Consider the following 72089-nt stretch of genomic DNA (forward strand, 5'->3'; position numbering starts at 1 on the left):
GTCCGAGGATGGTCGAAGCCAGACAGACCGAGTGACCGGCGCCCGGAAAGACGTGGTCAGTCGAGGTAGTTGATTGACCGGCAGGAAGGCCGACCAAAGGAGGTACCCGGGCTAGGCTTTGCCGGGATGCCGCCTAGCCCGGTCCTCCATGTGTTTGTCCGGTTAGGTGCATGGGTATGAAGCATGGCATAGCAGTGGTAGAGCAGCTCGGCTGCCGAGCTCCAGCTGTGAAGTCAGGCAGTTGAGATTAGGTGATGTTCAGCAAGGTCTATGCTGACAGATGGGATAGCAGAGCCACGTGTCAGGAGATGACTGGGAGTGGGTAAGGGGCTCAGAAGGTATATAGGCATGTCTGCACCCCCCATACGCGATACACGAACACTCTGTAAGGAATTTCTTACACTCAAACACTCTCTCCCTTCTCTCTATTCCCTCTAAGGTGTGTGCTAATTTGACCGTCGGAGGGTGTTTTCGGCCACACACCGCCGGGTAGCTCACCGTTATTTGCTCGCAGGTGATCGGATATCGACGGAGCTCGGAAGAAAGGAATACGGGCACGCCGGAATATTTGCTCCCCGTACAATTGGCGCCGTCTGTGGAAAGCTTGACAGACAAAACCTTGTCTTCCAGGTTCATCTGATCGCCGTCCATGGCGAACAACGACGAGTTTCCGTTGTCCGCCATCGACGGAGCCACCCCGGAGTATACCCGAAGGAGAGAGGGACCTCCTACTGTCCATCCAATGGCTGACTTGGGAACGCCCACTGGCGGACAGTCGGGAGACGCGCGGGATAAGCGCGGAAGAAGTCATGGTCATTCACGGAGTCCAGACGGTCACCGGCGGAGGAGAGACTCACACGCCAGACGTCTGGAAAATAAGTTGAGGGACCAAGATGCTGTCATCCGGCGAATGGCGGCGGAGATGGAGGATCTGAAGCGGCATGTCAAAGGGAAAGGTGAAGCTAGAGTGGGTGACCACAGTGAGCGCACCCCATCCCGCCGTTCAGGCGGTCAGAGTCAGCGACGCATTCCATCCATTTCTATTACCAGAAGTTACCAGGTTGGTGATTCCGACGTGCATGCAGAGAAGTCTAGCGCGCAAGACAGCACCTACCGGCCCTCACGTCCGGTGACGACTTCGAGGTACTCTTACTCCGCTCATTCAGAGGATTTGCGGGCGGTCTTAAAGGAGCGGGTTCGTCGGCGCGAAGCTCAGAGGATACCGGCGTTCCAGCGGCTATCCTACGGGGTTCACGCCAGCGAGGAGGTCGGAATGCCTCCACCCCGCCAAGCAGCGCCACTCCTAGTGGATTCAGATTTGGCCAGGTTGAGTGCCACCCCTTTCTCCCTGGAAATAGAAACTACACTGCTTCCGGCAGGCTTCCACCAGCCAAAGTTCGCGCTTTACGACGGGAAAACCGATCCTTACCTGCATGTGAGCCACTTCCGACAGGTTATGGCCGGACATAGGCGAAATGACGGACTTATGTGCCTAATCTTCCCGTCAAGTTTAGGCGAGCTGGGCTTGAAGTGGTTCGAGAGGTTGCCGGAAGGGAGCATACAACGATGGCATCAGTTGGCCGAAGCCTTTGTGACGCGCTTCAAAACCAACACAAAAACACCAAAGGAAGTCGATCATTTACTTAGTGTCAAGATGGAACCGAGCGACACACTGAAGGCATACAACTCGAGGTATTGGGAAACCTTCAACGAGATCTTGGATTGCCCGGTCAACCTTGCAATCACGCAATACAAGCGCGGTCTCCCGCTCGGACATAGGCTGAGGGATTCGCTTACAATGAACCAGCAGACATCCATGTGGCACCTAATGCAGCGCATCAATGAGCACATCCGAGTAGAGGATGATGCGGCGACGTCCACCGCGGAGACAACCTCGAAGGAAACGAGCAAGTGGGCGACTGGGTTTTAAGGAAGGTCATGGGCAACGCACTAGTGCCGGGTGAAGGCAAGCTAGGGGCAAACTAGGAGGAGCCTTACAAGATAACCGGGCAAGGGGGCATACAACTTAGAAGATTTGGATGGCAAAGGCGTACCCCGGTCATGGAATGCGGCCTTATGTAATTTTTTGAGGGACTTGTTTCCTCAACACTTCTGAATGCAAATACTCTTTTTGTCAATGTAATAGAAGTGAATTACTTTTGCTGAAGAGCTTTGTTGTGTCCGAAATAATAGTGGATAAGGGGCCTACTCTTCTGTTCCAGCCGAGATGATTTACTCCGGCTGACGGGTTGATGATTTGCTCAACTGCGAGGTTCCAGCCGAGATGATTTACTCCGGCTGAAGAGTTGATGATTTGTTCAACTGCGAGGTTCCAACCGAGATGTTTTACTCCGGCTGAAGAGTTGATGATTTGTTCAACTGCGAGGTTCCAGCCGAGATGATTTACTCCGGCTGAAGAGTTGATGATTTGTTCAACTGCGAGGTTCCAGCCGAGATGTTTTACTCCGGCTGAAGAGTTGATGATTTGTTCAACTGCGAGGTTCCAGCCGAGATGTTTTACTCCGGCTGAAGAGTTGATGATTTGTTCAACTGCGAGGTTCCAGCCGAGATGTTTTACTCCGGCTGAAGAGTTGATGATTTGCTCAACTGCGAGGTTCCAGCCGAGATGATTTACTCCGGCTGACGGGTTGATGATTTGCTCAACTGCGAGGTTCCAGCCGAGATGATTTACTCCGGCTGAAGAGTTGATGATTTGTTCAACTGCGAGGTTCCAGCCGAGATGTTTTACTCCGGCTGAAGAGTTGATGATTTGCTCAACTGCGAGGTTCCAGCCGAGATGTTTTACTCCGGCTGATGAGTTGATGATTTGCTCAACTCCGAGGGTCCAGTCGAGCTGTTCTTGTCCGCCAGGAAAGAAGTCGTGGAGCGGACCTTGCTCCCCCTCTTTAGAGTTCCTTGGCCGAGCTGATCTTGTCCGCCAAGAAAGAAGTGGCGGAGCGGACCTTGCTCGCCTTCTTTGGAGTTCCTTGGCCGAGATGATCTTGTCCACCAAGAAAGAAGTCGCGAAGCGGACCTTGCTCCCCTTCTTTGGAGTTCCTTGGCCGAGCTGATCTTGTCCGCCAAGAAGGAAGTCGCGGAGCGGACCTAGCTCGCCTTCTTTGGAGTTCCTTGGCCGAGCTGATCTAGTCCACCAAGAAGGAAGTCGCGGAGCGGACCTAGCTCGCCGACCTTGGAAGTTCCTTGACCGAGCTGTTGTTGCTCACCAAGAAGCAAGTCGTGGAGCGGACCTTGCTCGCTGACCTTGGAAGTTCCTTGCCGAGCTGTTTTTGCTCGCCAAGAAGGAAGTCGCGGAGCGGACCTTGCTCGCCTTCTTCGGAGTTCCTTGACCGAGCTGATGTTGCTCGCCAAGAAGCAAGTCACGGAGCGGACCTTGCTCGCTGACCTTGGAAGTTCCTTGCCGAGCTGTTTTTGCTCGCCAAGAAGGAAGTCGCGGAGCGGACCTAGCTCGCCTTCTTTGGAGTTCCTTGGCCGAGCTGATCTTGTCCCCCAAGAAGGAAGTCGCGGAGCGGACCTAGCTCGCCGACCTTGGAAGTTCCTTGACCGAGCTGTTGTTGCTCACCAAGAAGCAAGTCGCGGAGCGGACCTTGCTCGCTGACCTTGGAAGTTCCTTGCCGAGCTGTTTTTGCTCGCCAAGAAGGAAGTCGCGGAGCGGACCTTGCTCGCCTTCCTCGGAGTTCCTTGACCGAGCTGATGTTGCTCGCCAAGAAGCAAGTCGCGGAGCGGACCTTGCTCGCCGACCTTGGAAGTTCCTTGACCGAGCTGATGTTGCTCGCCAAGAAGCACGTCGCGGAGCGGACCTTGCTCGCCGACCTTGGAAGTTCTTTGCCGAGCTGTTGTTGCTCACCAAGAAGCAAGTCGCGGAGCGGACCTTGCTCGCTGACCTTGGAAGTTCCTTGACCGAGCTGATGTTGCTCGCCAAGAAGGAAGTCGTGGAGCGGACCTTGCTCGCTTTCTTAGTGCGGTCACCATCTTGCATATTGAGGACCGAGGAAGTATTACCCCGATCAGGATAGGTAATCCCAGTCACGCTTCAGCGGACGGAATTAAGGGGCAATTGAGAGGGAGATTAATGATATGGACTTTGTGCCAGACAGATTTGGGCCGGGCAGAGTTGTGCCGGACAGATTTGGGCCGGACAGAGTTGTGCCGGACAGATTTGGGCCGGGCAGAGTTGTGCCGGACAGATTTGGGCCGGGCAGAGTTGTGCCGGACAGATTTGGGCCGGACAGAGTTGTGCCGGACAGATTTGGGCCGGACAGAGTTGTGCCGGACAGATTTGGGCCGGGCAGAGTTGTGCCGGACAGATTTGGACCGGGCAGAGTTTGGACTGAGTGTGTGCCACCCCGGATCGAACAGAAACTGCTCGGCCAGGAAGTGACCGGTCGGACCAGGATGCTCGGTCCGAGGATGGTCGAAGCCAGACAGACCGAGTGACCGGCGCCCGGAAAGACGTGGTCAGTCGAGGTAGTTGATTGACCGGCAGGAAGGCCGACCAAAGGAGGTACCCGGGCTAGGCTTTTCCGGGATGCCGCCTAGCCCGGTCCTCCATGTGTTTGTCCGGTTAGGTGCATGGGTATGAAGCATGGCATAGCAGTGGTAGAGCAGCTCGGCTGCCGAGCTCCAGCTGTGAAGTCAGGCAGTTGAGATTAGGTGATGTTCAGCAAGGTCTATGCTGACAGATGGGATAGCAGAGCCACGTGTCAGGAGATGACTGGGAGTGGGTAAGGGGCTCAGAAGGTATATAGGCATGTCTGCGCCCCCCATACGCGATACACGAACACTCTGTAAGGAATTTCTTACACTCAAACACTCTCTCCCTTCTCTCTATTCCCTCTAAGGTGTGTGCTAATTTGACCGTCGGAGGGTGTTTCCGGCCACACACCGCCGGGTAGCTCACCGTTATTTGCTCGCAGGTGATCGGATATCGACGGAGCTCGGAAGAAAGGAATACGGGCACGCCGGAATATTTGCTCCCCGTACAGTCATTATTAAGCTTATGTAACTGAGATCATAAAATGACTTTGTAAAAGATTTTTATATTAGTCCGAAGCATAGATAACGATAGGTTATGTTGAATTGCTTATCATATTTAATGGCACATAATATGCAAAATTTTGATTTTAGTTAATTGCTTCCATGTTAATGGCACACAAATTTATACTTTTAAAATAATCGACCACATTTATTTTCCAAGTCGTCATGTACATAATAATTTGAGCTTAATTGATATAGTTAAATTACATGCTCACCAATACAGTTTTTCAAAATGTATTTGTTTTTCAACTGTACAGGCTTCATGGCACATCTACCTGATGAGGTCCCCCTTTTGAGTCATCCACATCGGGCTGACAGTATATGGAAGCACCCGGTATGCAATAACGTTTGTTGGACTTTACGCGTACAATGAAAATACACTGCATTTTGTTTTTCATTTCCTTGATAATGCTATAATTTAAAATACTCATTCTGTTATGCAGGACCAGTCACGCACCGTGGTGGCATGCCGACGGGGAGATTCCGGCCTGTGGGATCGTCCATTGGACCATAGAGTCTTGCAGTGTCTACTACGCGCAGGATTCTATGGTGTATATCGTATAGGCCATATCAGACTGGACCACCCACTCATTACTGCTCTCGTCGAGAGATGGCGCACAGAGACTCATACATTTCATTTCCCAACCGGTGAGGCCACCGTCACATTGCAGGACGTATCTGTCCTATACGGTCTACGGATTGATGGGCGAGCAGTTACTGGACTTGACCCATCATTGACGACGGAGCAGTGGATAGCGCTATGTGCTGAGCTATTGGGAGTAGCACCTACACCTGCAGACTTACAGGCAGGTAGAGTGAGGGTGAGGTGGCTGTCGGAGCATTTTCAGGGCGATTTTCCAGATGATGCTGCAGATGAGTTAGTACAGCAGCATGCGCGAGCATATATTCTGTGGCTTATTGGGGGGGTACTTCTCCCTGATAAGTCACAGAACCTGCTCAAGCTGATGTATTTGCCACTGTTGAGAGACATTGACGTCATCGGCCAGTACAGCTGGGGCGCCGCGGCTTTGGCATGCTTGTATAGGATGTTATGTCGAGCCACTCAGGTGGGTGTGACTCAGATCGGAGAACCCCTTGTCTTGCTACAGGTTAGTAAGAATTTTATTACATGTCAATTCATATTGTATGGCATATTTCAGTATTGTAATTGCGTTCAAACTATTGCAGATTTGGGCGTGGGAGAGATTGATTCGCATTGCCCCATCTAGGCGGCAACTAGTTGGTCCTGGTGAGGTTTCCATCGGGCAGGGAGACATGCAGATGCCGGCCGGACCTCGAGGTAGCCGGTGGAGGGTTGACATGAGCCACGAGGTCGTATCGACCCACGTAGTGGTCGTGTATAGAGACCAGCTTGACCGGATGATAGACGGCGAGGTATCAAATTTAAATACCTAAATTTTAATTGTCATATGGACTGTATATGTTTATGAGCGATTTTTAATAGACTTGTCGTTATTGTAGTTTATCTGGCAGCCTTATGCTGATGTCCTCCACACGCTCCCAGACTACTGCCGCCTAGGTGAGGATATATGGATGGCGAGAGTACCACTCATTTGTTTTGATGTGGTTGAGTGGCATCTCCCTGATCGTGTCCTCCGACAGTTTGGTCGGGTCCAGGCCGTGCCGGATCGGTGTGACACCGAGTGGCGGTTGCATGCGACGGATAGACGTGGCCAAGCCAGCACTGACTGGAGTCAGCATCATATGCGATACATACAGTTGTGGGATGCCCGTCGCGACACTATTGTACAGGCTGACTGGAGCGATGGGGTCCTCCCCTCTCCCGACCCTTACATGTTGTGGTATCGGCGACATACACACCTACTTGTCGGTAATCCGAGCTACCTGTCCGAGGCCGGATATCAGGGAGTTGGGCCTTCTCTCGAGTCATTGGTGAGTAGCGTACTATATCTCCGATAATTGTTAATATCATAATTGATTATTTTCAGTCAACTATAGCCTAATATATCTGATTTTTTTTACAGGTGGTTCGAGCTGGGAGGTCATATCACTTGGTTGAGGACGCCATTTTCAGACGTGATGGACAGCTTGGTCTGCAGGCCCTTGTAGAGATCAGAGAGTTATTGTACGAGGGGATCCAGTATGCCCATCGGGTAGATCGTCTGCATTTTGGGGACTACGGTGTACACACTGCAGCAGCTGCTCCAGACACATCAGTCCCGTCCACGTCAGTGCCTTCCAGTTCAGCGCCAGCCACAGCAGGTCCTTCGACTTCAGTCACCCCACCACATGATACCCCATACATTTCTCCATATTCCCCACACGTACATCTTACCCAGCATGCTGACCCTGACCCTGATTGGTCACCGCCCCGCTTCATGCATGATGTTATTACCCCACCCACCCAGTTACATCCTACTTTTCTGGGGAGTACTTCGACCGCATCCCGGTTCATGCATGATGTTGCTACCCCACCCACCCAGTTACCACCTGCTTTTATGGGGACTACTTCGACCGCGCCCAGGAGTACACATGATGCAGTTCTCATTGACATCTCACACATTGATGATGAGGGCCATATTGAGCCCCCCCCAGAGCGCGAGGGAGAGGTTATGGTCGTGGGGGACGTCGCGGCCGAGGTCGGGGTGCGGGCAGAGGCAGAGGTCGGGGTCCAGCTGCAGATCGTGATACAGTTGCACCAGACGAGGGAGTGGGAGTTTCACAGCTCACAGCAGTATCTGATCTACAGGCACAGGCAGGATCAGGGGCATCAGATGCAGGAGAGGGGGGATCACACTCACACTCACAGGCTCCACAGGCAGTCAGTGGAGGGCCGCATGCAGGGGAGAGAGTGCCAGATATTCAGAGAGTCTACCGTAGGAGACCGAGGAGGGAGATCCACGGTCGGGGTTGTGGGACTGGGGGCAGGTTAGGGCATTAGCGGTTGCGATATGGACTATATAGGTTTTTTTTTTTCTTTTTTTTGGTTGTATGTGTCAAACTTGTACAGCTGATGTAAGTGTCATACTTATTTATTCGCAATTATAATTTCACAATTTTTTATTCTTATTTATATTGATGAATCACACAAATCTGTTTCACATCTCTACCCCTCTCTCATTATCCGTAATTTAGGAGAACATAAATTACAAATGCGTTTGGTTTGAACAAAACGTGTAAAGAAGCTATAAAAAATATGTTTGTTCAAGCCTAAAAATAATTGAAATATCTCGCTTCATTGATAAGTCATGGATAAGCATTACAAATTGCATGCATTACAGAAATGCCCTGGGCGTTCATCCAAACAATTTCATTCATTATCATCATCATCTGACATCTCAATATCAGATTCATACATAACATCCATGCTCCAGGCGTAGTACTGGTGTGCATCATCCATTAACCCATCTTCGGCACGCTCATTTGCGGTCTTCATTAGTCCGGACCTCTGCAAACGTTGGGTCATGTGATTAACCTCGTCGCGGATACGATGCAATGCCCTTTGCAACAACTGTGGAGTGTCAGTTGGCATACGCATGGCTAACCGGCGAGGAAATTTAAGATTAACTTCACGACATAGCTCAACGAGAACGTTTGCTCGAGTTTTGCGAAATTCCCACTCAGCTCTCATGGTATTGACGGTGGCACGTGAGTAACACAAATTTGGATTTAATGGGTATTGAAATTCATCTCCATCTGCAACCCAATAGCGACCCATTGCTGAATATAGATCAACCACCGTATATGTCATGATGATATCGGTAGAAATGGCTGTAAAACTTTTGTTGTGGTATGCTACGATATTTATACCATATATACACATGGTAGCTGTATGTATGCAATTTCCTGTTCGATCACATGCATGCCACTGACCTTATCCAGTGCATACGGCTGTCAGGACTCGACTTTGTGCAGTCATGAACGAATCAACGGCCTGTAGCATCGGCTATTGTGCCGCAGATGCAGTGATGCCTGTGACTTTGTGCATAATTGCAATGGGCATAGTACGTAGGAGGTATGTGACTTTGTGCAGCGATGCAGCGATGCATCTGACTTTGTGCAGTGATACAGTGATGCGTGTGACTTTGTGCATCACTGCATCACTGCATGTGACTTTGTGCAGTGATGCAATGCTGCATGTCACTTTATGCAGTGATGCAGTAATGCATGTGACTTTCTTACTTTGCCATGCTTGTATACGTTGTGACTTTTTTCTTGACATTACGTGATGCATGTGACTTCTGCAGTGCAACTTACATGCTTTGTTTTTTCCGCACATTTCAGAATTCACTAAGTCACATTATTACGACTGTGAAAAGAAGCAGAAAATGCTATTATGTTGGTAAAAAAATATGATGGACGATTGTGTAATGACAATAAAAATCGGATGACTGTGAAGTTCATTAACTGAAAAATAAGATAAAATATAGGCACCAAAGTTCCAATCGTGCTTACCTAGCAGGTGACCATTTTATTATGTTGGTGAGAAAAACAATGATAGTTTATGAACAATATTACTTTAATACAAAGAAAATTTCATTTTTCGATTTAATTTATAATTTCTCGAAAACACTTATACGTACTGAAATCGTCAATTCCAAGTGAGTACTTATTGTATTACAAAAGTAAGCATGACAAAATAGTTTCATGTGCCGATGTGACAACTCACTGCATTTTGTTTTATTTGACAACGCACTGCTCGAATATGAAGGGATAGCATTGTGATTCTATGGCCTACAATTATTATTTTATCTTACAACCACGTCCATGACTACATCACAGGTACACAAAGTCACGGGTAATCAAAATTACATGAAATGAATAATATCAAATAATATCACGTGTATCACTTATTCCATAGTGCCCTAGCACCACTATCATGTCTATAAATACCCCAGTATGATGTTTGTTGAAGGCATAACAATAGTAATAGATATACAATTACTATTATTATTATTTTTTTTAATTTTATTAACAATGTCTTCAAGAGGTGCAGGAAGTTCACGCCGGCAAAGAAATCCGAAAGTGTGGCTGCTACCTCCATTTATGTATGACTACAAGAGCGAAAAGTACTCAAGTCCGAAGGATTATTATGCTGGTATCCGAGCAGAATGGGCGTTTAGGGTAACGGAGCAAGAAGGATTGTATAATGATCTACGTAACTTTGGGGCACCGGTACCTCATCATCGTTCATTGACCATGGCTAGACGAAATGTGAGTGACTATGAAAAAGCAGTTAGCAGAATTAAGAAGGAGAACAACAGGATGTTGATGCGGAGATGTCGACATTTCATGCTTCAGCTAGCCACTGAAATGGCAGAAGCAAGCAACAGAGATTTGACAATGGTTGAGCGAAATAATGTCTTCAACAATGAAAAATATCTCTCTGACTACTACATGTCAGATGACGAATAAGAAATCAAGCACCGTTATCTTTCATATGTTCGTTCCTGGAGTGTAAGACAACGTTGTTGTTGGTGTAACGTACGGATGTATTTCAAGTATTTTTGTTATGAACCTGAAGTTTATGAAATACCTACATTTATAAGTACACATTTATGAGTTCATGACTTTCTTTATTGAATTGCAATTTGTTAATGAATGTTCTGGATTAATTAATGGATTAATGTATGTTCAATTATGTGAATACTTAAAACACATAAAATAGATCAGGCAACTCGGAGAAAAGGTTCCCTTAACTGGGGCTGCTGAAATAGGGATGAAATTACAACGAATTTCAATCTCCATCAGGAAAGAAGAAAGAGTCACCTTCCAATTCTTGAAAGTCCAGTAAAAATTATGACTCCGGTAATGAATGAGGGGTTGACAAAAAACTAAACTCGGTGAATCGAACTACCGCCTTCAACAACACATAAAACATAACAGGTAGGTCGGTGAATAGCTTCCCAAATGACAAGAACAATTCAAATAGTCATACTTTTCAATGAAATACAAATAGCGGGTCGTAAGCTTCATAAGCTTCATTTTTTCACACATTGAGTAGTCAAATCGTGGAGAGACTTGTCAGTATATGCAGATAGATTGTGAAGTCATGTGACCTGGTGCACAGTCTTCGGTTTTATTGATTTGTTTATTACAGTGACAACTCATCTCTTATTTACATATGTGGGATTCTCAACTCAGAAAGTCACATGGCAACAGTGAATTCACTGATTTACCTTACTGTCAGCCTGCCTTTATTTTGTCTGTATATGCAGATGGATTGTGAAGTCATGTGACTTGGTGCAGAGGCTTTGGTTTTCTCGATTTTTTGCTCGATTTTTTTTATTACAACTCATCTGTTATTGATATATGTGGGATTCTCAACTCAGAAAGTCACATGGCAACAGTGAATTCACTGATTTACCTTAACAACAGCATGCCTTTATTTTGTCCTTATATGCAGATAGATGGTCAAGTCATGTGAATTGGTGCACAGGCTTTGGTTTCCTCGATTTGTTGCTCGATTTTTTTTATTACAGTGACAACTCATCTGTTATTGATATATGTGGGATTCTCAACTTAGAAAGTCACATGGCAACAGTGAATTCACTGAATTACCTTACAGTCACCATGCCCTTATTTTGTTCGTATATGCAGATGGATTGTGAAGTCATGTGACTTGGTGCACATGCTTTGGTTTTCTCCATTTTTTGCTCGACTTTTTTGTTACAGTGACAACTCATCTCGCATTGATATATGTGGGATTCTCAATTTAGAAAGTCACATGGCAACAGTGAATCTACTGATTTACCTTACAGTCAGCATGCATTTACCTTACAGTCAGCATGCATATATGTGGGATTTTCATTTATCCGTTCATAATCAACTATATAAACGAGTAAAGGTGAAGACACAACCTTACAACTCAAGGTGAAGACACAACCTTACAACTCATTTCACCCTACGAAATTATTATTCATTTGTTTGAAAAAATTAGCATGGCTACATGGTTCATAGGAGGGAGTGGGGGTCGCAGAGGTGGTAGGAACTTGCAAAGGGGTGAAAGTTCACGACGAGGAGGGGGAAGGGGAAGTGGTGATGCTGAAGATGAAACACCATTTCCTTTCTTGGATGCCTCTTGTGCTTATCATGATAGGTTTGGGAAGCGACATTTTGTCATGCCCAAGTACTATCGAGATCCATGTGGTTTGGTGGAGGATCCATTAGAAAATCAAACAGGATATGGTTATGCAAAGGCTAGACTTCTTAAGTGGCCCGCACTATTTATAGAGCGAGTGCAAAACGAAAGATTATGTCGGGAAAGAGGACTGAAGGTGCCAAAAGCACGTTCTGTTGAGATCCAAAAGGAAGATCCTGATAATGTTGATCGACTATGTCAAACACTAGAACGTGAGATTTCTCAAATGGGTCGTAGATTGGCCCGCGATATGCAGCTACTCATACTTAAGAAGGATGCCCAGAAAAACAAAACAGAACCAAATGTTGCGGCTATCAAGGCTATCATGGAGGATCCTGAACTTGTCTCTGACGCTGAGCTTTCGGATTGTTCAGACTCTGAGCCACCTGCCGATTTAAGCGCGAATTAGGTGTTAATGTCTACACTTCGGCAATATAACAACTTGCATTAATATGTAATGTCTGTGTTAGAGTAAGTATAACTGTTATGTTATGTTATGTTTATGTTTAAGTTTATGTTTATGTATTGTGTCTGTCAAATGTTACGGCTATTAATATGCAATATTAGGTCATGAATTAGGTGTTTCTCTATCTAACTGTTATGTTTATGTATTGTGTGTTCAGTTAAGAGTGTCCAGGATGTATGTAATGTGTGTTCAGTTCATGGTGTCCATAATGTATTTTTGTGGGAGAATTATGTCTGTACTACCTACGTAACTGAAAACTATTACATTTGCAACTTCAGTTATGTTGTTTTCATACCCGTATGAGTATTTTGTAAAGTACTGACTTTGTATATTATGTATTAAGTATTATTACAAAAATGTTGAGAAAATTTATTTTAGGAGCTCTCGCTGTGGCCTTTGTCTTCTTGGCCTACTCCGCGGTGGTCTTCGCGTCTCACCCTTCGTCGTTGCTCGTCGAGTTGCACAATGTGTGGGTGTGCTTCGAACTGTACAGCATGCATATCACATTCTAACCCATAACAAAGACGATACAAAAAAATAAATTTTATAAATGAAAACGGGTACAAAACGGTTTTACTAAACTGGTTTACTAAACTGATTTTCTGAATTACATTCTCACATTCTAACCCAAAACAAAAGAATAAATATATATTTATGTTTAAATGAAAACGGCTTTCGTAAAGCCAAAATAATTTTCTAAATAACACTTTCCAACCCAAAACAAAGACAAAAGAAAAAAAAAATTACATGAAAACGATTTTAGTAAAGCGAAAAAAAAATAATTAATTACACAAAACAATAAGCAAAAAAAATATTTACATGAAAACAACTTTAGTGAAGACGAAAAAATTTTTTTAATTACATTTTCTAAATAAAAACAAAGACAAAAGAAAAAATGAAAAATGTAACATGACAACGGCTTTAGTAAAGCCAAATAAATGAACATGATTGGCTTAATAATATCTACATGAATATGATTTTGAAATTATATATATGAAAAATAGTATGTAAAATTAATATATGAAAAGAGGTTTTTTTTCATATTATGTAAAATTTATGAATTACACATTCTAAACAAAAACAAAGAAAAAAAAAAACATATTTTAACATGATAATTGCTTTAGTAAAGCCAAGTACTAAAATATACAGTGTAAATATATTTTTTAAAATATGTTTTATGTTTTTTTCTTTTGTTTTATCTTGAAAATAGCGTTTTATTCCAACAAAGTTTATGTTAAAAACGCCGGGTGGGAAAAAAATTTCTGTTAAAATCGCTATTAGAAATAGCGTTTTTTGGCAACAAAATTTGAACTGAAATCGCTATTATAAATAGCTTTTTTTCTGCAAAAAAATTTTTGTTAAAATCGCTATTATAAATAGCGTTTTTTTGGCAAAATTTTTTTTGTTAAAATCGCTATTAGCAATAGCGTTTTTTTGGCAACAAAATTTTGTGTGAAAAGCGCTATTAAGAACAGCGTTTTTATTGGGAAAAAAAGTAACGCTATAAGCGCTATTCGTAACAGCGACTTATTAATCAAAGTCGCTATTTGTAATAGCAATTTTTCTGTTCATCTATTTTTGCGCTCTTAATAGTAAAAGGGCGAATAATAATGGCGCTTTAGTTTAGTTTTGAAATTCCGTCAGAAGTTGGCCTAATTTTGAAAATACAATGTAAAAAAAAAAGGGGGAAAAGACCCACCGGGAGCAGTCCTTCATTCTTCGCTTTCAATTCTTCTTCGCTTTCAATTCTTCTCTCTCTCTCTCTCTGACGTTGGATCAACTGATTGTTTACATTGCTCTGCTCGGAAATTTTCTGATGAATTTCGATCCGATTTCACTTTGAATTTTAGGCAAGACACTACTGTTAGATGACTCTAACCAGTTTTTGTACGTAATTCTGTTTTATTTTGGTTCATATTGATTTCATTTTCTGTGTTTGTATTGGTTTTTGAATTCCATCTAATTTTTTGTAGATCATATTTTCTTGTCTTTCTAAGTTACGCCAAAAAGTTGAAATCCTCGAAAAATATGGACCTGAAGCCTTGAGAAAAATCTGCAACTTCGTACACCTTTCATGTTGGAACATTGAACTCTCTGAATTTTGTAAATTATTAATCCTCTCTTTTCTACAAACATATTGTTATAAAGTTAAACAAATTTGGAATCCTATACCGGATTCAAATGTGTATTTCCCAGGGAGTTTTTTAGTGCCAGAAGCTAGTGACAAAAATTAGCACGCTAAATGTTGCCTATGTCAGATAGGATCAGCTCAGCTTCGATTTCATAGTCATGCCGATTTTCTAGTGGTTATTATTTACTGGTCTTATGGATGCATGGTGTATCAAGAGTATTCTTTTACATATCATTTCTCATTTTGCTTTCCTGCTATTGTTTTTGGGAACTACATGCGGGTGGGAGTTGGGGAAAAATATTACAAACAAATGGAGGTGCAAGTGTGTACGTCTGTGGTGGGGTGCAAATGCACCCGTCCATATGTTGGTAATTTTTTTTTCCTAACTCCAACCTACATGTAGTTCCCCCATTGTTTTTCTATCAATATGGCCAATCTGATATAGCCGACCCCGTTTGATGGAACTTAATGCTTGGTCTAGTTTAACTTTACTTGGTAATATTGTTATATGTTTTTAATCCTCTGGCAGCTGCCTCTAAGAACATGCCATTTGTTTTCTTCACTTTGGTGGCCCTTGTTGCCTTCTTTAACAAGCCCTTGAGCTTCCTTTGCCCCACATTCAAGTTAAGTTTATTACATCATGGTTTTGTCTGAACTGAGATTTTTTAGCTCCTTCTGCTGTGTAGCTTCTATAGGTAGTGTTATTTCCTTCTTGGTGATTAGTGGAGACTCAGCCACCAGTTTTCATATCCTTTCATTGGATTGTTTACCATAATTTTTAATCAAAGACAAGTCTGCTTTTGGAGGTTGCTTGATCCATATTCTGATTGCATTTCTTAATATTCAGAGTGAGCATCTCACATATAGATCTTGCAGGAACTAGCTAATGAAGTAAGGTTTTGGAGAGCATTTGGGTTTTATGCTCTTTTAACTTTGATGTGTTATTTGATTCTTTTGCTAATTCATTATTCACCTCCTCTTTAACAAATTACTTGAGATGTTTGTTTGACTCATTGGATTTTTTTTCAGTTAAAATTGAAAAGTATTTTTAAAGAACTAATATTAGAATTGGCTAAATAAAACTTATGAAAGCAGGCTTATCTTGTAACTGGGTTGAGTGGAGGTTTATTGACTTTTTCCTTGTCAGTTTTTATGCTTCCTGCCTGGATTTGCTTCTGCCTATCACTCAAGTCTTTTGGTCATCAATCACTCAGGTAGCACATATGATAATTCTTTTTCCAATATCATAAGCTTTTTTGGAATGCATACTGGACAATCTAATTTGTTATGCCACCTGTTTCGGGTCAATAGCATGTTATGTTGTACCTCTAATACCTTGCCTTACTTAGTCAGTCTACTTTAGTGGGTCTATTGCCAAATTCTTAATTGAGAAGATGGGGATGATTGGTTCTCTGCCACCTCCTCATGGTTAGTAGTTTTGGACTTCTTTATTTTCTAAAGCTTCCATCATTTCATGACGTTTTAGTTTTGTCACAACTGATTTCTCTCTTGATGTTAAAAAGCTCCATTTACTAGTAGTTTACTCCTATGTTACATGAACTCGGGTACAAGTGTTGGGTACAGGTGTGATATACGTCGAGGTGTCCAATTGTTTTAATTCTCAATGTCATTGGACATGGGGACACAGATAAATTCATATTTCTTAATTTTTTGTTTTTCTAGAGTGAACAGTGTTCACAAGGTACCATAGAGCATTTCATGCATATGTAGGGGTTTAGGAAGCACGGATACGGATACGGATACGATACGATACGGATACGGCGATACGACAAAATTTGAAAAACTAGGATACGGATACGGCGGGGATACGTTCGTAAAAAATATTATTTTAACAATTTTTAGTAATGTAGTATGCATAAAAATAAGACTTAAAGCAAAAGACAACTTGATAAAGAAGAAAGATTCCTATAAAACTAAGAGTCTTCAAGGTCAATAGCTTCAACTTGTTCCCCTTCATCATTGAATATCACAAGACCTTAGCTAAAGCCAAAAAACTATTCTTAAATAAAAATTTCAGCAAATATACTTTTTTAAGTCATCAATGATAGCCTAGGAAACACGGATACGAATATGGTGATATGGGGATGTGGATATGGCGATATGTCAAAATTTGAAAAACTACGATACGGGTACAGCGGGGATACATTCATAATTTTTTTTTTTATATAATTTTAATAATGTAATATGCATGAAAATAAAACTTAAAGTAAATTAATAAATAAGGAGAGGGATTCTTATTAACCTAAAAGTGCTCAAACATTCATAAAACATCTAAAACTAAAAGCAAAAGCAAAAGCAAATGCAAATGCAAATGCAAATTAAACATCATCCTTACATGCCAACACCAAAAAAAGAATGAGAGCAAAGAGAAGAAACGTGAGAGAGTGAAAAAGTGAGAGAGAAGTGAGAGAGGCAACAAGGATACATCAATTTGACAAATTCTATTACTTTAACTCTCACTATATTCCTCTTATCAAAGAACTAAACAAAATATTATAAATAATATATAACTTCGAGTATCCGATACTTCAAAATTAATAAAAAATTAATTAAGAAGTATCTGATACTTTTAAGAAGTATCTGATACGTATCCGCGAGTATCCGAGGAGTATCGGTATCCGATAAGTATCCGATACGGATACGTCACCCCCTTTTGAAGTATCCGTGCTTCATAGGTAGGGGTTCTATGCATAGTTTTATAGTAAACTTGAATTACTAATTGTGCTTACTAGGTGAATGTTCAAGTACACATGTATACATACCCCATTCTCTTACCCAAGTATCAAGTGCCCACAGGTACTTCATACATTTAGAATAATCCATGTAACATAGTTTTACACTAGTGCTAGGTTTTCTTCAATCATACTTTTCGAAAAATGGCCCATTTACTGCCCATAAGAAAAAGAATTAAAGTATTACTTACCGAAAATACGTTAGATTTCCAAGTTCATATAAAGTTTACATTTCATTGTATTTTGCAATATGCATTGTCATGTTTCCTACTCTCTATATTGCACTCTTTACCAAGACATATGTTGGACTTTTTAGTCACCAAGTCAACTGTCACGACCCCATTCCGCCCCTAGTAGAATGGTGCCATGATGGCCAGTAATCCAAGATTACCAAATGCCAACTTGCCAGGATTCACACACAATCAGAGTATACATATGGGGCTTACAAGTGCGAAAGTAATAAATTTAAATCTAAATAGTCCACAAGAGCTGTGCATAGATCAAATGAAATGACATACATTATGACATGGTTTACAACTTGGATACAAATAAAATAAAGTACATATTATATCTTGATCAAAAGGCTTCTCGAGCTGACATATACAAAAAAACATGAAATACAAAGCTAAGAAGCATAATCTTCAAGATGCTAGCAAAATATGAATCCGAACAAAACTTGCAAAATACATCTAGGCGTCACCGCATTCTTGCTCGTCACCTACATATATATAAGGAGAGGGTGAGCTTGGATACTCAGTGAATGATATTAGTAATAAGGGTTTAAATGAATGATATTCGAGATCTTTATCAAAACAATGCATAGCATATCTTGTACAAAATCAAGGGATGAACCAAGTTCATCTATCAAGTCTTTCAAAGTTTCAAGGAATGCTTACTAGCATCAATATAATACAAGGGATGACATTCCTGACAAAACAAGGGAATAATCGACCTAGAATCGATTAGACAAACCCACCCGTACAAGATCGTCGGTGGCAAGAGAGATATCTCAAATAAGGGTACTAGTTACATTATAGTCCCCTAGCACTAAGGACTTTCCAAGAATGTCATCAAAACAAGATAATACTTGATACAAAACTAGGAATAATCATTCATACTTGAACAAACACTTTTCTAAAACGAAACAAGCAAAGCCTTTATCAAAACATTAGAACATAGCTTTATTAAAAATACCACTCACATAGCTCTTCGGGTGTAGGGCTTAAGGCAAGAATCCAAGACCTACAAATACATGGCAAGGTCCACTGAATGCATTTCAAGAAGACAAGAAGGAATGCTCAAAGATGGTTTTGAAATGCACTTTCAAAACAAGCTTTACATGAGTGTAGATGGTCTCGGCATTTCTTTCAAAACTAAGTCAAGATAAAGCAAAACATGTGCTGGGGAGTTAACACACTGTTTCTTATCTTGGGAAAACATGCTGGGTATCAACCAGGTCTTGGCCGAGGTGTGGTCCCGGTGACCACATTCAGGAAACGAAGTCTGGAAAATCTGGGTTTCCTTTGAAGAACATGAAGAACATGAATGCTAAAATCATAACTTGTTATTAAAAAATCTGAGATTTCATGGCATGAGTTAAAAAACATGGACCTGGGTACCCATACTTGAAGATTCCATGAAAACAAATACAAAAATATGGATCTTAATACAAACTTTCGGATCAAAACATGGTTCTATTTCAAGAACACAAGAATATCATTTTCTCTTTTTAAACCAAACTTTAAATCAATGCATGGCCTATGAATCATGCTAGATCATGCAATGTGATCGGATCAATATAAAAAACAACAAGAGTAGATTAAGAATCTGAATCTAACCTCAAAATACGGATCTAATGGTTCAAACTCTAAAGATCAAGCTTGGGATCTAGCTCTCTCACTCTAAACTTCTCTTCCTCTTCCTAGAGCTTCTTACTCTACAATGCAAAAGGTATGACACAAAATGATATGAGTTCTTAGCTAGTACCTGACTTAACCCTCTGCTGGGACTTGTGGCAACGCCGGATTGGATCTCCCCAAAAAGGTGATAGAATGACAAGACAAGAATATGACAAAGTGTGTATAACAAGCAAGGTGACAAGGGCACTCTGACAAGGCAATGATCTCGGGTTAGGACATAGGCTTCAGGCAAGAAGGTTTCAATGACCTCGGCTAGGAAGGATAACACTTGGCCCAACTGTGCCACACCTCGGTCTAGGTCATACCAATCCAGGAGCAAGATCACTAGGTGCGAGGATCAAGGATGTTGGTTGCCTAGTTGATAACATCTCGGCCTAGATGGTACACATCTCGACCTAGGTGATGCACACCTCAGCCTAGATGATGACATCTCGGCCAATATGTCAGGGTGAAGGTGGAGGTCAACCAAAGTGGTTTTAAGATGGTCCTAGGTATAAGAGGTTCAAGGGTGTGACCTAGGCTGCACACACCAAGTAAGGAACAAAGCATGCAAGCAACACTTAGGCGAATCACATAAGCACAAAACAAGACAGAGACCTTTACTTAAGCAAAACAAGTCAAAATCTACAAATGCAAGCTTAACAAAACAAAGTCATGCAGATGCACATGAACATGACCAAGACAAGAATGAGGGTCATTACATCAACACTTCGTTTAAACTTTATCCCAATAATGATTTTACCTTCTCTAAATTTTGGATAATGTGCAATTATTTTTTCTTGTGTTTCTGTAACTCTAGTTTCAAATTTTAAGATCTTCCTGTCCCAAATTATTGAATGTGTTATTTCATTTGTATGATTCATTTTCTAAACAGACAATGATGAACACCTGTACAGAAAATTTTGTTTTTATATAATTATACTTAAGGCTTGGCTTGGTTTGGTTTGGTTATAATTATACTGGAATTGGTATGTGTTGAACTTGTATTTCCGTGAATATTCATCTTAGCTAGATCAGGTTGTGAGAATATATTGTGTATATTCTCAATTTGGCATGATTGTGTATATTAGGAATTAGGAAAGATTGTGGTGTAAATATTTGAATTGGCTGTATTTTCTTTTTCAGTTATAGGTTTAGGGTTATATAAACTAATGAGCTCTTTATAAATAAGATACAATTGAATATACAGAAACATTCAGAAATCTTACATGGTATCAGAGCCAAGTGCGAAACCCTAACAGAAATATCAACTGGTTCTCTGGTCCTAAGCTTTAGTTGATTCTGTTCTGGTTCTGTTCTCTAGATTTGATTAAGTTCACGACCTATTTAGTTCACCATCCATCATCACGGTCAAGTTCACCCTTTGCTTCATCTTGCTTGTGTGACTCATCTGAGTTCAAATCGCGATTCGTCGACTCGCGACCCACCTGATTCACATCACGACTGCGCATCATAGCTCGTTTGGTTCGATCCACCTTGTTCTCTCTGACTCACGACTCATCTGGTTTGCATCGTGAAGTTCTCTGGTTTGAAGTTCTACTTGTTCGACACCTCTCTATGGTCTCGGAGTCGCAAATGACATCGCGATCAGCATCTGCCTTCGTCGTATCAAAACCTACCTGGTTCGCGACTTGTTTCCTCTGTTGCCGACTTGGTTCTGGACGTGCGATGCTCGCTCGATCTCTCTCACTCTGATTCTCTGCTTGTGAGGTCTTTGTGGCCCCTGATATTTGGTTCTATTTTGGGATTAGTACACTTGAACCCTCTAATTTTTGTTTATTACACTTTGCCTAATCGGTTCTCTATTTTTGGTTCATTATGATGTTGAATGATCAGACTCAAGCTATTGGTTCTCCATCTGTCTTCTTGGATTCTGCTAGGTCCAAGATGGGACCCTTGGCTTTAGATGGGTGCGCTTTTTGCCATCAGAAGGGCCATTGGAAGTGTCATTATCCCAGGAAGGGATGTCTAACTGCCTCATCTTCTCAACAGTTTTCGATCCAGTTCTACGCCCCTTCTCCGAATATTTTTTAGCCTCCCGCCGGTTCTACTGCATCTGCTTCGGCTCCTAATCCTGACCTGACTTCCTTGAGTGCTCAGATTAGTTAGCTCCAGCATATATTGTCTACCTCCCAACCATCCCCGTCTACCTTAATTGTTTCCTCTCTTTATTTAGGTTTGCTTGGGTCTTCTTCAAGCACCTCTTTGTTTGTTTGGATTTTTGACTCTGGTGCTTCTCATCATATGACTCTCCATTTCTTCTTACTTCAAAATTGTACTACCCCTCCCCTTCCTATTATTGTTAATGCTGCTAATAGGTCTGGTTTGTCTGTTATATCTGCTGGGTCTGTCTTATCGTCTGCTATATCTGCTATCTCTATTCTATCTGTCCTTTATGTTCCTCAGTTATCTGTCAGTTTATTATCTATCAGTCAACTTAATGCCTCCGGTTTTGATATTATCTTTTCTTCTTCTATCTGTTCTGTGCAGGATCGGATGTCCAAGCAGCAAATTGGGACTGACCGTAGAGTTGGACACCTCTATGTGGTGGAGAGCTTGCATCTGCCTATGACAACCTCTCCGACTAACTTTTCCTCTTTTCAGCTAGATTCTCTGTCCAGTCATTTCTACTTGTGGCATTCTAGATTAGGGCATTTGTCTGCTGACTGCTTACGATCTTTAACTCAATCATGTATATTAGGTAAAGTTTCTGTTAGTAAATTTACTAAATGTCGGGGGTGTAAACTTGCCAAAATAACAGCCTTACTTTTTCGTAAAAGTACTTCTATATCTAATATACCATTTTCTTTAGTTCATACTGATGTTTGGGGCTCTTCTCCTATTCTCACAAAAGGGGATTCTGCATACTATGTGTCATTTGTTGACGACAGCATCCGTTATACTTGGGTTTATCTTATGACTCATAAGTCCGATTTCTATTAGATATACCGTACCTTTTAGTCTATGATTACTACTCAATTTGGATTTACAATTAAAGTGTTACGGTCTGACTTGGGTAGGGAATATTTAAAAAATGAGTGTTGTAAGTATTTAGCCAATTTGGGTACCATTCACCAAATTTCCTGTATAGATATATCTGCCCAAAATGGTCGAGCCGAGCGTAAACACCGCCATCTCCTTGAGACAGCTAGGTCTCTTCTTCTCTCTGCCTCAGTTCCGGCTCCGTTTTGGGGGAGGCAATTCTTACTGCTGCTTTTCTTCTCAACCTCATGCCTACTCCCTTTCTTTCTGGTCGATCTCCTTATGAGGCTTTGTTCTCCCAAATTCCTAATTACTCCCTCCTTCATGTGTTTGGGTTTGCCTGTTTTATCATTCTTCCCCTTAAAGATCGGACCAAACTTAGTACCCGGTCTGTCCTCTATGTCTTTTTGGGTTATAGTCCTACTCAGAAAGGCTATCGGTGTTACGACCCTGTTTCCTGTCGTCTTTATGTCTCCCGTCATGTTTCTTTTCTCGAACATCTGCCTTACTTTCAGCTTCCTCCTATCACTGCACCAGTTTCTAAAGAGGATTTGGTTCATATTGATCAATTTCCTTCTGAGGTCTCTCCTGATGAGTACATCTCTATTGTTCCCCCTGAACTTGTTCCCTCTTCTCCTACCACCCCTCTTGCTGGGTCTTTCTCGACTGAATCCCATGAATCTGCTCCGTTTTCTCCTCCTTCTCCCCAGCTTGCTTTTTCTCCTCCTCCGTTATTAGTTTATTCTCGTTGCTAGGCTCTCCCTCCACCAGTTGTCTCTGCCCCCACTGCTGATCCTTTTGCTTTTGACAACTCTGATCCTGTTGCACACCGAAATCCTACTCGAGCGCGTCATACTCCAAACAGGTTGGGTTGGTCTAATACATGTTTTTCCGCTTCCTGTTGTACTTTTTTGTCTGCTATTTATTCTTTTTCAGAGCCTCAGTCTTGCAAGAAGGCCTGTTAGGATCCCAATTGGGTTTGAGCTATGGAGGATGAGTTGTTTGCCTTGCAGAAGACTGACACTTGGGCGTTAGTCCCGTTGCCTGCTGGCAAGAATCAGGCTGGTTGCAAATGGGTCTATAAAGTCAAGACTCATTCTGATAGTTCTCTCGAGCGATATAAAGCTTGCCTGGTTGCCAAGGGTTTCTCACAGGAGTATGGTATTGATTATGATGAGACCTTTGCCCTTGTTGCCAAGATGACTATTGTCCGTACCTTGATTTTTGTTACCATTATTCACCATTGGCCTCTTCATCAGATGGACATTAAGAATGCTTTTCTTAATGGTCATCTCATTGAGGAGGTCTACATGCGTCCACACCCTGGCCTTCCCCACTCCTTTGAGCAGGTTTGTCGTCTTCGGCGTGCTCTGTATGGTTTGAAACAATCTCCTCATGCTTGGTATGATCGCTTTCAGACTGTTGTTACGGAGCTTGGATTTCATCCTTCTGCTTCTGACTCTGCTTTGTTTCTGAAACATACCTCGGCTGGTTTTGTTGCTCTCTTACTATATGTAGATGATATGATCATCACTGGCTCTGACTCTTCTACTATCTCTAAGGTCAAGCAGCATCTCTTCCGCACCTTTGAGATGAAGGATCTGGGTCCATTGCGGTATTTTCTTGGTATTGAGGTTGCTTCTTCTCCAAAGGGCTATTTTCTGTCTTAGGCTAAGTATGCTAATGAGGTCATTCACTATGCTAGTCTTACTGATACTAAGGTTTTTGATACACCTACTGAGCTTAATGTGAAGCTCAACTCTATTGATGGTGTCCTTGTGAATGATCCTATTTTATATCGCAAGCTTGTGGATTGCTTAGTCTATCTAATGGTTACTTGTCCTGATCTTGCCTATGATGTTCATGTGATTAGCTAGTTTGTTTCTGCTCCTCGATCCACACATTGGGCTGCATTGGTTCGGCTTCTTCGCTATCTCCGAGGTACTATATTTCAGGGTTTACTGTTGTCCTCTACTTTCTCTCTGGATTTGGTGGCCTATGCTGATTTTGATTGGGCTGGTGATGTTATTGATCGCAAGTCCACGTCTCTGTCTGTTTCTTAACGATTCCTTGATCTCTTGAAAAAACAAGAAACAAACTGTTGTTGCTCGCTCTACTGTCGAAACTGAGTACCGTGCTGTGGTTTATACTACTGCTGAGATTGTTTGGCTTCATTGTCTCTTATCTGATTTGGGTGTCCCTCTGTCTTCTCCAACCTCCTTCTATTGTGACAACCGCAGTGCTATTCAAATTGCCACAATACTGTCTTCCATGAACGGACGAAACACATTGAGATTGATTGTCACTTTGTCCACCGACATCTGTAGTCTGACTCTCTCTCGCTTCGTTTTGTCTCTTCGACTTTGCAACTTGCGGACTTCTTCACCAAGACTCACACTACCGCTCGGTTTCAGTTTCTTCTTAGCAAACTCTTAGTGTTTTTTGCTAAAACACCTTGAGTTTGAGTGGGGGTGTGATAATATATTGTGTATATTCTCAATTTGGCATGATTGTGTATATTAGGAATTAGGAATTAGGAAAGATTGTGGTGTAAATATTTGAATTAGTTGTATTTCCTTTTTCAGTCATAGGTTTAGGGTTATATAAACTGATGAGCTCTTTGTAGATAAGATACAATTGAATATACAGAAACATTCAGAAATCTTACATATCATGCAATTTTTGCTGCAGCATAGTGTGATTGCCATGGTACTCTCATCACTATTCTTTCCATATGGCATTGATGAACCTAATACAGGGATTGAAGAAAGAACAGTTCAAATGCTTCGAGTGCTATAGTCGTTCTAGATAACAATCTTGTTCTGATTACTAAAATTGCTGTAGTTCTCGACAACAAATATTCAGGTAATAATTTTATGTAGTTTGATTACAGTTTTTTGTTCATTAATTTACTTATTTTTTGCATTGCTTGATAATCACAACATGAAAATATGAGTGGAAAAGTTGTATAGAGCTTGGATAATGTCAAATGCAAACTGTTGCATTAGGAGGGAACAAAGTTGGTGGTTGCATTAGAGGTGTCATGAAATGGTTTTTATAGCATACATTGCATGCTGCCAAAAGTCAATTATGTTGTAGTGTGGAGAATCTAAGAATTACAGATAAATTTTGGAATAAGTGAAATTTTGAAGAATCGAAGGAGATGTCTAGAGGGAGCGTGGTTTTTGACCTTTTGGTAGAGTCTGCTCAATTTCTCTTTATTATGAGCACGAAATTGAATTGAAACACATAATGTATCACAGAAAATGCATTGGTAGGCTGGGATTTATTTGAAGTGGGATCCCTCCATAACTGGGTTTAATCTCAGTTTTTCATTACATTTTCTGTAATAGTTAATCTGGTTACCCAAAAAATGGGTCCAGAATTTTACCCAAAACCTGAGCGTGGTTGAGATTGAATTCGTGTATTGAGGGGTCCATATGTACAATGAATCTATACCACGTATTGATATTTCTAAGTAAAATTTTGAGTAGGTAGGTAGTATTACTGTTTCTGTAAACTATTCTATAATCCTTTGTGTGTTGCTAACATTGTTGGAGAGAAATGGACATAAACTCTTCATATCCTGTGGAGGTTTTAACCACAACCATCCATTGAGAAGATCTAATGGTGGTAAAGATGACATGCAAGAATGTTGGGACCATTTAGTGCGACATTGTTCTGGATAGTCACTGACCAAGCCTAGCTCGCCTTTTTTTTTTCTTTTTCCTTTTTCTTTTCTAATTCACACAATTGCCCACGCAATGTTACATTTTTATTTGAAGACAAGTACCAGGCGACCAACTGAATGTATGAGGGAAAAAAAAAACTAAAGAATAAAAATATATATATAATAAATTAAGTGAATATTTTTTTAGTCAGAACTTGATGTCTACAACATAGATTCCTAATTGCTCAGATTGTGAATCCGAATTGTGGGGTACTTATGACTGGTGGATGAAGAACAAAGATGAGATTACACCCGAAGGGAAGAAAAGAGTTGCATAGCTGATTTGCTGAGGTGCTAGACCTGGTCCATGTGGAGATCAATTGGTATAATCCTGATGAGCAAACTGATGATTCTAATTGGAACCAAGAACCCGAAAGGCCCAACCTAACGATTGGACTACAGCATGAACCAAATCTGAAATCAAAACCTGAACCAAAGCCTGAACCAGAAAAGCCTAAAGATTCAACACCTGAAATCCATGGCCTACAACCAGATTATCCTATCTTTGACCTGTTAAAGTACATTATCCCATCCCATCTGCCTAAACCCATTGCCCATGTCCCGTCAGACTTGAGCTGAATTTGCTCACTAGAAGATGATGAGAAAGACCCATTCGACTTCAAAGACATAAAGTAAGCTGTGGAAGATCTCACCCGATCTGAGGTGTACGATGACTCGATGGAACCCGAATTGGACTTGCTATTTGCAAAACAAAAATATTGCAAATATGATTGTCTTGAAGCAATGGTCGTCATGCAGACAAAGAAGGCTGTGAGCGACAAGATTGCTTTTGAATTTCTGAAAATCATTACCACAAGGGAGGAAGGCAAGTTGATAACCCCTCAAATCCAAGTCACCAAAGTTGAAGAAGAGGATCAAGATTTGGAAAATGAGGGATCAAAAAATGAATATGCTAGTGACACTGAAACCATTGGCCAGCAGGCCGAGAAGCACTAGTCAAACCAAGAATAATCACAACAAATGCTAAGCACGGTACTCTGAATTGCTTCAGAATTTGATCGATTAGGCTAATGAAGCTGATGATGCTTTTATGAAAAGTTTGTTTGCATATGAGAACCCAAAAGATCAAGTTGCAAATGGAGTGGCAATGCTTAACACTGAAGTCAACATGCTGGACTACACTTTGCTTATCGAGGATGCATGTGGAAAGCTGAAAAACTAATCTTAAAAATGGAATAAAACTTGTCTATGAAACATTCGTGTCTGAGTCTAAGTTTGATAGTGAGTCTGAGTTTGAGTCTAGCAGTGAGTTAGAGGCTGAGTCTAGACCATTTGTCAAACCTAGGTCTAACTTTTCTTTTGAGTTTGAGTAAGAATTTGTAACTCAGAATTCTATCAATGAAATAAGCTTAGCTTTTGCTTACGTCCATGTTCCTCAAGTTAATGGTGTGGATCTCAATATTGAAAATGATTGACACCGATTTTAAAAATGAAAATGATCTAAAAAATGAAATTCCCAAAGATTTGAAAGATTTAGTTGAACAGAGGAAAAATGTACTCAACCAATAATGGAAGAAACTTTGACAATAAATTTGAGAAAGAAAAATCCTAGACGATTTAGATTGATTCCAGTTTATTTTCAGAGGAAAGCAAAGAATTAGTTAACTTTTTGAAAGAATACAAAAATGTTTCTACGTGGTCTTGTGAAGACATGTTTAGAATCAATATGGATATTGTCCAATGTCGTATTCCTTGTACCCTGATGCTAAACATGTAAAGAAGAAATTGAAAATAATTTGACTTGACTGACTTTTGAAAATAAAGGAGGAAATCACTATGCAAATTGATGCTGATTTTTTATGGGCCATTGAGTATCCACAATGGGTAGCTAATGTTATGCCAGCCCCTAAGAAAGATGGTAGAATTAGGGTCCCTAAAGATGATTTCCCCTTACCTTACATCAATACCTTGGTCGATAATATTGCTGGCCATGCAATATTGTCTTTTATGGATAGGTTTTCTAGATACAATTAGATCTTAACAGCACCTAAAGACAAGGAGAAGACCACCTTTACCACGCAATGAAGGACTTTTTGCTATAGGGTTATACCATTTGAGTTGAAGAATGCTGGAGCCACTTATCAGAGAGAAGCCACCACACTGTTACATGATATGATACACTCAGGTAGAGGTTTATGTTGACGATATAATTGTCAAATTTAAGTAGAAATCTGAACATGTGCAAGTATTGCACAAGTTCGTCAACCGAATGAGGAAGTACAGACTCATGCTCAATCCACAGAAATGGACATTTGGGGTTACAGTAGGAAAGCTTTTGGGTTTTCTAATCATTGGACGTGGCATTGAGGTCGATCCCAGCAAAATAAAGGTTGTCCTTGAATTGGCTCCACCTCGAATTGAGAGTGAAGTCATTAGTTTTTTTAGCAATATGCAATACATCAGAAAATTGATTGCCAAGCTCACCATAATCTATGAACCGACAATTTGTGATTCCTGAAATGAAGTTACAACAATTCGTGATACAGTAACATATTTTATGCTGTAATGTTATGTATTTTCATCCAAATATTATGTTAGAATACTTATTTTTGTTCTTTTGTTCTCTTGTTAATATTTACGCAAGTTGAAGGTACGATAGTCATATTGCTATGTTAGGGTTTGTATATACATTTGGCTAATGTAAAGTTGAGAAACAATGATTATTCAATACATATAAAATTACTCTTTCTTCTTCTTCTTCCTCCTCCTAAATCCCAACCCTAAATCCTTCATTTTACAATCTAACTTGGTATCAGATAAATCTATTCTTCTCCAGAAAGGATTCTACAGACTCTGGAGATCGATCTGAGGTGACCGAGACGTGCTGATGTCATTAGATGTACAATGATGTCAGCATGACGTAAGTACTGTACGGATGGGACCTTCACCCCTAGACTCGAAATTGCCTCCTGAGATTTATGGTAATTTTTATGGAATTTTTTGATCATCCCTGATGTGAGTTTTCGATTTTTGAAAGTATTTCATGTTTTTTGGGACTTTTTTTTGCTGAATCTACTTGCTGGAATCCTATCTCTGGGAGCCGAAACTCCCTCCTTCAGTGTTATTTGCTGTTATTTTGTTGATTTACTACTGTTGGGTTGATGTTTAATTCGTTTTTGGACTCTTTCTGGTACTATACATAATCGGCAGTGTTATTTTCCAGCCTACCCACTGAAACTTACTGTATAGGGGCTGAAAATTATCTAGCAAGGTTTGGTTGATTTTAAAGTGTTAATTTGTGTTGGTGGGTTGATGTTTTTGGTTGAATTTGCGTCCAAATCTGTTTGGTAGACATAGGTTCTCCACTCATGCCTTTGTAATCTTGGATTCTTGTTGATTGAACTATTTCCAGTGGCTATACTCGTGGTTGTAAGAGCTGATTGGTGTGGATAATTTCTATTTGCAAGATTTCTGCTGCTTTCATACTCTTGTGTTGAGCATTTTGTGTGATTGATTGTCATGGCTGAAATTGAGGCTAAGGCAATGGCTATGAGTAAAGATGATGACATGCCCAATTCTATTATTACCAAGAAGTTGAATGGTGCCAATTATTTAGCTTGGGCTCATGCTGTAAAAATTTTCTTGCGTGGTAAGAAGAAATCCCGCTTCATTAGCGAACTCCTTCCTGCCACTGACGACAAAGCTTATGGTGATTGGTGTAGCGAGGATTCTTGTGTTATGGGTTGGATCTGGCATAGCTTGGAACCACAGGTTGCTACTACCGTAGAATTTTGTGATACCTCTAAGGAAATTTGGGACTCCCTTGCTGACTCATTTTCGAATCAGAGTAATGTCTCTTGGGTCTATGAGCTATATGAGCAGATTTTTGCTATGGGCCAATTTGGCCAGTCCCTTCTTGATTATTATAGTAGTCTCAAGACTTTATGGGATCAGTTATTGCAGCATCGACCCTTCAATACTGATGTGAACACACAAAAGCAATACTGGGAGGAGTTCATGATGGCTTCTTTACTTTCTGGCGTAGATCCTAAATTGCGGGGGTTCAAGGATCAGATTCTTGCCAGTGAGACTTTACCTACTGCTGCTAATGCCTATTCTCAGCTGTTACATCCTTCTTTGGAACAGGCACAATCTACCTCCAGGTCCTCTACCTTGTCATCTTCTACATTAGTCTTGAGTAGTGTTGATCGTAGGTCTACTCGAGGGGGTTTTCTTGGCACATCTGGTCAACGGGGCTCTTATTCTGGTTCACGGGGTTCTCATGGGGCTAGTTCCTGTGGTGGTGGCTCCCGTGGTGGTTTCAGGGGTGGATGTAGTAGTGGACCTAGTTCTCGCACACGTGGTGATCGCAAGTGTACTCATTGTGGTTCCCAAGGTCATACTGAACCTTGGTGTTGGCAAAAGTATGGCAAACCTGACCATGTCCATCAGGTTATTGATGTTCCATCCTCACAGTCATCCTTGCTTTCCACTGGTTCTGTTGCTTCTCCAATGGATTCACATAAGACACTCAGTACTCAAATCAATGAGCTTACCGCTCTTAGCCAATCTCTCTAGCCTAGTCTACCTTCATCCTCTACCACTACTATGGCTAGTTCAGGTAATATTGCATGTGTGGCTAAGTCCCCTCAGCCTTGGCTCCTAAACTCTGGTGCTAGTTCCCATGTTTCTGGTAATTCCTCTCTTTTTGATACTCTTAGACCTGTTGATCATACCATTATACTTGCTGATGGATCTTCTCGACCTGTCTGTGGTCAAGGTCCTCTTCATCCTACTCCATCCTTTTCCTTACCCTATGGTCTTTATGTTCCTAAGTTTCCATGTAATTTGCTTTCTGTTAGCCAATTGACTCAAGCTCTCCGTTGTTCGATAACATTTTCTCCTACTTCATGTGTTTTGCAGGACCTCCAAACCAAGAGGATGATTGGTTCAGGGCATGAGAAGGATGGCTTATACTTTTTGGACACTGAGACCTCTCATTATCCTCCATCTGCTGTGTTGAGTGCTACTGTATCTCCTCTTTAGTGGTATTTTCGCTTGGGTCATCCCTTCTTGGCCAAGCTCAAGTTAGTTGTTCCGGGTTTGAGTTATGTTTCTCAGATTGAGTGTGAAGCTCATCAATTTGGGAAGCATCACCGTAGTTCTTTTCCTAGTCGTAGTGTTAGTCGTGTGTCTGAGTCGTTTGCTCTTGTCCATACAGATATTTGGGGTCCTTCTAGAACTCCCACTGTTAATGGCTTCTTTTATTTTGTTATTTTTGTGGATAATTACTCTCGGATGACTTGGTTGTTCTTAATGAAACAAAGATCTGATTTGCCTTCCATTGTCTCTAAGTTTTATAATGAAATCTTTACTCAATTTGGCAAACGTATTAAGATATTTAGGTCTGATAATGCCTTAGAATATGTGCAATCTATTGTAACTTTTGTGATACTCATGATATTCTCCATCAAACTAGTTGTTCTCATACATCTCCTCAAAATGGTGTTGTAGAGCGAAAACACCGCCTTTTGTTAGATGTTGCTCGCACACTGATGTTTAATATGCATGTCTCCAAATAGTTTTCGGAGTTCTCACCGCTTGTTTTCTTATCAATCGCATGCCCTCTAGTGTTGTCCACCAATCTCCCGATTTTCTGTTATATCACACAACATCTCTTTTTCCCTTGCCTTCTCGCACTTTTGGTTGTATGGCCTTTGTTCATGTTCTTGGCCCTGGTTTGGATAAGTTATCTCCTAGAGCACGCATGTGTGTGTTCTTAGGCTATTCTCGCACTCAGAAAGGGTATCGTTGTTATTATCTTGAGTCACGTCGCTACTTTGTCAATGCTGATGTTACCTTTTTTGAGTCTACTCCATTTTTTTCTTCCTCTGGGCAACAGTTATCCACTGATCTTCTCTCTTATCGTGCGGGGGAGCCAGCCTCTCACACTCCTACTCTTCCCACTTATGCTCCTTCCACATCCACTCCTATATCCTTTACCTCTTCTCTCGATTCTACCCCTCCTTTGTATGTTTATCACCGGTCTCAAGCTCGTCGCATTGTGTTTTATGGCCCGACCAATTCATCTCCTTCGTCTGAGGTCCCTGTTCCACCTACTGATATGCCATTGGATGACCTTCCTATTGCACTCCGCAAAGGTAAACAAACTTGCACTCAACATCCTATTGCTAATTTCGTTTCTTATGATCGCCTATCTCCTGGGCTTCACTCTTTTGCTTGTAGTTTGTCTAGTATTTCCATTCCTCGCTCCTATCAGCAGGCTATGTCCATCTCTGGTTGAAAGCATGCCATGGATGAGGAAATGCGTGCTCTTCATCAGAATCAGATGTGAGAACTTACCCCTCTGCCGTCTAGCAAATCTATTATGGGTTGTCGTTGGATTTATACTGTTAAGTATCTTCCTGATGGAACTCTTAAGTGACTTAAGGCTTGCATGGTAGCTAAAGGCTACACCCAGACCTATGGTGTTGATTATTTGGAGACCTATCCTGTGCCTCGTCCTAACTCTGTTCGGATTCTTCTCTCTGTTGCAGTTAATAAGTCTTGGCCTTTATACCAACTTGATATCAAGAATGCCTTTCTTTATGGTGATCTCCGAGAGGAGGTCTATATGGATTAGCTCCCTAGCTATGTTGTTCCCGGCCAAGAGCATCTTGTTTGCTAATTGCAGAAGGCCTTGTATGGTCTTAAGCAGTCCCCTTGTGCCTGGTTTGATCGCTTCAGTGCTGTTGTGCTTGCCTATGGATTTCACCGTTCCACCTTTGATCACTCTGTTTTTGTTCACCACTCATCTACTGGGAGTGTTGTTCTTATTGTCTATGTGGATGACATCATCATTTCAGGGAGTGACTCCAATGGTATTGCTAATTTGAAGCAGTATTTGGAACAACAATTTCACACCAAAGACTTTGGCCATCTTCGGTATTTTCTTGGGATTGAAGTTGCCCGCTCTTCTCAGGGCTTGTTTCTTTCTCAACGGAAGTATGTTCTTGATCTTCTTACTGAGACTAGCCTCTTAGGCACTCGCCCCAGTGATACTCCCATGGATTCTAGTGTCAAGCTTGATGGTGACACTGGAGACTTATTTCCCGATATTGGTCGTTCTCGTCAGTTGGTTGGGAAGTTAATCTATCTCACTGTCACTCGTTCCGATATTACCTATGCCATGGGTGTGGTCAGTCAGTTTATGAATGCTCACTGCCAACCCCATTTTGTGGCTGTGTGTCGTATCTTACAATACTTGAAGAGTGCTCCAGGTCGGGATTTGCTCTATTGCCCATTTTCCTCTATGTTTGTCACTGGCTTTAGTGATGCTGATTGGGCTGGTAATAAGACTGACCGACGTTCTACCTCGGGCTATTGTACTTTTGTTGGTGGTAATCTTGTTACTTGGCGTAGCAAGAAACAGACTATTGTTGCTCGTTCTAGTGCCGAGGCTGAGTATTGTGTTATGGCTCATACTGTTTCTGAGATGCTTTGGGTTCAGTCTCTTCTCCAAGATTTTGGCTTTTCAGTTCCTACTCCTATGAGCATGTCTTGTGACAATCAGGCTGCTATCTTCATTGTCAATAATCCCGTGTTTCATGAACGCACCAAACATATAGAAGTTGATTGCCATTTTATTCGCGATCTCTTACTCCGCAAGCAACTTGTGACTCCTTATGTTCGTTCTGCAGTTCAATTGGGTGATATTCTAACCAAGCCGTTGGCTCGGTCTTCGTTTCATCGTTTATCCGTCAAGTTGAGCATGTTCGATCTCTATGCTCCAGCTTGAGGGGAGTGTTAGAATACTTATTTTTGTTCTTTTGTTCTCTTGTTAATATTTATGTAAGTTGAGGGTACGATGGTCATATTGCTATGGTAGGGTTTGTATATATATTTGGCTGATGTAAAGTTGAAAAACAATGATTATTCAATATATATAAAATTACTCTTTCTTCTTCTTCTTCTTCCTCCTAAATCCCAACCCTGAATTCCTTCATTTTACAATCTAACTTGTTACACAACAATTTGAAATATAATAAAATAATGTATTATTATTGTGAAACATTTCAATGAAGAAAACATAATCCATATAAAAATATGTAATTGTATCACAAATTATTGTAATTCCACTTTAGAAATTACAAATATCATAATTTTACTTAGATTGCGAAACATTTACCACAAAAAATCATAATATTTACCAAAAAAAGCAATACAAAACATGCATATAGTATTCCCTTTAGGGCATATTTATGATCACGTTTATTTAACCTTTTTACTTTACCTCATGTATGTATTTATACAATCAATATAGGAAATCCCTTCGGTACACAGGTGTGGACCATATGTCCCTTGTTATGCATTTTTCTAGTACATGTTATGTATTTTTGTGGCAAATGTTATGTATTTTTCTGGTAGAGTTGTCACACGCGTAACTTCATTTTTGAACCGTAAGTTGTTGTAACTCTACCCAGAAAGTACATAACATTGATCACAAAAATGTTAACATATATAAGAAAAATGTGGAACAAGGTGCATACGATACACACCCTGAATGGGTTCCCATCAATATAATACGTACATGTAGAGACCCACATTTAATAAGAGAAATGCTTGAAATCCACTTTTTAGACTCCTAAATTCACCCACAATGATGTGACAAGGGAGTTGGGCTCTAACAAATCAAAAGTTAACACTTAACAGGCCATGTGGATCTAATTATGAGAGCATTTTTAGTGGCATCAGACATTTTCAATCTAATAAATGGTGAAACATAAGACCTTCCTTCTCATAATTTATTTTTTTTCATTTTTCTTTCATTGCTCAATATTTGTCAACTCCTTACTCATTCAAACAGGAAATTCTCTATTTATTTTCTTTAGGCACTAAACTGCAACAACCCAAACAGCCTGTTAGTATCATTTATTACTATCCTTTTATTAGATTGAAAATGTCTGACACCCCTAAAAATGCTCTCATAATTAGATCCACATGGCATGCCAAGTGTTAATTTTTTATTTGTTAGAGCCCGACTCCCTTCTCACATCATTATGGGTAAATTTAGGAGTCTAAAATGTGGATTTCTAGCATTTCTCTTATTAAATGTGGGTCTCTACATGCGCATACCATTTTTCTTTCATTGCTCAATATTTTTTTTTTTTTTTGATCGACAAAGATAAATCTTTATTGATGAAACATACAAAGAGCAATATTACATCAATAAAGAGGAGCTTGGTGCTAAAAAGCACCAAGCGCCAGCTGGTGAGGAACCAACAAGAGAGAACAAGAAAAGAAGCAAGTTAACAGAAAGACTAAACTAAAAGGAACAAAGGACCAACTGGTATACACAGCTGGTAAGAGCCAAAACCTATGCACCAAAGCAGAATACCAAAAAAACAAAACAACACAGAGCTGCAGCCTTCCATCTGCATCCTTCACAGTCCAACCCAAACCAGATTCAAGGTGAATTAGCCCCCAGGAACACACTCTACTGCACAGACACTGCACAGACCACCCTCCTCTATACAGATCAAGAAATCAGTCCTCTGTACATACTGCTGAATCTCCTCTGGATCATCCTCCCCTGTTAATTCTGAGAGCATACCATGACCTGTTTGAATGAAGGCAGAGTTCAGACCAAATGCCCAGCAGATAAAATCAGACTACACCTCTTGCCATCAGCAGACTATGCTAAACTGAGCAGAAACCAGACCATCCCAAGACAGACGCATCCCAGCACATCAAGTTCATCACAACACTGCTACAGGAACAAAACTACTTACAGCAGTCCCATTTAGCTCATACTATACCAGCTTAAATCCAACAGGTCAGAGGCCTCCTGAACACATAGCCATCTCCTCAACAGGTCCAGGACTCATACACAACACTTATTCAAAACCTTCTTCAGCAGAGCAGACAAAACTATCATCACTTAACAACTCATACACAGCACTTATGCAACACCATCACTTAACTACACACCATACAGACTTGACTCAGATTGTATATAATGTCATGCACCGAATAATTAACCCCCTTTAAAGCTGAGGAAGTCCACAACGCTACTCTCACCTTTATTGCTCAATATTTGTCAACTCCTTAATCATTCTCAATTAATCATTCAAACAGGAAATTCTCTATTTATTTTCTTTTGGCACTAAACCGCAACAATCCAAACAGCCTGTTAGTATCACCTATGGAGAGAGATCCATGTGATGGAAAGGAAGCATCTCCTGCAGAGACTTCTTGGTCTCCTGAGATTCCAAACCACTGGATTGAGTACTTACCTCATTTACATTCATTAATCTTTGGTTAAAACGCAGTCAGTATATATACACATATAAATGGGTCTTAATTCATTCAGGGCTCAAGATTCACTGAAGAGAAGACTAGTCACAGAAGATGATTTCACATGGAAATTACCCACAGACACAAATACAGCCACAGCCAGTGCATTAGGAGGAGGAGAAGTCTGTGGAGTGTTGAAGTATGTGGGTGGGGTGGATATTAGCTTCTCAAAGGATGATCCATCCATTGCTTGTGGTGCACTTGTTGTTTTGGATCTCCTCACTCTCGAAGTTGTCTATGATGATTTCTCTGTTGTCAGGCTCCATATCCCTTATGTTCCTGGGTTTCTTGCCTTCAGAGAGGTCAATATTACCCCTTTTTCTCTCTTATTGTATAATTCTGCACTTAAGATGTCTTGCTTTTCTTTCTCCCATCTTTCTAGATAGTTTTTTTTTTTTTAATTAATTTTTTAATTTTTTTTTTAATAATTGTGCACATATATGCAGGTAGTTTTGTTTGTGCATTACATTTATATCATAATTTGGCATAGAGTTCCACCGATCATTCCTTTGTCCTTAATTTGTGACACCAAAACTTAGAAATTGGTACATGTTTGCTATCATTTTTGTGACACCAAAACTTGGAAATGAACCTCCAATAGTATTTTTCTTTCATAGATATTTTGTCAGAATTTATGTAAATATATATACCTTGAAATTTAAAAATAATTTTTAATATAATTAAAACGTCATGGTTCAATTCTAGTTGACCCGATGGTTGAACCCTTGACCCTTGACCCTTTGATGTAGGACGAGTAGGATTACTTTCCTACAAGTAGTGAGTCCGGTTTAAGTATACTGGCAGCAGCAACAATGGACTTATAGGATTGGATTTGGTGGAATGTTGTGGCTGCAAAAGTATTTAAAAAAATAGGAGTTTAAGGGTTTGTAAAAAGGTAGGGTTTTGAGAATGAAAATACAAGTGTTCAGAGGTTGTCGGGTGGTTGTTCTGAGCACCGTGAATAGTAATCTTGCTGGATAGAAGAAGAACAAGAAAAGAGAGAGAGAGAGAGAGAGAGAGAGAGAGAGAGAGGTGCTTCATACTCACAAGGGATAGGCCAATCACACAAACACAATTTCAAATTTTCATAATATTAACTCTTCTCCTCTATCATTGAGATTACACATATATTTATAGGCTAAAGACTCTCCTAATTCTATAAGGACAATAACTTCAAAACTAAAAAATATTTAGCAACTACTAATATTCTAAACTAACTATGACTTCCAATTCTACATCAATCATAATAGGAAACTTTAATGACTTCTAATTCTATTTTAATATCAAAATAGGAAATTTAGACTTTTGACCACTAAGATTATTTTAGACATAATAAAACCCATATATAATAACCTATTTAATAACTTGACCCAAAATAAAACCCATAGGCAATCTTACAACCCATGTCCAGCAAAGCTGAAATTCCTTAACTACTAAAACCTACTATAATGACATGAAGACTTAAAATTATTCCAAATATTTAATTCTTGATGCCCTAAATGTGCTTCATGTGAAATCCCAGATTTGCTTTTTTTCTTCTTTCCATGATCTTCATCACCCTTGACCCGGTCCCTTTTCTAGTTTCACCAACGGTCAAGGTTACAAAACATTGCAAAATACTGTAACTAGATTCATTGTTTTATGCGTAGGCTAAAGAATATAACCTCTTAGTTTACTTATCCCAAAAAAGAAAAAGAAAAAGAAAAAAGAAAAGGAATATAACCTCTGACCACCACAATTATGTGAAGTTTATATATATATATATATATAAATATTTTTGGTCATTCGTTTAATTGAACAATTACAGAAGTCACAAGATTTTTTTGGTTGATGTATTCAATTGGTTTTTTTTTTTTTAAATCTTAGGCTCCAATCCTTCTAGAGCTTTTGGAGAAAATGAAGAATTGTGCTCATCCTTTCTATCCCCAGGTGTTTCTTGTCTTTTGTTATATTTAATTTATCTATTTTCAATGTGCATTTTTTGAAACTTCAAATTGTAAGTTGTCTCTGCTAAAAATTACTGAATAACCGTTCATCGGCTAGTTTAAAAGCTATTGTAGTAAATACATTACTTACTATGGTGCTATACTTAGATCTGATTTCCCGACAATTTAAATTCATACCAGCCTGAGCCCTAATTCTGTTATTTTATGAATGTTTACAGTTGTTGATGGTTGATGGCAATGGATTACTTCATCCTCGAGGCAAGTGGTCCCCTCATAGGCATAGATATTTCCTGGAACTTTTTTTTGAAATATTTGCCTATTGCATATCATTATTGCACAAGGTTTTCCATTACTATTCATTTTTCTTCTAAAGCGCCAGCTAAATCTTTTAAGACCAATAGGAGCAAATTTTCATTTTTATAGATTTATTAGAGAAGGAAAAGTGAATAGGTACTTACCCAAAACAGAAAAGAATAGGAGATTCCATAATATAACTTGATTGTACAAAACATTCTAAGTTCTTAACAATATATTCATTCAATTTGGATTGGCTCCTTTCATGGGTCCCATCTCTTCGCTCAATCTTTCAATATGAAGGGGGTCAAACTAAATTGTTTATTATTTTACCTATTGCTTAGCCAGGAGACTGCTAATATCTGCTAGATCCATTTAAATTTTAAACTCAGCAGTTCAGTCACAATTATACTTGACAATAGATTGCATTCACAATTTAATATAAGTTGTGAGTTTGACTGCTTTAATGGTTATATCTAACATTCAGTTTACTCCACTTCTGCAAATTCTAAACCATAAAGTTTCTTGTTTAGGCTTTGGTTTGGCTTGTCATCTAGGTGTTCTGGCTAATCTTCCTACTATTGGGATAGGAAAGAATGTGAGTTTTGACTTTTTCACCCAGCTCCTTTCTATCTATATTATTGGTCATGAGTGGACCTCCATTTAACTCCCCAGGATTATTGACCTTTTATATCTTCAATTATTTTGTATATGACCATGTATGCTTCTTGCGAAACAAGTGTACGAACTTTTTATTTGTAGGGATGTAAGCGGTTTGGTACGGTCGGTATTTAGATAAAATTTATCACTGAACCAATTAATATCGGTTTTATTATTTTGAACAGTAATACAGACTGCTTCTCCCATCAAACCGCACATAACTGAACCGATTAAAACGGTTCGGTTCGATGCGGTTTAATCAGTCTAAGACCTTTCAAACTTGAGCCACTTTTTAGTATAGTCACTTATCTAACCACCACTTCAAACATATCCAATCCATCCATTTAATAAATACTTTTCAATTCCTAATTAATAAAAATACAAACAAAAAAAAAATCTAAAAAATACTAAGGCTTTTAAAAATAATGTGAATTAGAGTTAAGATTATATATAATAAGAATTTACAAACTTAGGTTATAGAGATAATAAAGTTAATTAATTAAGGTTAATAATTTATTATACTTATTAATATCATTATATTATTATATTATATCTATATATATTATAAATACAATAGATGTTGAAGCGGTCGGTTTCGGTTTAGTTTAGTACACAATATGCTTGAACCGATACCGAACTGAAAATTGAAAAAAAATCAAATTAAAAAACCGACTGATTCTTGTTAAAAAAATGACCAATTATAGCTGGTTCGGTTCACTTCAATCGGTTTGGTCGGGTTTTTTGGTTTTTCTTACATCCGTACTTATTTGTTTATCTATTCAAATCACAATACAATTATGATTTTTAACAATGATTAATGTCAGTTGCATCATGTGGATGGTCTTTCCCAATCTAGAGTGAGACAACTCCTTGAAGCGAAAGGAAACTTACCTGAAGATGTTATCACTTTAAGTGGTGACTCTGGGAGTATATGGGGAGCGGTAAGGGATCTACTACGAGCTGTTGCTTCCTTTCAGGAATTAGTAAAATCTATAGGTAGATATTGCTATTATTGAGATATAGTACTTTTGTATGACAAACCATATTTTGGTAACTTGTGCCAACACAAAATAAAGCACTCCTGGTAAAACTTGCAGGCATCTTCATTCTTGCTCTCTTTTCTGTTTGCGTTATTTACACCAAGACCCCCTCAACTATTAGCAAATATCACTTTAGAAGCAACACGAAGCAGTTTTTAATGAAATTATTTATTCAGGCAATGCGATCGACTCAGGGGTCATTTAAGCCCATATTCATTTCAGTTGGTCACCGTGTATCTCTTGCAACTGCTGTTGAAATTGCTAAAATGACTTGCAAATACCGTGTGCCAGAGCCTATCAGACAGGTAAGCTTGTCTAACTTGTAAGCTTGAAAATACTTTCTTTTTTTTTTATAAATGGTAAGCTTGAAAATACTTAATGGTAATGTTGTTTATTGACCCTTGTACAATCTGTTCATGTTGGACCGTATATTAAAACCAAAAGTAGAAGCTGGGTACAAACTAGAAGTGTCAACATTGTTGATGTCTGATTTACTTTACATTGAATGCTTTTGTCTCTCATATCACTTACAAAATTGATATGCTAAGGATGGCCATGGAGGTTATTGGTCTAATCTGAAAGTCGATACAAATCTATTATAATTTTCCTTTAATTTTTATTTTTATTTTACAAGCAATCTTTAAATTTTTTTGATAATTTATCATTCTTTTTCTATTAATGACTTGCCTGCAGAATTGTCATTGTTTCCAAAATTCAATTTATGATGTAATCATATGAAAGATGAGTTTTGAAAAATCTAAAATTCCCGAGATATTGATTCGTGATTATGTTTCAATTTAAAACAATAAACAACAATCCCAATCAAACAATCAAGACAAATCGACACAACAATTTAATGTGGAAAAACCACAATTGGAGCACATCCAACTGTGACAAAAAAACTATGGGCCAAAGCCACAAAAGAACTCACTAAGAAGACAAAAAAGAATTACACAAGAGTACCCTTAATTACCTAGCGAATCCGTGTCCGAATTGAACCGACTCCGATGTGCCTCTTCCACCATCGTCTTTACCATGGGATTGTCTTTCCCAACATTGAATCCACAATGCCGATATCGAATCTACGATGATGAGCCATGCCGATGTCCAAAGTCTTTGATCCTTTGTTTCAAAGACCAATGGTAACTATAGCACACCTGAGTTCTTCATCTTTCTTGATGGCTAGTTTTTCCAAGGCAACTTGAAACATCTCAAGAGTTTTTCTTCATATGTTGCATAGATTTGTTGTAACTCATTCCTCTCTGTCTCACAAGTCAAGAGTTTTGCACAAAGAGCTTGTCGATCATTAGAGATCTTGATGGCACCATTCCTAACCTCTTCCTTTAGTTTGACTTTCTTACTTTTACAGGCTTTTAGTTTGATAGTGAGTTTGTCATTCAATTTGGATAAGTTAAGAGATTCTTTGTACAACTTTTCATAAGCTTGTTGAAGCTCTTCACCATCTATGTCATCATCACTCCCCGAAGGATTCATCATCAATGACATTCTCAACTGGCCTCTTGGGATACTCCGTTTGTCCTTCAGCTCCGGAAACCGCCATGAAAGCAAGAAATTGTTCATGCCCCTCTTCGCCTTGAGCTTCATTGTCACTTTTATCCTTATTAGACTGTGATTCATCATCCCAAGTAATAGCAAAAGCTTTCTTCTTCCTCAAATGATTAGGGCATTCTTAAGCAAAGTGGCCAAACCCTTGGAATTCATAGCATTGGATTCTTTGAGAGTTCCCTTGTATTTTTCCCTTTTTCTTCATTGTTGTAGGATCAATTTTGAGTTTATCTTTGTCTTTGGATTTATGAATTGATTCCAAAAGATTAGGCTTTTTTTTCAGCAAAGAATTTTTAAATTGTTTAAAAAACATCCGTAATCTTGGAATCAAACTCACAATCCTCATCGAAATTCTTTCCAACTCTATCAGCACTACTCAAAGCAATATTATCTTTTTGTTTCTTTTTGAAATTCATGTGTGCCTCATAGGTTTGGAGATTACCAACCAAATGATCCAACTTGAGGTTGTCAACATCTTGAGCCTCCTCAATGGCCGTAACTTTTGGTTGAAACCAATCGGACAAGGACCTCAAAATTTTTCCCACAATCATGGATTTCGGTATTTTTTCACTTAAATTGAAGCTGGAATTTACAATGTCACTCAACTTCGCATAAAATTCGTCAAATATCTCACTATTTTTCATTGAAAGGTTTTCAAAACTAGAAGTAAGCCTTTGAAGTTTTGAACATTTAACCGAAGGAGTGTCCTCATGAATAGTTTGTAAGATATCTCAAGCCTCTTTTGCAACTTCACAATTACAAATACGACTAAACTTTTCTGGTGTAACGGCACAAAAGAGAAAATCGATAGCTTTACTATCCCAGCTTCTATTTTGGTAATCAATTGTGTCCCATTTATCAATTGGTTTGGGAAATATTACTCCATCAATGGTAATCGTTGGTCCGATCCACCCAAACATGACAGATAGCCAAACTTTTTCATCAATAGATTTTAAAAACGCTTTCATCCGAGCGTTCCCAAAAGAATAATTGGATTTGTCAAATAGGAGTGGTCGAACCATAAAATTCCTTTCACGAGTTGAATCCATTATCACAAATCAAATAAGATTTCGCTCCTATAGTTTTGAAAAAATAAAAATTGAGTGACCTACTCTGAAACCAATTGAAAAATCACAAATCAACATCTCAAGAATTTTAGATTTTTCAAGTGTTTTATGTAACTTCAGAAATGTTTAGAATCCAAAAAATGATGGAGCCATTCATGTTTGATAGTATATTTTATGCTTAGATGAAGCTTTGGGTCTGTTTCCTTTCACAGCACGCGCGTGCACACACACACACATATATATATTGTTGTTTAGGGAAAGTTGCAATGGTTTCTGTGTTAGAACATTCCTCAACAAAAAAACTGGCTTGTTATGTGGCATTCTTCCATTAGACAAATGTCTGAAAATATTGCCTCAGATTTTAGTGAAACAGATTTCGTTCTGTTATCAGGTCGATGATACCAGATATGGAATATAACACTTGAAAGTTGCTGAGGAAGCACGGGTGCGGGTACGAGTACGGTACGGGTACGAGTGCGGGTACGCCGATTCGGCAAAACTCAAAAAAAGTACGATACGGGTACGGCTACGGTACGCCAATATTTTTTTATTTTTTTTTAAATATAATTTTGATTAAAGGATCCAACCTACAAATTAAAATTAAATATCAAAATTAAAAAAAGAACTACTCATTTTCCTATAATTTAAAACCATTAAGCGTTAAAAATAATATTTGTGAAATCTCTCACTTTGATATGTTATGCACTGTGAATTTGTGATCATAATTTATTTTTAAAATCTTTCTTTTTGCTCATCAATTTGCTATTTTTATAGGGTGAGACCAAAGAAATAACATGAGACCAAAGAAAGATTTAAAGTTAATTACCAACAATAAAGGAAAAAAATTCTCAATTGGTGCAGGTTGTCAATTGCAATTTGCATAATACATAAAATTGCATCATTCCCAACAACTACTAATCAACTAATACAGTATCAATTTTTAATGTTTTGTGCATAAACTTTAAAAGTTTGTTATGATTAAAGATTTTATAAAGAAATTCTAGGAGGATCTAAAGCAAAAACATAATGCATAGTCATACACAGAACTACCCTTTATAGGCCTTATTATTATTTTTGGTTCAAATTACTTTTTAAAAACATTAAAATCATTTGTTGATATGCTTCTACACTTTATACATACAAACAGGACAACAGAGAAACATCAAAATTACTGATCTGCAAGGGTACCAAAAAAAATAAAAAATAATAATAATAATTGCTAATTTGCAAGGGCAGAGAAAAAAAAAAAAAAAAAAATTGGCCTTGGCGTACCCATGGCGTACCCACGCCGTACCCATGCCGTACCCGTGGCGTACCCATGCCGTACCCGAATAAGCCAAACGTACCGGACCCTCTTTTGCTGTACCCGCACCCGGTAAGTACCCGGTACTCGTACGGCACTATTTTTGGAGTACCCGTGCTTCATAGCTGAAAACAATGTTCTGCCTCCATGTTTAATGAGAATGTACACCGGACTTTTTCTCTTTCCATTTTTTTTTTTTTTTTTCACCGTTGGTTTTCATTTACTTAATTGCATGAAAATGGTTTTCTCTTGCTATGATTTTGGAATATGTCTTCAGTTCTAATTCCACGATGCCATTTTCACTGTAGGCTGATGTAAGATCCAGAGACTACCTCCGGAAGCATCAATTGGTCCAGTAATTCAAATGTGTAAGCAAAGCACATTTTGCACTACCTGGAATGATCCAGAGACTACCTCCGGAAGCATCAATTGATGCACATTTTGCATCAATTGGTCCAGTATTTCTACGGTATCCTGTTTCAAGTTCCATTTTTCTTGAGCTTGTACTAGAATTTAAATTTCGCAAATTACACTATATTTAACCTACTTGTCATGGAAACTTAATTTGTTGATAACTTGCTTTACATAATCGTGTTTCGAATTTTATTTTCACGGCAAGTTTGTGTGCTAAAAAAGAAGGTGAGCAGCCCGATTTCACTTGAATCAAAATACGAATTGATTAACTCGCCCCCCAAAATCGTAAACTTCAAAGTTTTTAACCTTACTGTCATAGAAACCCTAAATTTGTTGATAACTTGATTCTTAATTATATCAACATAACTAAAGGCATAAGCACATAACATAAAACAAATAACCTTAAGAGTTCTTGTCACGCCTCACTTTTTAATTTACGGCTAATATTACCAAATTTATTGTGATAGTCTATTTTGGTTGATATAATATAGAGACAAGTCCACAAACATCCATAAATACATAAAAAAAAAAAAAAACCTCTCAATCGTATATACATATTGAAATGCAATATAAATTACAATTAAATAGATTGCTCGTAAGCTAACACTATTACATAAAAAGGAAAGAGTTTAATTCTTTTACAACAACGGCGTTCCGCCAATAAATAAAGAGCCCGTGGCCAACAACTAAAGAAGATCATTGATCTTGAGCCACTTCTTAACATGCACCTGAAAAAGAATTAGCAATGTGGGATGAATATAAACTCCAGTAGGAATTCCAATATAATCCTAAATAATAACAATATATAGATAACTATGATCATGAATGCTTCATATCATACTATATAGGGTAAATTATACTTTGCACCCCTGCACTTTATACAAAATCTCACTTTAGTCCCTACACATCAAATTGTGACACTTAACCCCCTGTACTTTTGGTCAAGTGTCACATTGGCCCTTCTGTTAATAGTGAGGCTAACAGAAGTTATCCTTTAGGGAGCTAAGTGTCACAATTTTGATGTGTAGGGACTAAAGTGGGATTTTGTGTAAAGTGTAAGGGTGCAAAGTGTAATTTATCCTCACATGTTTTTCATGTGATTAACCTTTGTTAACAATGAGGCTAACAGAAGGGTCAAAGTGACACTCAACCAAAAGTGCAGGGAGTTAAGTGTCACAATTTGATGTGTAGGGGCCAAAGTGGGATTTGATGTAAAGTGCAGGGGTGCAAAGTGTAATTTACCCTACTATATAAATAATATGACGCTTTATAAACAAAGTATACTTGTATATGTATTTCTTTCCAAAATCATTCAGTTTATTCAACACACCAAAAGATCCACTTTTCTTTCCCATTTCTCATTTCATAAATATCACATAACAATTGGTTTGTTTAAAACATGTTCACAAAAATCCAATTACTTTTCGTTACTTACGCCCCAATACATGACCTCTGTTCATTTCTAATACGTTCATAACATTTCCTAGCCTTAAGCCCATGGTGAAGAAACACTTTCAACAACTTGTCCAATACACCTATGTACATACATATACATCTTAACACGAATACAAAAACAATACAAGTGCAATGACCACTACACTATCACATAAGACAACCTAGTCCCATCTAACCATAATCATTACCATGCATGATATACATGGATACACTGAGACAAAATAAGAAATGAAACAATGTTCTACCTGCCTCAAGCATAGTAAGTCAATGATACACCTTTCCATAACGAAATGTCAATTTACTAGACACAAGCTGGAAGGTATAGCACTGGAATGTATTGGTATTTCTCATTCTAAGCGCAACCAATTCTCCAGACGCTAGCTGGAAGGTAATGATACCTCTTATTCTCAGCGCATGTACATTACCAACCATCACAACATGCTAAAAGCTTAAATAACCCAGGTGTAATACATACACATAATCTATTCAACACATCAATGTCATACTCCACCAATAACCAAGGACAAAACCTCTAAGCATATGCATTTAATACGCGTAGCAATAACCCAATTCTCATAAGACATTAAGTCCAACAACAATAATAAATAAAGTGTGCAAAATCCAATCTCCTTTTCATTCTCAATTTTCAAAGTGTTTTGATTTCATTTTCTTTCCTAAAACCAATTTCCTTATTTTTCCCAATTCACAATACTCAAATCTTTATCCCAATTTTCTATTCATTTAACAAAACCTAATCCATGGATATCAAAAACTACAACCCAACTCAACTCAACATATGTTAATCAAAACAATCCTAATATATCGGCTAACTCCCTTTTTAACAATTAACACATTTATTAAATTTCCATAATACATATAACACAACAATTACTCAATTTATCCCTTTACATTTCATCAAACCTTTGATGTGTTTCTCCATTCATAACATAAACAATATCATATTCCAAAGCTTAAACCCCAAAAATCCCCTTTCATGGCTTTGAAATCACATAACTAAATCATGACTTTTTATGCAATAAAAATATACCACATATCTATCTATAAAGAAGTATTAAAAATGAGTAAAGAAATCCTTACCTCAAGTAAGAAAAGAAAAAATCCCAAAAATTCGACTTTGACGAAAATTGTAATGCCCCAATTTTTATTTCACAGATACCATTACCAAATCCATTATTATAATACAATTTCAGAAATAACGTACAGAACTTCAATACATTAATAAGAACAATTAAGTTAAGGTTCTCTCATTCGAATACATGAAGGATGCAACATGAGTTATAATTAAATAAATTGTCCACAGACTTACATTATTACATATAAGAGAAAGGGTTCAACCCTTTTTATTTACAACGACGACGTTCTGCCAACAAATAAAAGGCACTGTGGCCAACAGATAAAGAAGATCCTTGATCTTGAACCGCTTCTTGACATTCACTTGAAAAATAAATAAATAAATAAATAAATAAATTAGCAACGTGGGATGAACACAATGTCTAGTAGGGATCCCAACATGATCCTAAACAATAACAACTTACAAATAGCTATGATCATAAATGCTTCATCTCATACTATATAAATAATGTGGCGGTTTATAACCAAAGAATACTTACATAAGTATTTTTTCCAAAATCATCTAATTTATTCAACAATACAGACGGTCCACCTTTCCTTTTCATTTTCCATTTCATAAATATCACTCACCACTGGTTGTTTGAAAACATGTTTACTTTTAATACATTCATCACATTTCCTGGCCAAACTCATGGTAAAAACAAACACTTTTGACAACTCACCAATATGTTCGAGTACGTACGTATACATCTTACATGAAAATGGAAACAACATATGATTGACAACCTCTATCCAATCATATAAGACAATTTGTACTCATCTGACCATAACCATCGCCACACTTGATATACACAGATACACAGGGATAATAATGATAAGCAAAACTCTATTACCTGCCTTAAGCACGGTAAACCAAGAATACACCTTCTCATAACGAAATGCCAATTTATCAGATGCTGGCTGGAATGTAATAGCATCTCTGCCAAGTTCTCTAGGCGCTAGCTGGAAGGTACTGGTACCTCTCATTCTAAGCGCTGCCAAGTTCTCTAGGCGTTAGCTGAAAGGTACTAGTATCTCTCATTTTCAGCACGTGTATATCACCGATCATTTCAACATGCTAAAAACATAAATAACGCAAGTCTAATACATACACATACTTTATTCAACACATCAATGTCATCATCTACCGATAACCAAAAACAAAACCTCTAGGCACATGCATTTAATAAGCGTAATACAATAATCCAAAACTCATGGGACATTAAGTCCAACAACAACTATAACAAGTAAAATGTTCAAAGTTTAATCCCCATTCCTTCTTAATTTACAAAAGAGTTATGACTTCATTTTTTTTTTTTTTCAAAAATCAATTCTGTTATTCCCAAAACTTCAATCATTTTCCACAAATTCCATTTTCTTTATTTAATCAAAAACCTAATCCATGGATATCAAGTCACAACTCAACTCAACTCAACTTAATAATTGTGTAATCAAAACGATCTCATCATCTTGGTTAATCCCATTTTTAGCAATTAACCCATTAATACAATCCACATAATACAAATATAACTATTATTCAACATTACCCCTTTATCTAATTGAACCAATTATATAACATTAGGGATTTTTCTTCTCCTCAACATAAAGATGTTTAACTACTCTCCAATTAATCAAAACAACTACCAATTTAACAATTAAAATCCTCAAGTGTCAAACCCTAGATCCCTCTTTCATGATTTTTGAAAAATCCATAATAAACATGATTTAGGGCAATACCAATCTACCACATGTCTATATATAGACGAGGTATCGAAAAAGAGTAAAGAAATTCCTACCTCTTGAAGCTATAAGTAGAAAGCCGAAAATCCACGGTGACGAAAACACGATCCGCTTAGAAATCCCTACCTCTTGAATACATGAAATCAAGGTTAAAAAGCTTAGAAATTCAAAAATGCTGGAAAAAGATAGAAGAGGGTGAAAAGTGAAAAGATTTGATCCAAAAAGTGTCTTTTAAAGATATGATTCTGGACAGACCGCTCAAGCGGTCAAAAATGCGCTCAAGCGGTGAATCGAGACTTCCAATATCTCAAACAATTTTGTGAAACAGAGCTGGAAGGATCTATGGACCGCTCAAGCGGTGAAAGTTGTACTTTAGCGAACTATGCGCACAACACATATTTGCAAACTTCAACCAGACATAACTTTCTCGTTCAAACTCGGTTTAGGGTCATTCTTGTCTCCAAATTGAAGCACCGGAAGTAAGCATTCCAATGGTTTTAGCTTATCATCAAGATTCAAAGTGTGGAGAGAGAAAATGATAAAAGTGTGAAGACTAAGTAATAATAACTATTCGAATTTGGAGTTTTTGATTCAATCTCGCCAAACCACTATGGTAACACCTCAACCAAGGCTCAAATTTTGACTAAAAATGTTCTCAATAAAGGTACTCAAATAGTCAAATATAATTCCATTATAACAGGAAGTACAGAGTGCTACAAAAATACGATCCGCTAAGATTACTAGAAAGCTCTCTTCGTGCTTTACATTTTGGTATATGTGTAGACACCCCATTTTTGACTGCCCTTAAGACTTGGATGCGACTGATGGTTTATTTGATGGAGAAAGGTGTGCAGGGCAAAGGTTCAGTTTCTTCGGCAAGGAGAGAGTCAAATCTCAACTTCATACCCTTTTTGGACTGAAACAATCTTGATCAAAAGATTTTAGACCTTAAAACCCTCTCTTTCAAAACGTTTTTGAAATAAAGTTTTTACGATGTTCCGAGGCTTGCATTTTGTCAAATGTTGCGCTTTTCGGTAAACCGAGCAAGGACAAAGTGGAAATGAACGAAAGAGAGATGAAATCTTTGAAAAATCTTACAAAACACCTTGTCTAAGGGTTTGGAGTTGAAGAAAAGAGGAGAAGAGAAAGCAAAACTAGTTTGGGAGAAGTTTGGCATGAATCCGGATAGGACCAAATCTGCGTGGCTTCACCGAAACGGGCATAACTCCTTGCACAGGAGGAATTTTAATGCGAGGTTTGCGGCATTGGAAAGCTAACTTCTGGGGCTTCAATGTGGCCACATGGCAAACCAGAAAATCAGATGGCCGACCAGATTTTTTGGTCAAAAGTGGTTCAGCATGAATCCGGGAAGGAGGAAAACGTCTGCGCGGCTTCACCGAAACGGGCATAACTCTTTGCACAAGAGGAATTAAGATATGAGGCCACCACCGTTTGAAAGCTTACTTCCGGGGATTCATTTTACACTCAAGAATCTCCTAAGGACAAGTCCGGGCGGGGGAGATATGGTTGGTTGAAGTAGGGGATCAATCCGGTTGGACCGAATCTGCGCGGCTTCACCAAAACTGGCATAACTTTTTCCACAGGAGGAATTTTAATGCAAGGTTTGCGGAATTGGAAAGCTAACTTCAAGAGCTACATGGACGACTAGCTTTAGGGCTTGAACCTTTTGACCCCTGGTCGGCCGACCACTTAAACTGGTCGGCCTACCACCTTGCCTGGTCGGCCGACCACCTTGGCCCTTTTGAATTGGTCGGCCATTTTTGTCTCCGTAAGTGTATTCCAGCTGTGCCAGCTATTTTGCACTAGACCCTATGCCCGAGGGTCTGTCCTTTTGGGGGAAAATTTGAATTGGTTTTTCCCCCCCTTTTCTTTGGCTCCTCTCCCTCTATATAACCAACACCCCACCTCATTTTACAAGGGTTAGAAAAAAAACCAGCTGGAGATATATACACCCAACCCTCTATATCTCTCATCCAAGCCTCAAAACCCCCTTGTTCTTGCCCCATTTACTCACCAACTCATAGCCTACCACCTCCACACTCCATTCCAGCACCTTGAAGGTCATTTGCAGAGGTAGAGAGCTTATTTTCTTGGACCAAAAGCTGTTGCATTGCTGTGCTACAAGGGTAAGCCTTTTTTCCTTATTTTCTTGCCTTATTTTGTATGATATCTTAGCCCCTCTTGCTAGCATTTCTGGGCCTCGAGCCAAACTGGAAAAGATCTTATTTTGAGCCCCTCTTCAACTTTGTTGAAGGGCTCTTTACTGTTTGAGGCCATCTACTGCCCCTTTCCCTTTATCTCTCTTTTAGGGCTATTTTTGCATCATATTTTAGCCTTACTTGTGAGCATATTCGAGATTTTCCATAAACTGTAAAGTATCTTTTTTTGAGCCTCTCTTCAACTTTGTTGAAGGGATCTTTGTTGTTTGAGGCCTTTTTCTGCCCTGTTTGTTCAATCTCTCTTTTAGAGCTGTTTTTACATGATGCATTAGCCTTATTTGTGAGCCATTTTAGACCTTGACCTAAACTGAAAAAAAAATCTTGTTTTGATACCATCTTTATGTTTGATTAAGGTCTATTCTCTGTTTGGGGTCATCTTCCCCTATGCATGCTTCATTCCTTCATGATTAGGGCCATGCATTAGAGCACTTGCATTGGCCATGGTTTGGCCTCTTAGCCACTGAAATCCAACGGATTTTCAGTGGCTTTGATGCATTTTTGAGGGCCAAAATTAGAGGGGGGTGACCCCCTCTCTCCTTGTTTTGTTTGGGGATCTTTTGGGCCTCCCAAAGGGACCCCATTTTTCATGCATCGAAGTCACTTTCCAAGCCTCATTTTGAGGGTTTTGAGGTCTGCCTTGACTCTGTCCGAGGCCCATTTCGCCATATTTTAGGTCTATGTTGCATGTGTAGACCAATCCCATTCAAGGCCCTTCAAAGAGGCCTTTCTTTGCATGTTCCATAGACCAATTTTAGGGTCAATTTGGTGAGTTTTAGGATTGTCATATTTGATTTCCAGAGTTGGTTGTGCCATGCTAAGTGTCCTTGATGCATGTGCTTAATTACCCCTTGTATGGCCTTCCAAAGAAGCTCCTCATTTTTGCACATGTTGGCTGTATTTCAGTGATTATTTGGACGTATTTTGGCATGTTTTATTCACTGATTTTTTCTGGTTTGATGAGATTTCATATGCTTCATATGCATGCCATGCAAACCATGTTTGCTAGTCAAAGTTGCTCGCTATTTTAGTCCATCATGCTAGCATCTTTTGGTTATACTTTGAACTAGAAATGTTCATGTTTTGGGACTGCCTTGGCTCAATCTTTGTGCTTCATGGTCAAATAATGCAAGCTTTGTATAGCTACAAGTCAATACACGTGTTTAGTTTTGAGTTTCGGGGCTTACTCCATGCATCGGGTGCCATGTTTGCATGATTCGGGACCATTTAGCATTATGTTTCAGTGCTAAAAATTACATGTTTGAATGCCATGCTTCATCCTTGCCATGCTTTGGTAGAATGGTATTTTATGCCTTAGGTTCGGTCCTCGGTTTGCGTGCATGTGTGCACATATTTCGGTCATCTCATTTTTATCTTATGGCTACTGATGTGAGTGTGGCTGAGGTCCTCTCATATTGGTGTAAGTCCATTATGCATTGTGTATGCCATTTCATAGCATTGCGCATGCTAGGTTGTATGTTAGAGCATTGTGTATGTCATGTTACATCGAGCATTGTGTATGCCATTTCGTAGCATTGCGTATGCTAGGTTGTATGTTAGTCGCATTATGTATGCCATCTCATTTGCATTGTGTTTGGGATAGGAGTTAGCCCGAGCACGGGAAACGAGGGACGTTTCGTACTCCGAGTGACGGAACGTGTCTCAATTCCCTGTCGCCGACACTCCGGATTACCTATGATGGAGTTTAGGTCTTGTTGTGTTTTCATGCGCATTCATTTCATATTGAGTCATGCAATTCGACTCCTCGGCCATCATGCATCGATATGCGTGATTGGTGACACAAGGATCGAGGACTACACTTCCCGAAGAGTAGTCATGCATACATATGTGAAATACTTTGCCATGCCCCTTTCTTGCTCTCTGTTGCAGCAAACCAGAAATCAGCAGCTTTCTAAAGCCTTGCACCGTATTCCGGCATTAATTGCAAACAGAGGCGAATCGGGGCATCGCAATCGATTTCCGCACCAGGCAACTCAAGCATGCATCTCCCATCATTTGGAACAGAGCTAAGACAGTCCATAGGCTTGCATGCTGATTTATCGATTTCCTAGTTAATTTGCTAATTAATTAGGATTTTGTAATATTTTACTATTCATTTCGGACTGTATATTATTTATTCAGACCCTCTGAGCGAGGGCGCAATTGTAATAAGTGTGCGTGCGTATGATGTATGTCTTCCAACCCCACGTCTTTCTCCCTTTTATTTACCAGCTTATGATGGTTACATTAGAGCATGTTTCAATTAGCATACTTATGTTTGCATATTTGCATCATTCATCTGTCTTGCATGCACTGGGCTCGGCGCATCATACTAACTACATTTGTATTTCAATTCCAAATTGAATACTTGTTAGTTGTAGCATTTCATATGCCATCTTTAGAATAGCCGAGCCTATCTTAGTTGCATTTTGCATGTGTTGCATTAGGCATTTCTGTATAGTTAGGATCATGCATGAATTTCTAACATAGCTTCTGTTTTGGCTTGGAGTACTCGGTAAGTTTTGTGCTTTAGCATCCTTGCATGTGTGTGAGTGACTGCCATGATAGCATGCTTACCATGAGGCTAATTGCTTATGTGATATACCTGCTTGAATGCCTGTGGATGAAAGTTGGGTTATTTAGATTGGAATAATTAATCAATTGTGAGTTTTAAGCCCACTAGATAGTGGCAAAATCATGTTTTCTAAGCCTACCCGAGGGTGGCAAATCCACGTCTTAGCCTACTTGCGGGTAGCACCATCAAACCATTTTCAAAACAAACATGAGATGCTTTGTTCCAATTCAGGCAATCCAGTCTATACTTGTATGCTGTGCGCATCACATAGTAAATCTAGGTTAATAACCGGAATAAGAACACATAATATTTTCAAAACTAGATATCATGGTTAGTAGAGGCCGATCTTTGATCGGGCGAGCGGGGGTGCTCACGAAGTGACCTTCCCCAATCGTACCCAAGTTCCCGAGCCGAGGCAACTTTGGTGATGACGAACACGCGGCCTTAGGCAACGAGTCAGGGTTTCCTAAATTTCCCAAAATAAAATATTTAGGTGGCGACTTTGTATCTGGCAAAGCAATCCATGTTTGGCACTTCTTTCAAAAAATCTGTTTTCAAAAACGATTTGCTGGATTTCATCGGTCTTGCATTGCACTCTGCAAGATTAGATACAGGACCGTGACATTGAGTCCTGAACTGTAGTGAGGCCCAAGGGCGCGTCTACAGTTTCTGGCGACTCTGCTGGGGAGTTAGAGAACTTGACTCGAACTCATAATATCTTGTTTTGATTACACTTATGTGTTTCTTTGCATTGCATGTGCATTGGTGCGCCTAGGACACCGTGTTTGCCATCTGCTATTTCTGAACAGTTTGCCGGAGGCTTGCTTTGTCAAAGCATGCCATAAGGCTGACCGGTTACGGGCTCTGCCAGTATGTGAGCACAAACCCTGGTTTTACCGAGGCACCCTTTTTGACCATTCGACCTAGTGCATATTCGGAATCCATAGTGACTATTCCAAATTAGGACAGGTTGCTTACCCGATCATAGGTTGTTTGAAACCGCTGCGTGCGTAGTGAAACCCTAGTTCCTGACAAAATAGGACAGGGAAACCCTACCCCAACATAGGGGTGTTTTGGCTCTCACTTGCTTGCTATGTGCTTTTAGGGTGTGTCCCTACAGGAATGCGTGTAACAGTTTGCAAGTTTGAGTATCAGGCCTGCGGGCATCAGTATCTGGGAATCAGTTTTACCTGAAGGTATCAGTTTACAGGCGGACGTTTGGGTAGAATTCAGTAGAGAGCACAGTTATTCGGCTGCTCATATCTGTTCAGGTGAAATCAGGCTGAGATGCTGCATGTTTTCTCTTTTGCAAGGTAGTCTTGGAACTATAGCTTCAGAAGGCTCCAATATCCCCCGAGGTTCATCGGACTTGTGCTGATAGACTTTGTCAGGTCAGAGATTCAATTCAAGGGCAAATCAGTGTTCCTCCGCCAGAGGCAGGGTAAAAGGGGCCAGTTAGGCACAGATCACCGGTTCAGCAGTTACCAGATCAGTGGCTCTTATCCACCCCACCAGTGAATAGTCAAGCTGAGGCCTCAGTTTTTATCAGTTTTTAGTCACCCCACCAGTCAGTCAGTCGGAACAGCAAAACATGGCAGGGATAGAGGAAATGATGCGTCAACTCCAAGAAAGTATGAAACTCATGCAGCAAGATGCTGCCCGCCAGACGAAAGTTGCCAAACAACAGGCTGCAATCATGGCCCAGCAGGCTGAGCTAATCACCAGGCTGCAACAGCAAAACGGAGCATCTACTTCGCATCAGGCTCCTCCCCCACCAGGAGCTCCAGCACCTAGGGAGACACCAAATGTCCAGGAAGATACGGACATTCTGACAGGATCGGCTCTGCCCCCAATCCTACCCCAATTATCCAAAACACCCACCAACCTGCCGGATTCTCCCTTTGAGTCTGAGGTGGACCCCACAGCATTAAAGGTGAGCAAGCTTGAAAAACTGTTCAAGAAATCTCAGGGCATCAAGTCCATCCCAAAGGATGGATATACCGATGCGGTCGTGACGCTGCCAGACGCTTTAAAATGCCACATATTGACTGCTTTGACAGATTTGGGGATTCCCTGGTGCATCTCCGGTTGTTCTCAGATATACTACGGCCGATGGGCCTCACCAGACCGTAGAAGCTTTCATTGTTCGGCCGGACCTTGTCAGGTGTGGCCGCTATCTGGTATGCAAAATTTGAAGACGATGTCAAACGGAACTGGGATGAGATGGCCGAGGCCTTCGTTGCGCAGTACTCCTATAACACGTAAATCGAGGTCACAACCCGTGATCTTGAGACAACAAGGCAAGAGCCTAAGGAGATTTTTTCTGATTTCGTAGCCCGCTGGAGGGCCAAGGCCTCAATGATGACTGTTAGGCCCACTGACAAAGATCAAAGTCGGATGATTGTGCGCAATCTCCAGCCCAAGCTTATGCAGAAAATGATCGTTCTCCCCTTCCCCACCTTTTCAGACTTACATGAGATGGGAGTACAGATCGAGGACGCTATGAAGCAGGGCCTTCTTGACCAGGAGAAGGAGCAACCCAGGAGGGCGTTTTCCCGCAGTTCGAATGCGACCACCAGTGGTGATGCAACTGCAAGATCTTCTGAAGTGGGCATGGTCACCACCATCGTATCAAAAACAGCTACCCCATTTACCGATGCGTCCGGAAGTAGCTCACAAGAAACCAAATATCCACCTCGAGTCAAGAGGGTTTTCACCCCACTTCATATGCCTTTGTCAAAGGCTCTAGAGGTCTTACTCCAGAAAAGACATTTGAAACCGTTGAAACAACGGCCCCTACCCGATCCTATCCCTGCAAAGCATGACCAGACTAAATACTGTGCCTACCATCAACAAACCGGTCATGACACCAACAGTTGCTTTCGTCTGCGCCATGATGTACAAGATCTGTTTGACAACGGGGTCATTGCCGTACCAGGTCCTGCAGAGTCTATCGGCACTTGATCAGTGAACTTGTGGGGGATAATGTGATTATGTGATCGGGGGATGAACCAGCTACGGGTGGCGTTCGATTTACTCCAGATATGGCGTATGGCACGCACTGTTTTGAGCATTTGCGAATGCTAGTTTCTGACTGGGGTATTTAGGTCAATTTTGTTGTGTTGTTTTGAGTCTGTCTCTTTGTTTTGAGTCAGTCTTTTTGTTTCGGGTCTGTCTTGTTGTATCGAGTCAGTCCTGTTTTGTTAGAGTCGGGTGATTCCGGGGGTGTTACCTCGAGCATCACTATTTTGTGTTTGTCTTTTTGCTTTCTTTTGAGTCTGTTTCTGTCAGGGAGCTAGTTGTGCCAACAGATTTTGAATGAAATAGCAGTGGTTTTTCATGCTTTTGTGCTTGCTTTTGCCTTGTGCCAGTTGTGCCAAAAATTTGAATGAAACGACAGTACGTTTTGCTTGCTCTTCTGTGCCTTGAAAGTATTGCATTGACCTAAGTTTTTCAAAACTTTTTCGTACACTGCGGTAAAAACGAAGAGGAAGGAATTCCTCGGGTTTTGCAAAAATTTGATCAATTGAGAGAAAGAGAGGCATGCTAAGCCCTTAATGAATGAAATCATGCTTGTTAATGTGAGTACTGAGAAGGATCCTGGCTTGATCTAGATTGATTTCACATTGTCTTCTGCGCGAGCAATTAGTCGCTTTCTTAAAAGATTTCAAAACAAAAATGTTTTGCGCAGTCCTGCGAAGACCTGTGTGGAATCGCTCTTGAGATTATGCAGCTTAGGATCGCTCTCAGCCTTGAGACTCGACCCCCCCCCTTTCGCTTTCCGACCTTGAGCCTTAACTCAGAATGTTCAATGGTCAACCGCAATGTGAGGCCTGTGTGGCCAGATTCGAAGTAGCCCTCGACCTAGAGGCAGAAAAATGTCTGATTGTGCTCGAAGAGCCGAAGATGGATCATTTCACAAATCAATGAAGATCGGTAAGAATGCCAAATCTCAGAAGGGAGGAAAGAAGAAAATACTGTTGAAGGACAACTGAGTTCCTATCCACAACACTAGGGGCAAATTCAACCCCCATTGGATGGACTCTTGCATCGTCAGCGAACGGCAGCTGTTCTCCTGGATTCAGATGACTTTAGGATCTCAAAAACATTTGATATGGACAAAGCTACACTTTTACCCTTGAGAGGCTCGCTGGGCCGAAAACCTGGAAGGGCAACCTAGGCAAAAGTTAGAGCAAGAAAAAAAGAAGGAAAAGAACAAAAAAAAAAGGAAAAAAAAAGAAAAGAAAATGCAAAGAATGAAGAAAAGAAAAGAAAAAAAATGAAGAAAATAAAAAGAAAAGATGAAAAAAGAAGAACAAAGCTCGCAAGGTTGAAAACCCGGAAGGGCGGCCTTGACAAAAGTTAGAGCGCAAAAGGAGAGGTTAAATACACGAGTGTACCTTAACCCGAAACTACGTATGGCTTGATTCCCATCTTTGGGATACGTAGGCAACTTCATTTTGAAGTCCAGCCGTAAAACACTTCAAATTCGACTGTGTCCATGTGATGGTTCTGGTCATCTTTGTCTTCTTTGTATTCGAGAATTTAGTTGTAATTGTCATTGTAAGGATTGGTTGTCACATGCTGCGGCGCTATTCAGACTAGGGGCAACTTTCCGTTGCTGTCCAGTGGGCTGCAGTGCTGTTCAAACAAGGGGCAACTTTCCGTTGCCATTCAATGCGCTGCAGTGCCGTTCAAACAAGGGGTAACTTTTTGTTGCCATGCAGCTCCCCTCAAGCAAGGGGCAATTTTCCTTCGAATTTGAGGTTGTGCATCTCGAGAGTGGGTTCTATGCTCGTTGAGCAGTGGCCGTTTGCAAAAACAGTTTTTGAGAATTTTTACTATGGTTGATTGATTTCCTCTCGAAAAGTATTCCATTTTCCAAAAATGGACCGTTTCTTGGACCCAAAAAGGAAAATTTTCAGTGCTCATAACCTAACTTGCAGGATTTTAAATCAAAAAATCGAACAAGTATGTTAATCTAACTTTCATGTTGGTCAAAATTGTTTTAGTGGAAAACCAAAACAAAAAAAATTGGTCAAAATGATGAACTAGGGACATAATTGAGTCAGGCTTCCTGTCTTTCCCCCGTCGTTAATGCATTTGCCAGAAAGGGCACCATACTTGCCGGAAAGGGCACCCTGTTCGCTAAGAAGGGCACAGCGGAAGCTAACAGAAAAGGGCTGAAAGCTTTCATATCCTCTGAGCAGCGAGGTATCAAGCCAAGTGCGAAGCATGAACTGGAATGGAGCAAGGTATTCCACTCCCTTATCCGGACAGATCTGATCACGTCCAAACTCCCCAGCGGAGCATCGTCAACCGATGTCAATTGCAGATCTGTTGTGCATCTGGTCGCATTGCAACCCCTCTGTGGGAGAAACTCATTGTTGTGAACAAGAAAGAGAATCTAGCAGAATGTTAGGGGCAAGAGCCCGCAACTTCTTGTTTATCCATCAACCACCCAGGGTAGGAATAAAAAAATGAGAGATTGAAGAATAGAGAGATGTGCGCTGAGAGAAAAAGTGAGGAAAAGGGCTTTTTTTCAGATAAAAAAAAAAGGGAGAGCCTGAGGGTTGAGTGATGTGAGAATCACAAATGAGAAAGGGTGGGAAACAATACCCAGAGAAACAGGCTCCCTGTGCATGTCTGAGTGTCGTGTCTTTTTATTTTATCTCGATTCTTATCTTGAGTCGTTTTTGAGTGTCTGTGTTTGTGTTTAGGTTGTTTTGCCTTTGTTTTCCTTTGTTAAGTCGTGGTGCGCTATGTTTAGTCGTAGGTTCAATACCCGGTCGAGAACTCATTTATCAATTTCAAAATGATTTGTTTTGTGCTCAGAGTGTTGTGCCATTCTCTACATTTGTGCAAAACAGGATTCGTTCTTTCATAAAATCGCAGGGTTCAACCTAGGTCATGTCAGAACAGTAAAGCCAGGACCTATTTGAAGCTATATGGGTTCCAGACTACAACGCAAGAAAAAAAAGGAAAAATGTCGGGTATCTGAGTTTGTTTCAACATCAGTAAGTTCCGAGATTGCATTCTGTGTGTACCTTTTCAGGTTTTGCCAATGCTCCGAAGTACGAATGCGCCTCTACCTCAAGCTCAAGATCAAGTCTGCTTCAAGCCAGAATGGCGATCAAAAGTGCTTTCCCTGAGTACCATTCCCTGCCAGAGGCTTCGTGGCCATGTTTGCAATGAGTTCCTAGGAGACCAACTGCGACGGTGGAAACTAGAGTTCGAATGGCTGTTGCCAAGAATGCAAAGGTTCGGGATTTCCGAGACTAAAGTCTGGTTTAAATACCCAGAGGCGTGTCCTCGGCTTGAAATCTGTATGGAAGCCCCATAGGTTGAGATAGCGTGTATGCACCTCAATTCTGGATACCGAACCAACCTAGTCTGTCACCCCGTTGGAGAATAGGGAAAGTTGTGAATATGATCAGGAAGCAAGGCGGCATCCAAAGTGTTCTACGTGAAGAACCCTTGTCAGTATTTCAGAGCCTTTGTACTGTAAGTTGAAGGTAAGTGTTCGAAGAGCACGAAGGGAGATCCCCGTCAGAGTAGAGCGGTTCATCGCCACTCACCCCATGAGGTGCTTTCTAAAGTGCCGCTATGTTTGTTTATTGCGTTCCTTAAACATCATGCATTGTATTGCATTGTGTCTATCAAGTTTCTTTCTCATTCATGCACGATATTGTATGTACGGTTCATTCAAAGAAGTTCCGTTTAAAATCATTTATTTAGTGTATCAATCACACTTTATTTATTTAGTGTATCAATCACACTCTCTTCATTTAGTGTATCAATCACACTTCATTTATTTAGTGTATCAATCACACTCTCTTCACTTAGTGTATCAATCACACTTCTTTCATTTTGTGTATCTATCACATACATTCTCGTTTTGTGTATCAATCACACTTCACTTCATTCACTTAGTGTATCAATCACACTTCATTCACTTTTGTGTATCTATCACACACATTCTCATTTTGTGTATCTACCATGCACATATTCACTTTAGTGTATCTATCACATACATTCTCGTTTAGTGTATCAATCACACTTCATTCATTTAGTGTATCAATCACACTTCATTCATTTAGTATATCAATCATACTTTGTTCACTAAGTGCATCTATCACACTTTGTGTTCACCTTTTGTGTATCCATCACACTTTGTTCACTAAGTGCATCTATTACACTTTGTGTTCACCTTTTGTGTATCCATCACACTTGTTCACTTAGTGCATCTATCACACTTTTTGTTCATTTTTAGTATATCTATCATACTCTGTTCACATAGTACATCTATCACACTTTGTGTTCATTTTCAGTATATCTATCATACTTGTTCACTAAGTGCATCTATCACACTTTGTGTTCACCTTTTGTGTATCCATCAGACTTGTTCACTAAGTGCATCTATCACACTTCGTGTTCACCTTTTATGTATCCATCACACTTGTTCACTAAGTGCATCTATCACGCTTCGTGTTCACCTTTAGTGTATCCATCACACTTGTTCACTAAGTGCATCTATCACACTTTGTGTTCACCTTTTGTGTATCCATCACACTTGTTCACTAAGTGCATCTATCACACTTCGTGTTCACCTTTTGTGTATCCATCACACTTGTTCACTAAGTGCATCTATCACACTTCGTGTTCACTTTTAGTGTATCCATCACATTTGTTCACTAAGTGCATCTATAACACTTCGCGATCACCTTTAGTGTATCTATCATACTTGTTCACTAATTGCATCTATCACACTTCGTGTTCACCTTTTGTGTATCCATCACACGTTCGCTTTGTGTATCCATCACACGCACGCCTTGTGTATTCATCACATGTTCACTTTAGTGTATCTATCACTACACTCGCTTTGTGTGTCTATCGCACATACTTACTCCCTCTGTGTATCTATCACACTTCGTTCACTTTTGAGATTCCATAATTTTCTTACATCCTTACCGGGCTCGGCGCATCATACTAACTGCATTTGTATTTCAATTCCAAATTGAATACTTGTTAGTTGTAGCATTTCATATGCCATCTTTAGAATAGCCGAGCCTATCTTAGTTACATTTTGCATGTGTTGCATTAGGCATTTCTGTATAGTTAGGATCATGCATGGATTTCTAACATAGCTTCTGTTTTGGCTTGGAGTACTCGGTAAGTTTTGTGCTTTAGCATCCTTACATGTGTGTGAGTGACTGCCATGATAGCATGCTTACCATGAGGCTAATTGCTTATGTGATATACCTGCCTGAATGCCTGTGGATGAAAGTTGGGTTATTTGGATTGGAATAATTCATCAATTGTGAGTTTTAAGCCCACTAGATAGTGGCAAAATCATGTTTTCTAAGCCCACCCGAGGGTGGCAAATCCAAGTCTTAACCTACTTGCGGGTAGCACCATCAAACCATTTTCAAAACAAACATGAGATGCTTTGTTCCAATTCAAGCAATCCAGTCTATACTCGTATGCTGTGCGCATCACATAGTAAATCTAGGTTAATAACCGGAATAAGAACACATAATATTTTCAAAATTAGATATCATGGTTAGTAGAGGCCGATCTTTGATCGGGCGAGCTGGGGTGCTCACGAAGTGACCTTCCCCAATCGTACCCAAGTTCCCGAGCCGAGGCAACTTTGGTGATGACGGACACGTGGCCTTAGGCAACGAGTCAGGGTTTCCTAAATTTCCCAAAATAAAATATTTAGGTGGCGACTCTGTATCTGGCAAAACAGTCCATGTTTGGCACTTCTTTTAAAAAATCTGTTTTCAAAAATAATTTGCCGGATTTGGACTCTTTGATGATTTCATCGGTCTTGCATTGCACTCTGCAAGATTAGATACAGGACCGTGACATTGAGTCCTGAACTGTAGTGAGGCCCAAGGGCGTGTCTACAATATGGAACTAGGGTGAGATTTTAAGTAAAAGGAGATGAAATCCAAGCTTGAACGCTTGGGACTTTTGGAAATGGTGGAGAGAGAGAGAGAGAGGGAGAGAGAGAGAGAGAGAGAGAGAGAGAGAGAGAGAGAGAGAGAGAGAATGATCTAGATTTGACAAAAAAGTGATATATCATCCAAGCATACATAGATTAATGTAAGGAGAGTGTTGACAATGTAAACATACATAAATTAACGAAGTCTAAGAAGAAAGAGAGGAGAGGGGAGAGAGAGAGAGATGGATTTACCTGGTAGTGGTGGTGGTAGTGGTGGTGATGGTGGGATTGACGATGTAAGTGCCTAAAAAGAGAGGGAAAGGAAGGGAGTGATGGTCGTGGCTGGAGATGTGGCTTGATTTCATGATTTTGTAGTGAAAAGTAAGAAGAAAGGAGAGAGGGAGAGAGAGAGAGAGAGAGAAAGAGGAGGGTAAAAAAAGGTATTTTGAAAAACTCTTTTAATATTTTGAAAAAGTGTTGTCATCGAAATGTGAGAAGAAATGAATTTTGAGAAAGTAAGGAAGATTTTACGTTGTTTTGAAAAGTTCTATTAATAAGAACGTTTTTAACCAAATATACATATATATATATATATATATATATATAATCATAGAAACTCTATTAGTAAGAAAGTTTTTAGTACGCGCGCGCACACACACATATATCTATATAATAAAACAGAATGGATTTGAAAATATGTAAAATGTATCAGAGATACAATTTGAATCAATGGCCTATATCAATCCTAAGTATATATCAATAGTTGAAATACATTCACTTCCTGCCCAACCAATAAGCTACCCACTTACCCACGTCTCCCCTCTGTTATGAGTTAAATTACTTAAGTAAAAGTGTTGATCTACAATTTGTTAAATTGAAATCACTTCTTTATCTTTTAAATGGCGACAAGTTAGATAGATGGATAATTCGAATGGGGAATAAACTGGGTAATTCAAAAGTCCTAGCTAACCACTAAACAACAGAATTGCTCAGCAAAAGGAATACATTGTAAGAACTACAATCACTCATTAGTTATCATGTTTTGAAATTTTTGTTTTAGGTGGTGTATCACGTGCTCTAAAATGCCATTGATAGGGATAACAACTTTCCAAAACAGGCACCAGTGGACTATTTTACATTAAAAACTGGAAAAGGGGAAAAAATAGTTGGGGCAGGCAGGGAAAACCTGTAACTGAATGCTACAAACTGCCCAAAGCAAGAACCTTTCCTCACCAACAATCTTGTACATTTTAATAGCTATCAGCAGAAAATAAAAAGCCATATAGGCAAATGCCCTATTCTAACTCTTGCACAATCTATACGAACATAGATGTTACAAAATAACAAAAATAAAATAAATAAATAAATAATAAACTCGGAACATCAACTATTGGATACAATCAACCTGTTGCTGCTTCACAAATGAGTACTCACGAACATAACAGTTGAAAAGGCCGACCTTAAACATTTCATGAAGGAGTATTGATGTGCAATGGGTAACCAAGGTAACCAAGTGGAGGCTGGAGGCTGGAGGCTGGAACCCAGTGTTCAGAAAAAGACAGATGGGTAACCAAGGTAACAGATCAGTGGAGAAGGGGTTGTACACCATCTTTGTGGATGAGCTTCCAGACTCAATGACTCCTAGGAGCCTGTTCACTCTGTTTAATAATTTTGGAGTAGTCAAGGATGCTTTCATCCCAGCAAAAAGAAGGAAAGCAACGGGATCTAGGTTTGGTTTTGTGAGATACGATTGCAATGTTGCTGCTGAAATGGCGGTGCTGAAGACGGATGGCCTGTGGTGTGACAACAAGGCATTGAAAGTGAAAAAGGCAGAGTTCAAAAAAGGTGAGATCAAGCGACCTGCAATGGTAACCAGAGGAAACGATCGGATGATGCAGCGTCAACAGAGGGGTCTCGTGCAACAAGGGCTGGAAAGTGTAGGCAGAAGATCCTTTGCAGAAGTAGTACAGAATGGAGGTAGTGCTGGAAAGGCAAAACGTACTGTCAAAGCATATGAAACTGGAAATGGGTGGCTTTATGACAGTATAATAGTCAAACTCAAATCTATTCTATCATTCAATGAGTTTAAGGAGGAGGTTGCTAGAAGAGGTGCAAAGGATGTAACAGTTAGAGCTGGGAGAGGAAGGCTAGCTGTGATAACCTTCAGTTCACAACAACACAAAAAGGAAGCAAGGCAAAAGATTGAACAGTGGTTGGTTCACTGGTGCGATTTTGCTACAGATTGGGAGAAAGGAATTTACATTGCACAAGAAAGATGTGTGTGGATAACATGTGTAGGTGTTCCATTCAACTTGTGGAATGTTACTACATTCAGTGACATAGGCAAGGTGTGGGGTGAGGTTGTTCAGATAGGTGAAGATATTCTCAGTCAGAGTTCGTTTCAGAGTGGGAAGGTAAGAATAATCACCAATCGACTGGAGTTCATAAATGAGGTGATCAATGTCGAATGTAATGGAAATATTTTCCCAGTTAGAGTGTGTGAAGAACTCCCAGCAGCAGTACAACCATGCCATTGCAACAGCTTTTGCTTCGACAATGTGGGCACTGAATCTATGGGTCAAGAGGAAGTAGATCAGCTGTCAAAAAATGGTGGAGAGGACATGGTGGGGACAGTTTCAGGGGCAAAAGAGAAGAGTAATGAGTGGCTCTCTGCATCAGCCGTAAAAGAAACTGGGGGTGCCATGGGGACTCTGAATGTCAGCGAGGTAGGTAGGGAGGCTAACCAGGTGCATGTGGTAATTCCAAGAAATGAAATTCAAATTGTTGATGGGCCTATATGCAACCCTGAGAAAATCCCAAGCTCTAGTGGACCTGAGAGTCCAAGGCCCAAGGTAAACTTAGAGGTAATTTTGAAAGTTCCTCAGGCTGGGGTATTGGCAGATGGGCCCATAACAGAACCCTCAAATCTAAGTGATTGTATAGCCCAAACTCATTTTAGGCCTCATGATCTGCTTCCAGCCGCAGGAAAAGTGATAGAAATAGGAATAACATCAAGGAAGGGGTAGAGTACAAAACTAGAAATGAGCAGTAGAAAGAAGAAAGGAGCTGACCTGACGAAGCAGACCAAGAATAAGGGAGCACTGACCAGCACCTGTTTTCGCAAAGGAGCTATTTTTAGAGCAGCAGCAGCTGCAATATCATTGTCAGTTGAGCAGAGTCTTAACTCAAGGAGAAGGCATAAGTTCCTAAGTGAAGCCCAAGCTACTATGGAAGTCGGCAAAATACTAGGCTTGAATTGTGAAGGTAAAGAGCAGGAGGTGATTAGCAAATTAATTGAACTTGAAGAGAAGGACCTGGAGAAAATTGATGGGGAGGGAATTATTCCCTAGGCCAGGTCAGGCAGAGGTGAGGGGATTTGGGATCTGTGAACAGTTTTTATGATTATTCTATCCTGGAATGTTAGGGGTCTGCGACGACCTGAAAAGAGAAGAAAAATTAAAAACTTAGTTAGGGAGAGGAAGATTGATGTCTTGCTGCTGCAGGAGACAAAGAGGAGTAAAGTAGACGACAAGTTCCTTAAGTCATTATGGCCATGGGAGGAGCTAGAGAGCATGGAGGTGGGGGCTGAAGGCAGTGCTGGTGGACTGCTATGCTTGTGGAATCCACAAATTTTTGAACTAAAGGAGTGTTGCAGCAACAGAAACTTCTTACTTTTATCAGGTATGGGTTTTCATAATTTTAGTTGTGTGATTATTAATATTTATGCACCCAATGACGTGTTGAAAAGAAGACAGTTATGGTATGCTTTAGCCCAACTTAAATCAGCTTTCTCAAGTCCCTGGTGTATAGGTGGAGATTTTAACGAAATAAGATTCATGAGTGAAAGAAAAGGATGCTCTAGAAGGGAAAGAGGGATGAAGGACTTCAATGAATTGATTGAAAAGTTGGAACTGCTTGATATACCAATGCTAGGCAGAAATTTCACTTGGTGTAATGCGATGGATGGAGATAGATGGAGTAGGATTGATAGATTCCTTCTAGATCCTACGTGGTTGGAAAGATTAAAGTTGAAACAGTGGGGGCTACCTCGAACCATTTCTGACCATTGTCCAATACTCCTCATGGAGGACGAGCGGGATTGGGGTCCAAAACCTTTTAGATTCATAAATGCATGGTGTTTGCATCCTAAATTCAAAGAAGCAGTAAAGAATTGTTGGGAAGAAACACAGGTAAGTGGGTGGGCCAGTTATAAGCTATTGAAAAAGCTAGGAAATCTGCGAGTATACCTAAGAAGATGGAACTACGAGGTGTTTGGTAACCTTGATGAACAGCTGAAACAAGCAGAGGATGAAATTCATGAATGGGATTTAAAAGCTGAAGAACGGATTCTCCATGATTCTGAAATTAAAAGAAGGGCAGAAGTTAGAAGTTTAGCCTGGGATTTGAGCAAGAAAAAGGAATGGTTGCGGCATCAAAAATCTAGAATGGTGTGGGCTCAAAATGGGGATAAAAATACCAGATTGTTTCATATAATGGCAAGTAAAAGGCAAAGGAAAAACTTATTGAACTCAGTTAATGAGCATGGAGTACTGCATGATCAGCCTGGGATGATTAAACAAGCTGTGGTTAGCCATTATACTCAGCTGTTCACTGAAGGATGGAGGTGTAGACCAAAGCTGTCAGGTGTTTTTGCCTCAATTAGTCAAATAGATTCAACTGAATTATTGGAGGCAGATTTTGTAGAGGCTGAAATCTGGGCAGCAATCATTGACTGTGATGGTAATAAAGCCCCGGGGCCGGATGGCTTTAATCTAAAGTGTATCCAAAAATGCTGGGTCACCATGAAAGGGGAGATTGTACAGATGATGAATGAGTTCCACTCCTATGGTAAGTTGGCCAAAGGAGTGAATAGTTCATTTATTACCTTGATTCCTAAGAAGGAAAATCCAGTGGGTCTATGTGACTATAGGCCAATCAGTTTGGTTAGCTCCATGTATAAAATAATTGCCAAAGTCTTATCAAAAAGGTTGAGGCAGGTCCTACCCAAGATCATTAGTGAAGTACAAACGGCATTTCTGAGTGGAAGATATATTCTAGATGGAGTCCTAATTGCCAATGAGGTGGTGGATTGGTGGAAAAGGTCAAAAAAGAAAGGAATCATTCTAAAATTGGACTTTGAAAAGGCGTATGACTCAGTAAATTGGGAGTTTTTGTATTCAATGATGGCCAATTTTGGTTTTGGTGAGAAATGGGTGGGTTGGATAAAGACGTGCATATCTACAGCTAGAATTTCAGTACTAGTTAATGGTTCACTTACTACAGAATTCTCCCCCATGAAAGGCCTTAGGCAAGGTGACCCACTTTCACCTTTCCTTTTTAACATGGTAGCTGAGGGCCTCAATATACTTATGGAAAGAGCCAAAGAAGAGGGATTGATCAGAGGAGTCACAATAGGAACAAATGAGTTAAAACTATCACACTTGCAATTCGCTGATGATACTATTATCTTTTGTGAAGCTGATTGGGAAGAAATCGTTGCGGTGAAAAGGATCTTAAGATGCTTTGAGGTGATGTCAGGACTCAAAATAAATTTCCATAAAAGCAAAGTGTGTGGGGTGGGTGTTCAGGATGACTTAGTAAAGGTCTTTGCAAAGAAACTTAACTGCCTCAGCCAAAAGCTGCCATTAAACTATCTGGGTCTTCCATTAGGAGCAAATCCAAGAAGAAAGAGCTCATGGAAACCAGTAGTGGACAAGTTTAAGAGTAAGCTAGCTTCTTGGAAGAGAAGGTATTTGTCTTTTGCAGGAAGATTAACACTGATAAAGTCTGTTTTGTCAAGCTTGCCAGTCTATTTCCTATCCTTATTCAAGTTACCAGTGGGGATTGCAAAATCACTAGACAAAATTCAAGCCAATTTTCTTTGGGGAGGCTCTGAAATCCAGAAAAAAGTGCACCTAGTTAGCTGGAAGGAGATTTGTCTAAGCAAAGATCAAGGTGGGCTAGGTGTGAGAAACCTAAGTCAAGTTAATGAGTGCCTCTTAATTAAATGGTGGTGGAGATATGGCAAAGAGGATTCAGCTTTATGGAAACAAGTGGTTTGCAGCAAGTATGGAAGTGTGGGTGGCAGACGGAGCCTATTTTTAGGTGAGTCTCGGCCTATGTCAAATTTGTGGAAGGGTGTACTTTCAGTGGCTGCAGAAAATCCTGACTTGCGAGATTTCTTTTTGCAAAACTTCAAGGTAATTGTTGGAAATGGTAGACGAGTGCGGTTCTGGATTGATAGGTGGCTTAATAATCAAAGTCTGAATGAGGTATTTCCCAGATTATTTTCCTTGGCAGTTGAAAATGATGGCACCTTGTTTGAGCATGTTCATAGCAGAGGTGTGGGTACAGCCTGGAACATTGATTTTAGAAGGCCTCTTCTTGCTTGGGAAGAGGAGGAAGTGTTGAAACTTAATGATTTGGTTCGGAGAGTTCCTACACTAAATGAAGGCGCTGAAGACTATTGCTATTGGTTAGCGCACCCTTCTGGAGTCTTTACTGTGTCATCAGTATGGAAGTGGGTGGTAGCATGTAAAGGGCCAAATATCTCAGTCACCAAAAGCATTTGGAATAACTTAGCCCCCCCCAGAGTACAGTTTCTGAGCTGGTTGGCTTGGAGAGGTAGGATTAAGTCCTCTGAATTCCTACAAAGAATTGGAGTATTGAATTCTAATGTTAGTGCATTGTGTGTGTTTTGTAAAGCGGAGGTGGAGTCTTTAAATCATGTCCTCCTTCACTGTCCTAGGATCTGGAGAATATGGGCCAGTATTATGTGTTGGTGGAACTTGAGCTGGGCTATTCCTGGTTCAGTGGAGGCAGTACTCCACTGCTGGTTAGGTCCAGTTATGAAGAAAAAGGTAAAGGAGATCTGGAAGATGATACCTTTGGCAGTAATGTGGTCTGTGTGGAAACTCAGGAATGAGTGCATATTTAATGAAGCACAACCACCTTTGGATGAGTTGGATGATCTGGTAAAAACCAGAGTTGCTATGTGGGCTGTTTCTTCCTTGAGAGAGTTTAATTACTCGGTGCATGATGTGTTATATAACCTGAAGTAGGTCTGCAACTGTGTATAGATTAAGGGACTGAGGTTGTGTTCATGTCTGTAAGCTGGTTAGTTGGTTTGTGGATGGCTCAATAGGCATCAGTGGCCCAAGTTAGGTCAATTGGCAATAGTAGCTGGTGTACAAGTTTCTTTCTGTCATTGATCTGGATTTATCTGCATTATTCTGGTGTAGTGGCAGCATTCTTCATGACTGAATAGCTACTGTGATCTGTGTGTTGCACTGGTCTGAATGGTGACTTCTCCAACTTCCCCAGGTTTTGCTGTCAAATAGGATCAGTAGATGGGTACCTTGTTTTGGCTGGTGTTGTATGAATTGGTTGGTGGTCTGAATTTCTTGGTCAGAATTGGCTGCCGCTGTTCTGTGACCTGATTCTGGTACTGGTCTGTAGGTGGTGATTGAGAGGAACATATTAGAATGGACTCTTCTTTTTGGTTTGCTAATGCACTAATACTTGGTGTGATGCTGCTAAGCTATTGGTGGTTGTTCTGCTGCTATTGCGGCTGCAGAGTGGCAGTTGTTGCTGCTGATTTGTTTCTACTACGAAGGCCTGTTTCATGAATCTGTCGCTTAGAATCATATGTTGCAATATTGGATAGATGATGCCAACCCCAATCATCTGCTGGTCTGCTGCTGATAGCTAGGTGGTAATTATAGATGAATTGGTCTGCTCTGCCCTGCTGGAATTCTTTTGGGGGTTGCATGGTGAATTGGGGGTTGAGTTTTTGGGGTCTTTATTTTATTTCTGGGCATGGTCTCTCACCATCCCTTTGTGGTTGAGCTCGCAGATGATTGGGCTTTCTTCTCGGTGCCAACCTAGTTGGGATTGGATTGTTAGCTTTGATGCGCTTCTGCTCTTCCACCTCTTTATTGATGTTCAACAGTTGAAAAGGCCCATCATTAATTCCAAATTGTTTGGAATCTTGCCACAGGCATACTCGTAACAACTAGTAGCCATGTCCACTGACAAGATAAAACAATTATTAGAGCTATGTATGTGTGTATGTATGTCAAGCAGTACATGTACTGACATTGATCAAGTCGTTGGAATACAATCTGCAGTGTGCTGAGAGTGAGATCATCAATGGAGTCATTCTTATACAATAGCTCTTTGGCATTTAGGCAAACAGACAATGCTTCATCAGATTTACCCATCCTTTCCAAAATGTGACCCTTGAGTGCCTGCATGATAAGATAAGAGGGGAAAAAAATTGAGAACCTGTTTAATACACTGGACATGGACATACATAATTGACCACAATAAGACAAACAAGATATGCAAATGACGTACATGAAGCTAACAAAATTGTGCTTTCATTTATGCTTTTTGCACAAAATCCATGCTTTTGCATTGTAAAAAAATATCGAAAGTTGTAGTTTCTATCATTCTATGTGTCAAGCTGATTTTTTTTTTATATTTTATTTTTAGTATATCAGTCTGATTTTTCTTTATAATGTAACCCTATGTTAAAGGGAAAATTTCATCATATTCTTCTAATCTGATTTTTCTTTCTAATCTAACCCTATACTATAAGAGCATCTGCAATCCTTGTCCAAATTTTTCATCAAATTCAAATTTAATTATAAAAAATGGCTAAAAGTGTGCTCCAGTCCAGCCATTTCATAAAATCTGTATCAAACAAGGGAGAGGCAAATCCTTCACCAAATTCCCAACATTCATATATTTTTACACAAATTTGATGAAACTTTAAAAAGTAACAAGGATTGGACATGGTTTTCCTTTCATCAAAAATGGTTAAAACAGGTTTTCAGGATAAGTTCTGAAATAAATTTTCAAAAACATTTGATCAAGTTTTTCATATCAGATCAAGTTTTTAACCTCAAATTTGATATATATATATATATATATAACAAAACTCTGACACGGTAATTTGGTGGAACAATTCACTTGCATTCATTCATTTGATATATAGTGTATGTAATCAACGTGTAACAGACTTACGAGAGCGTAGGGACAGTTGGGATATTTCGAGAGAAGAGAAGCGGAGAGCTTGAGAGCGTTTTTGAACTGACGAGAGTCGATAGCGTCCCATATAGGTCGAACTCGACGCTCTGGTATGTCACCGGCGATACCCAACTTTGACGCCATTCATTAGAGTCCGACCAAATCAGAGTTAATTAGGGGGCTTTGTTAGCCAACAATCTCT

General features: G+C 40.0%; 1 protein-coding gene and 1 pseudogene across 12 annotated transcripts in view; one reads left to right on the forward strand and one right to left on the reverse strand.

Moving 5' to 3' along the window:
• Positions 1 to 14551: 14551 nt before the first annotated feature.
• Positions 14552 to 44751, forward strand: LOC114291177 (uncharacterized). Of its 11 annotated transcripts, XM_082892084.1 has the most exons (12): positions 14552 to 14747; positions 15923 to 15989; positions 25121 to 25294; positions 28957 to 29135; positions 36258 to 36407; positions 36493 to 36778; positions 38343 to 38405; positions 38641 to 38680; positions 39250 to 39314; positions 40201 to 40372; positions 40474 to 40721; positions 44661 to 44751. In XM_082892084.1, coding segments are annotated over exons 4-12 (1077 nt in total). In that variant the 5' UTR covers positions 14552 to 14747; positions 15923 to 15989; positions 25121 to 25294; positions 28957 to 29133; the 3' UTR covers positions 44712 to 44751. The 11 variants fall into 11 exon arrangements, 10 of the variants coding, with proteins under 10 accessions (XP_082748210.1, XP_082748209.1, XP_082748211.1 ...); XM_082892083.1 differs by having other exon boundaries at positions 14552 to 15989; XM_082892085.1 differs by lacking the exon at positions 15923 to 15989.
• A 26047-nt stretch (positions 44752 to 70798) lies between these two features.
• Positions 70799 to 72089, reverse strand: part of LOC145800642 (N-terminal acetyltransferase B complex auxiliary subunit NAA25 pseudogene) — a 1294-nt pseudogene continuing 3 nt past the window's right edge. The window contains exons 1-3 of the transcript XR_014341492.1: positions 71885 to 72089; positions 70953 to 71103; positions 70799 to 70884 (exon numbers count right to left, since the gene is read on the reverse strand). The exon at positions 71885 to 72089 is cut by the window's right edge and continues 3 nt beyond it. The product of XR_014341492.1 is annotated as an N-terminal acetyltransferase B complex auxiliary subunit NAA25 pseudogene (transcript). The remainder of the gene's footprint in view (positions 70885 to 70952; positions 71104 to 71884) is intronic.

This window comes from Camellia sinensis, chromosome 10, assembly GCF_055761805.1.
Source record: "Camellia sinensis isolate YWXY chromosome 10, ASM5576180v1, whole genome shotgun sequence".
NCBI classification, from domain to species: Eukaryota; Viridiplantae; Streptophyta; class Magnoliopsida; order Ericales; family Theaceae; genus Camellia; species Camellia sinensis.

What these genes read in the sequence shown, in the direction of transcription:
- LOC114291177 (XM_082892083.1), top strand. An exon ending in CTCATCCTTTCTATCCCCAG is followed by an intron (nt 38,406 to 38,640) that starts GTGTTTCTTGTC and finishes GAATGTTTACAG; the next exon opens with TTGTTGATGGTTGATGGCAA. An exon ending in GGAATTAGTAAAATCTATAG is followed by an intron (nt 40,373 to 40,473) that starts GTAGATATTGCT and finishes TAAAACTTGCAG; the next exon opens with GCATCTTCATTCTTGCTCTC.